Source organism: Toxotes jaculatrix, chromosome 10 (assembly GCF_017976425.1).
Source record: "Toxotes jaculatrix isolate fToxJac2 chromosome 10, fToxJac2.pri, whole genome shotgun sequence".
Classification (NCBI taxonomy): Eukaryota; Metazoa; Chordata; class Actinopteri; family Toxotidae; genus Toxotes; species Toxotes jaculatrix.
In genome coordinates, this window is record NC_054403.1 from 2,208,316 (window position 1) to 2,269,935 (window position 61,620).

General features: G+C 41.9%; 2 protein-coding genes and 1 long non-coding RNA gene across 6 annotated transcripts; 1 reads left to right on the top strand and 2 right to left on the bottom strand.

Annotated features, from left to right (window-relative positions):
- Positions 1-5,792: 5,792 nt before the first annotated feature.
- Positions 5,793-8,463, bottom strand: LOC121188470 (trypsin inhibitor ClTI-1-like). The gene is made up of 4 exons (XM_041048254.1): positions 8,306-8,463; positions 7,017-7,111; positions 6,203-6,312; positions 5,793-6,075 (listed from the first exon to the last, which is right to left on the bottom strand). Exons 1-4 carry the CDS (start codon positions 8,352-8,354, stop codon positions 6,024-6,026), a joined length of 306 nt encoding a protein of 101 aa, XP_040904188.1. The 5' UTR covers positions 8,355-8,463; the 3' UTR covers positions 5,793-6,023.
- Positions 8,464-12,858: 4,395 nt separating this feature from the next.
- Positions 12,859-39,626, top strand: csnk1a1 (casein kinase 1, alpha 1). Of its 4 annotated transcripts, none has more exons than XM_041047484.1 (11): positions 12,859-13,592; positions 13,884-13,990; positions 20,703-20,829; positions 21,405-21,503; positions 28,247-28,330; positions 31,713-31,852; positions 31,966-32,044; positions 32,279-32,353; positions 32,441-32,547; positions 33,047-33,195; positions 38,830-39,626. In XM_041047484.1, exons 1-11 carry the CDS (start codon positions 13,470-13,472, stop codon positions 38,835-38,837), a joined length of 1,098 nt encoding a protein of 365 aa, XP_040903418.1. In that variant the 5' UTR covers positions 12,859-13,469; the 3' UTR covers positions 38,838-39,626. The 4 variants fall into 4 exon arrangements, with proteins under 4 accessions (XP_040903418.1, XP_040903420.1, XP_040903421.1 ...); XM_041047486.1 differs by having other exon boundaries at positions 33,047-33,159; XM_041047487.1 differs by lacking the exon at positions 28,247-28,330.
- Positions 39,627-46,606: 6,980 nt separating this feature from the next.
- Positions 46,607-55,518, bottom strand: LOC121188851. The gene is made up of 4 exons (XR_005894753.1): positions 55,282-55,518; positions 54,220-54,288; positions 51,445-51,568; positions 46,607-49,164 (listed from the first exon to the last, which is right to left on the bottom strand). It is a non-coding gene; the product is annotated as an uncharacterized LOC121188851 (long non-coding RNA).
- Between the last annotated feature and the right edge of the window lie 6,102 nt (positions 55,519-61,620).

A 61,620-nucleotide genomic window follows, 5' to 3' on the forward strand; every position in this document is an offset into this window, starting at 1 on the left:
CTACATACTCTGCTCCCCCCTGTGCAACACAGAACAACAGAACTACAATTCACCTTTTGTGTAGTCATTACATTACTTGATCAGAAATGCTAATACAAAACAAAAGCCATGCACAGAGGAGGGACAAACAGCCTCAAAAGCAGATGTGCAGCTGAGAGTAAAATACTGTTTGCATTTTAGTTTGACAGTGTGGCTCATGTAATGCTGTGAAACAAATGTGAGTTTGGCACAAACTATGTGTTGGACTAAGTCGTGGACATATGTGATATGGGATGGATGGGGTATGGAACATGTGACTATAACATGACCTCCACACCTGCCTGAACCACTACAAGGTTCCATATTATCCTAGTCAGAATATCATAGTCACAGTTAGCCACTGTTTCAACAGAAAGGGGGAGTACTGCAGTACATCAGTATGCAAATATATACACATTCAATTCAATTCACCTTTATTTATATAGCTCGTTCCACAATCAAAATGGTCTCAAAGTGCTTTACAGAGACCCAGAGTCTGACCCCAGAGCAAGCACTTAAGGCGACAGTGGCAAGAAAAAACTCCCTTTTAACAGGAAGAAACCTTGAGCAGAACCTGGCTCAGGTGGTGGACCCTCCTGCTGAGGGCCGGGCTGGGTGAAAGGAGGAAAAGGAGGAAGATAGGATAGCTAGGAATGGAGGAGAGAAGGAGAAGGACATGCAGCATAATACAAACAGGGTTGGCAATGGACAATGTTAGAGGGGCCAGCGTTTAGATTACAGAACAGTTAGTGGATACTGTGTGCTCAGCAGATTACAGTTATGATAGGAAACAAAGCACAGATGCAAAAAAAAATGTCATGATTGGTAATTATTTACATTACAGTCTGCATAGAATATTAATACAAAACGTATCTTAAGCAGTAGTAGACAGTAAACAGCTCAAAGAGAGGACACAGAGTTAATGACATCTAGGCTAATAAATATGAGTGGAGTGACCCATCAGCTACCAAAGACTGTGGAGATGCAAAACTGATCTAGAGAGCCATAATGGTGAGCAAACAGACTTTATTGAGGGGCATGGAAAGAGACAGACGCTGCATGTTATCGGGTGTGGTTCATAGAAGTTGCAAAGGTGGCCTCGTGTGAACAATTGTTCTATAGAAAGACTGAAGGAAGAAGATCATACCTTGAAAAAAACAAGACTAGATCTCTGTAAGGATGAACAACGCTACATTCAATATCTACACTGAATTTCTATATGTTTACTTATATTATCCTATCTCTAAGTAGCTTTGGAGTGTATTTTCATTTATAATGTTAGTTTCACTAGGATTTCTCTTTTTTCTTATCTTTTTCTCATATCTACTAATATTATAATTATTTATTTCCATTATATTAGCCATTGCTTTTCAGAACTTCACAATGCTAAGTGTTATGCATGTTAAAAACTGAAAAATGGCAATGAACTTTAACCCATACGAAGACATTCAGCAGTATTGGTAGTATTTATACTTTTGATCTACCCACCCTAATCACAACAAGTACTGGCAATTAACAACTGAAACAAGATATCAGCAGAGCATTAACACACTTCATTCATTCATTCATTCATTCTTTGCCTGCCATTTCAGCATAACTGTCATTTCAGACCCTTCCCCAGCCTCTTGCCCTGCACTAACCGTGTCTTTCCCACCTCTCAGCAACCTTACTCTTCCTGCCTACTCACCTGTTCCCTATTCCCTAATCTCAGTATTTATGGCCCATTACCACTCTGCCAGACTGTCCATTGTGCTTTCTATGCTGTTTTGCCTGTTTTTCCTGAATTTACCAGACAAATAGTCGCAATAGTTTCACAATATAGTTGCACAATAGGCTCCATGAGGACTGTATAGAAATGTTGGTTAAATTTATGGAATGGTTGATTTGATTTCCCTGCCTACGCTTGGGTCTTCTCTCTGACGTAAAGCTATCTGATTCACATCATGTCTGTAATTCTCCAGAGAATTAGCAACTCTTAAAATTCAAGAAGAATTTCTTCAACATTTAATAAGGACAATACCACTGTGGATTTTGGAGCCCCCACACTGTAGTTGTAGTAGCCTGGTAGTGGGGGCTTTCCAGGGGCTGGAGCTGCATTTTGACTGTGTATCAACCCTGGAGAGGTATGACTGTGGTAAGAAATAGGAAAACTAAGTTTCTACACTTAGTTTCTAAACTAAGAAAACTAAATTTCAGCTTGGTTCATATCCCAAAAATATGGCTATTGTGGCTCAATGGATCACTCTAACTCTGCACTCACTACCTCTGTTGAAGAGATTCAGGGAAACAAGGACTTGCTGAGAACAGCGGGCATCGAGCAGCACCTACATCTCTACAGCTTCCCAAATAAACCTGATTTTTACACAAATCATTCCAAACACTTGTCTCTGAGTCAGACCCGAAGTCAACACAGAAAGCAGTCACCTGGAACAGACATCACACAGGGTTCTACATCCAGGTCCAGGTCCCGCTCTCGTCCTCATTTCCCTGAATCTCTACAAAAGACGAGAGAAGTGCAAAGGTAGCATGAGCCATAGAGCCACAGTGGTATTTATCACTCAATCTTGCTTTAAATAGGCGAGAGGAGGGGGGCAAGCCTGTTGTGAGGTGTGACAGGCAGAAACATAATGTGACCCCACTCACTTCGAATTTGCATATGCTTCCTGTGGCTGTCTAATAAAGAAACAGGTAAGGGATTTATTTGGGAACATATATAACATTGTGAGCACAACATAAATCAACAGGGCTCCTAAAAGATTAGGTGGTGATACAGGACCTGGATGGAAGGCCTTGTAATTTCAGGGGAAAGAGAGAGAAACAGCTAACTGCTGAAAACCACTGACCAAAAACATTTAGACCCAAAGAGAGTAACACGTCTTCACTAAAGCTGCTGCAGTGTGAGCAGCAGAAACAACAGACAAGAGGAACAAAAATACTGAGGTTGGTGAATACTGAAGAGAACAGTCAGAGAGTCAGAGAGAGCTGACTTTCATGTGGAGTAGAAGAGAAGGGTCCAGTATCTTGCCCAAGGATACTTCGGCATGCAGACCCGGAGGAGCCAGGGATTGAACCACCAACTTTCTGATTAGCGGACGACTCGTTCTGCCCCCTGAGCCCATATTTAAAATAGAGAAGATGGCAGCTTGCCGGCACCTGTGCATCTGATCCCACTGCTGTGATCAGAGCACAGCACAGACAGACAGACAGACAGACAGAGAGAGGGAGAGGGGGCAGAAGCAGAGGACGTGACATGAATTTGGTAGAGTAGACTCTGGCAGGGGAACTGTGAACTGCAGAATATCCAGTGCCCCAAACTGGTGATCTCACTGAGCGTGTAGGGAACAGTCCTGGGCGTTGTTTTAGTGGCACCTGGGAGGAGCATGTGGAACACCTGAGGGAAGTCCTGGACTGCTTACATTCTGCAGGGATCACCATCAGTTCAGCAGTGTGTCCTGGCCAGAACTGAGACTCAATACCTTGGTTTCACCATTGGAGGTAGGATGATAAAAAAGTAGTATACAAGTACACAAGTTCAAGTGCAAGTTTTTTATTTTTTGGGGGTAATAGATTTTGGATTTCAACATTCTCCTGTGACTCCACATGCGTTCCAGCTTTGTCCCTCACCCTGCTATTAGCTGGAGAGTTTTACCAGGAAGTATTCTGCTGTAGTTTGATTCATTTAGTTTGGTTTTTCTGTGGGCTGGTTCCTCTTCAGGGATACGTTTCCATGGTAACTTAAGTCAAACTTACTTGAACCTGCCCCTTAAAAACACTGAAATTCCCGAAAATGTCCCCAAAAATATGAACAGGGGGTGAGTTATATCTCTACAACACTGCAGTGGGTGCTTTTGTTCCTGCAAAAGGAGCCTACAGCATCCAGGGGAGGACACTACAGTGTGAGTGTAGGGGACTGTTTTTTTTTTTTTTTATATGTGCTTCATAAAACTGTCCTGATGTGATATTTTGGACTTAAGCGTAAGTTCGAAGTAAAAAAAATCCTTCACTTTTGCTCATACTCACAAACACAGGATCTTACTTTATTTCAGCAGGATAATCCACAGTGAATGAATGCTGGGGGAGCACACTCTGCTCAGTCGGTTGGTGGGGGGAAGTTATGTAACAGCCACTTTGATTCTGAATACAGAAAAAATGTAAAGATTGAATGCCCACAAATTTCAGCCTCTCTCTCCACTTTAAAGCCCCGTGGCTCTGTGTATCACAGTGCACTGCATTTTATCACAGAGGATAAATTCCTCACCACCTGCTGTGTCTTATGTGACAAGGTGGGACACTGCTTACCTGACACTGTATAAAACTGCCTAATTCCCATGGCAGGTCCCGGGAAGAGGAAGGAGCAGAACTGATTTGTGTAATTTTTATGTTATTGAATTAGTTTATAGGAACCTGTGTTGATACCAGTATTTATTCTTTGAATTATATTAATGGTTACATGTTAATACTTATTGCTTTGTGTGGTCTTGGTTCCTCCTGCAGCAGGGATGGCAGAAAAGGCAGCCAGTTGCTTTCAGTGTGCTCTTTGGGAGGCGCAGGAGACAGAAGTGACAAAGTCAGGTTCAGACAACAGCGTGGTTTGTTAACATATGGTTACAGCGTTGCAACAAAACCATCAGCGAGATCCAACACATGATCCTGAGAGAATGTCTCACTAGTTATTTGGAGGGTGAAATAAGAAATGTGTGGACTATTTGTGGATTAGACTAGATCAGGAGCTTTCCCAATGAACAGCACACCTGTGTTATCGCTTCATCATTGCTGACCTTCTACAGAATGTGTTGACAAACTAACTACAGAAAAGGGTTGGGTCACAACAATCCATCGAGACTCTCCCACCATACAGTGGGGATATGAGGTTTGGGAAAGGAGGGCATTTAATGGAAGACAGCATCAAGTTGCATTATGGGAAATGTTGGATCTAGTATTTTTAGAGCTTGAACCTTACTGCAGAATAAAAGCTGGGAGATCTCAGGCACTGTCTCCCATAAGGGATAGCTGAGGTTACAGTGGTGGAGCAGGTCGTCCACTAATCACAAGGTCAGTTTTTCATTCCTCTATTGCCAAAGTGTCCTTGAGCAAGATACTGAACCTCAAATTGTCCCTGATGTATCATTGGTGTGTGTGCAGCTGTATTACCATTTACCTGTTAGGAGAAAAACAATCTCCCCCTCCTTCTCTGTGTTTCTAGTGCTCTCCCCTCCTTCCTGTTTCTTGTTTGTCCCCTGTTTTTCTGTTTTATTGTGTGTTTGTGTCTAATCCTGGGAGTGGCTGACCTACTTCCCGTTTCCAGATGCCAGATCTCCTCCTCACCTGTCCGCAATCATCTCATCAGACACACCCGCAGCCTGCAGCTTGTAAACACCGGTTCTCCTCTCCACTCTTTACCAGATTATCCTAACTACTGCGGTAACACGCAGTCAGTCTCAGATGAGCTCCGGTGCTAGTTTCCCCTCATGCTCAGACTTGTCACCTCTACATCCCAGGTTCACCAGCACCTCTGCCTCTGCCTGCTCGCCACACTCAGTACTGTTCCTGTTCTCTTGGCTCATTAGTTCCAGCCCCTCCATCTTACCTGGACGCATACTTCTGGTCTGAGCCAGTCTGCAGTCTCATCCTGCCTGCCCTGCTCCATCTCAAAGAACAACAGAACCATTCCCCTAACTTTACAAATGAAACTCAATGATTTTTTTTTTATCATACTGTACATAGCCTCAAACATAATGTCTGAGTACTGAAGAATAACACAGACAGAGGACATGTTGCAGTATGTATCTTTATTGAGAAGGCAAGATACAGTACAGGGATGACCTGCCTATTACACAGCCAGAAGTGAGAGAGAGACAGTCAGTCTCTCTCTCTCTCTCTCTCTCTCTCTCTCTCTCTCTCTCTCTCTCTCTCTCTCTCTCTCTCTGTGTGTGTGTGTGTGTGTGTGTGTGTGTGTGTGTGTGTGTGTGTGTGTGTGTGTCAGTCACTGTCTGGCACACTGAGAGTTAAGAGGGGCATGGTCCTTTGAATGCCAGTTTCACATTCTTCTTCTCTTCGCTATAGAAAAAAAAAACAGTACATAGCATTAGAGCATTATGGTTTGACTTAAATGTATGTATAAGCATTGGTGTGTGTGTGTGTGTGTGTGTGTTTGTGTGTGTAATTGTAGGTACGTGTTACATGCCTGTTCTGCTGGCAGAGAACACACTCTGTGCTGTAGGTCTTTCCATCACTACCACATACTGGATCATACTGCTTGGTGCAGATTCCTCCTTCATACTTCTCACAGGCAGGCTGGACACAAACAGACGGTCACATGGTCATTCAACACTCATTCTGTCCACCCTGAGTGGACCCTGAGTGAGGGTAAGCTAAGTAACAGAAAAAAAAAAACACAGCACAGCAGCACAAACTCAGTGTGGTGCTGTTGCTTAAGCACTTGAACTGAAAATTAGAACCTTCACAAAGGAGGATTTATTTAAAAAAAAAAAAAAACTGCTGGATTAGACTAACTCAGATTTGGGTCATTCCAATTCTATGAACTGGTTGTTGCAGCACAGTCTCAGGTTTTTTTCAAACCTTGTTAGTATCATGAATGGGTCCCAAAGCCAAGGCCTGTAAAAATATTTTCTGCTCAAAACCTATGTTTCCTATGTACATTTCCTTAGCCTCTGATATTATTTCATTTTGATAGCCAGGAAACACCTTGTCTGGGAAGCACATTAATATCCTGACAGTTGTTCCTAACCTCATGGAGATAGACCCTGAAATGGGCGTTTTCAAATTCTGAGAACATTCACAATCATTTTGGGATGTGAAGACATCAGAGTAGGCTGTAAGACAAGAAGATGAGTTTTCACATAAAGCTGTTCTGGTTTGGTCATGACTTTAATAAATACCCTGTTCGGCTGAAGACACTGAACAGTGCAGACTCTGTTTCAACCTGTAAAACAACAGATGAAATGCAACTAGAGAATCATCAGCCGCAGCAGTCTCACCGCTCTGGGCTCAGCCTCTTGTTCTGGGTCTCCAGACATCATCGTCTCATCGCTGTCTGGAAACTGAGCTGCAGTCTCATCCTCCAGGGACAGGACTAGACACACACACACACACACACACACACACACACACACACTGGTGTTACTATAGTTGTGAGCACATCACGGTCATACTACATTGCCTTGCCCCTAACCCTAACCCTAAACTAAACCTAAACATTAAGTCTGAACTCTGAAACAGTTCCTAGAAGACTTCAGGCCTGGAAAAAAAAACTGGCCTCTGAACAGTCATTCACACAATCTCTCCTGACACACCCCAAGCCCAGAGGACAAGCCCATTATGTGAGAATGTAACTAGCTTTTGTCCAGAATGTGGTTCAGCCATGTCTCACTTTCCTCTCCACTTCCTCATATTTACCTGCTCTTTGTGTTCTGCTTTTGTTGTGTGGGAAGAACAATGCAGAGACTGGGCATTTCAGACTGAAGGTTAACTTTATTCCTAGTAAACCATGGTCTGGTATTGATAGGACTGACTTCTGCCAGTCATTAAAACACCGGGGAACAAACCATAGTGGCCAGACCCTGACATTACTGTCTATCAGTAGCTATGACTTAACTGAGTTTCCATGTTAATGTGAGGTAACAGTGATATCGGCTGTTTGATTGGTAAACAAGCTGCCGTGAGAAGACCACATCTGAACCACAGCTGGGAATCATCCACCACAGTTAAGGTGTTATGTCCTGCCACAGTCTGATTTCTTTTAAATCCAAACAAACAAACAAACAACAACAAAAAAAAATCAACCCTTTTTCTCTCTTAAATGACATCAGTTTGATTTGACAGACCGGTTTTAGAACAGGAATTTGCACTTTGACATTATTGTCAGGTATTGTTAAGCAGAGCAACCCTTTGTCACGCTGTGATTACAGATTGTCATCAGTCTTTCACATTACAGTATGTGGACAATACACTGACAAAAAAAACACCTTCTCAAACAACCATTTCGTACTTGAATGGCTCCTAAAATCTCTTTTTTTTTCTCATTACGTTTCATTTTGTCATCATTCTAGACACGAGCATGTGTTCTGCTTTTATCTGTCCTGTATTGATGTGCTGTCTCTTTTCTAGAAAATCTTGTTTTACAAGAAAATTTCACCCCCCGGAACCAATGGAAACTTCCTACACTTTCAGCTGACTGTTAGTGGTTTAAAGGGAAAAAAAAAAAAGTCCTTAAAGCAGAAACCGATGATTTGTTAAGACTGTTACTTTAACGTGTAAATGAACTCACCGGTTACAGAGAGCAGCAGGACAGAACACAGCAGCACAGCCGGCTTCATGACTTCATGCAGAGTGTGGACGTGCGTCTATGAGCAACAGGTGTGTGTTTCACACATTGTTTTCCTCTCATACACCACCTGTCAAGCTCGCTGAACCTCTGCTCTGACTGGCTGCTTTCTAAAGATCAGGTGACACTCAACAGATCATCTGGGCTACAGGATTACATCAGGGGATGAAACTCATAACAGGCTGGAAAAAAACGAATGTCCAGCGGTAGGAGCAGACAGTGAGCAGGCGGGGGGAGAACTAGATTCACAGGTTTAGTGTCAGCACTGTTTTACATGCACTTACATTTTCTACAGAAATGTATTACAGTCTATGTACGGAGACCGATGTGTCGGAAACAATACTATATATCACACTGAACCATATGACTTCAGAGCCAGAATCCCTTTGTGTATTCTTTGGATATTGGATACTGTGGGAAATATCTATCAACTCATTGTTACCAATTCCACAAATACTTTTTGAAGCTGTTATTATTATTTCTTGCTTTGTCTTTATGTTTTCTTTGTGTGTGTGTGTGTGTGTGTTTTTCTTCTCTCATTTATTGTGTGGTGCAGTGGTTAGCACTGTCGCCTCACAGGAAGAGGATTCCAGGTTAGAACCTGGGCCCTGTGATTGGCTGGTGACCAGTCCAGGGTGTACCCCTCCTCTCGTGTGTACCCCCCCCCCCCCCCCCCCCCCCCCCCACGACCCTGACGGATTAAGCGGTAGAAAATGGATGGATTTATTGTGTGTATTTGTTGACCTGAACTTCAAGCTGCTGCTTAAAATTACCTGGGCAGGGTTATATAAAATTGTTTTGTATTATTGAACTGGATTGAACTACACCGTTACCGAATCCCTGTAGCTTGTTTTTCCTTCTTGTTAAATTTTGTATGTCTTGTGAAAAGTGATTCAGCAGTAGGTGGTGTCAGTGGACTGGCTAATAGCCTCCTGCTAAACAGCTGAAGGAAGCAGCAGAGACTTTGTGCACCACAGTAGATAGTGCACATACAAACTCTAAAGTCTATCAGGAAAAGCATCATATGACTGATATATACACTCAGCAAGTTTCCCTGAGTGTCTGTCTCAGTCTCAACTGAGTCTTTATTGTCATTATGCGAGCATAACGAAATTTTGCAGAGAATCCCAGCTTAAAGGCTTAAAGTGAGCAGTTTATTAGGAACACCTCACTAACACTGGGTGGTTCCTCCTTTTGCTCTTGCTCTCCCTTTGGATTAACCAGCTATCGGAAACCTTCCTTTGATCAGATCATTTCTGTAGATTTGTCCGCTGCACATTCATGCTGACATGCAATGCGGCTGATGCCAAATTCTGACCCTACCATCTGCAGCCTCAGCAGAAATCCAGATTCATCAGACCATGCTCTGTTTTGTCAGTCATCAACTGTCCAGTTTTGAGGAGCTTGTGTCCAGCCTCAGATCTCTGTTCTTGGCTGACAGGACTGGAACCTGACATAGTCTGTGGTGTTGAGGTCCATCTTCCTCAAGGTTGGATGTGTTGCTCATTCTGAGTTAGAGTAGTCTTTCTGTCAGCTCCAACCAGTCTGACCATTCTCCTCTGACCTTTCTCATCAACAAGGTGCTTCTGTCCTCGCTTACTAGATGGTTTTTGTTTCTGGCTCCATTCTGAGTTAAACTCTACACTCTTTTGTGTGTGAAAATCTCAGGAGATCAGCAGTTTCATAAATAGTCAAACACTCGACAATCACTCTACAGTCAAAGTCACTGAGATCACATTTTTCATTCTGATGTTTGATGTGAACATTAACTAAAGCTCCTTATCTGTATCTGCAGGATTTTATATGTTGAACTGCTGCCACATGATTGGCTGATAACTGCATGAATAAGCAGGTGTACAGTTGTTCCTAATAAAGTGCTTGGTGAATGTCTATTGTTGGCTGTAAGTGCACCTCTAAGGTCAACATTCAGTCACCCTGCACTGCACTTCAGGGAGAATCAGAGTAGTGCCATTTTTAAAGGTGGAGAAAAAAAAAATCTATGTTGTGAAGGCCAGTGACTTCTTCTTCTTCTTCTTTCTGGCACATACACAGGTCTCATGTAGCAAAATGCAGCTAATTTACCTGTCTTTACCATATTTGGTCAAATATATGTGATATAAAAAATACAATAAAGAAAAGCAACATAAAACAAGAACACAACCTGTGCACTGTTGCAGTGCTTTGTGTGTGTGGGTTAGATTTTATTGAAACAATTTAATTTCTAATATTTCTGTCATGGTTATTACCTCATAATCATCATAATAATATAATAATATTTATTTATTTATTTATATTTTATTTTTTACAGCAGCTATTTTCTATTTTCTTAGTTTAGTCTCTTAGCTATTCTACTGTTGGAATAGTGCTTATTTAATCTTGTTCTGGCCATATTGGTCTCTACTTATATTTTACTTTCACTTACTGTACTCTACCAATGCTGTTGCTAAATGCAATTTCCCCACTGAGTGACTAATAAAGGATTCTCTTATCTTATCAGTAATAAAACAAAGTTTCTTTTACACACACACACACACACACACACATTCATATATGTCATTTACATTTTATCCTGACACTACTTCACAAAATGTTACATGTTCTAGCTGTGTGTTTTTGTGAAAAATATAAAAAAATACTATTTCAGATGTTTTCGGGGATGTGAAGTTTTCAACATAAAAAACTGGAGAGTTTGCATTTGACTTAGAGTCAGCATTGGTATACGCCAGTAAGAATAACCACTGTGCTGTTATAAATGGTATACTGCACATACCAGAAGAACAGCTGTGGCATACCAGTAGGCAACAGTAGCAAAGATGAATCAGCATATGCCACTACCCATGATATAGCACTGCAGACACTGTCCTCCCTCAAAACGTGTCCTTAGATCATTTGTTCCAGCAGCTTATTATGACCCAGAGTTACATTTTGATTTCTGAGCAGGCAACATCATGGCCCAAAATGATACGATTATGTTGAAGTGACAGTGCCCTCGATGTGTTTATCATTTTAGCTTATTTTAACCCAAACCATGATCTTTCACTAAATCTAACCGAAGCTTCACCAGCATTGCTGCATTCATTCATTATTTTTTAACAGTAATTTTTAATGGTTTATCTGTGCCTACTGCAGCCACAGGGAACTAATTCAAGAAATGCTCCTATGGGTCGTATCAGAGTGAAGGGACAGATGTCCTGTGTGGTTCTTTAGGGTGGACGACTTGTTGCACTGCAGGGGGACATGCTTCTCTAGCTGCTATGCATGTTTTTGACTAACACAAATCTATTGCTGAATAATCTGACATATTTTAAGCTCATCATTCTTTTCTTTTTTTTTTTTTTTTTTGTTTGTTTGCATGATCATTTTAAGCACTGCTGTATTGTCAGTCTAGCTTTAGGCCTTGTTGATATCCATAAAGACTGCATCAACAAAACACTGCATTCTCATTCATTCATAAACCACTATGCGGTACTCTAGCTAACATGGAGCACACTTGACCTCCTCTCAATATTTTCTGTGAATTTGGGGGGTTTTGGTGTTGTCAAACGTATGACCTAAGTCTTACTAAAACTCTGGCCTTTGTCCTGTCCCTGCTTTCACGCTGCCTCATGGCATCACAAACTGTTGTACTGTGATCTAGCGTCTGTTAAACCGCCACACGTATGGATCTCTTTAAAACTGGACTTTCTGGTTTATATTTGATTTTCTCACCTGTGCCTGGAGCAACATGCCCTCACCTATAGGTATAGTCCCCACCCTCGTGTTGCATTCACGTAACATCGGCAGAATAAGAAGAGAGGGGGAAACCTCCTGTAACTTCTACTTGGAAATGTTCACATGGTACCCCAAGATAGTTACCACCACAAGTCTTAACCACACTGTGCCTAAATAAGCTAATACTGTTACATATTTATTAGCAGTGAAGCCAGATAGTGTTTGCCGGGTGTCTTTCAGGGGGGAAATTATCATGCAAGAAAAACAAAGAGAGAGAGAGGGGGAGAGGGAGAGAGAGAGACCAAAAAAGATGAAGAAAAACGAAGAAAAACTAAACGGCACACCAGCTGAAAAACGAGTCTACCTCTGAAACGCTGTTGTGTAACCTGGTCAAACGCCAATCGTAAATGCCACCTGTGGTTGCACTCAAGTGGTCAGACGTCGAACATGACAAAAATACAAACAATTGCAGGGTATTCGGCAGCTTTGATGGTTGTTTCCTTTTTATGTAACATATGTAGCACTGGAGGGGAGGCGTACAAAACAATATACACACAATGGGTGCTGAAAAGCTTACTTACATCCTAGTAATGAACAATAGCTGCATGGTGAATCACTTTTTAACTTTGTAGGTGTTGACTGGGTACACTGTGGAAATAACAGTCACAATATGGCAACGTATGACATGGCGTTCAAGAGTCTTGATTGTATTATCTCCCACAACACGTGAAGAGGTCTTGGGACATCTAACCTTAGCTAATCGCCTCCAACGGAAACCAGCTGAGAGAAAGGGTAGAGAAGACAAGATGGCGGAGTGAGTGGGTAGTGCTTTGTACAGTCGGTGGCGACCCTCGAAGTTTGTCGAAAACGAGTCAAAAAGGACTGAAAAGATTGAAAAAGCAACAATACCGCCGGAAGTGAAATTGAAAAGGCAGCGTTTGCCCCTCAGCACCGAGGAGGTCCGGAGATTTTTTCCGCGGCGGTCCTTGCGACAGCGTTAGCTTGATGCTAACGTTAGCGAACGTTCGATTCCACTAGCTGCTGCTTCGAGGTAGCTGGGTGGTTGTTGAAGGCCGTAAGCTTGTTCGGATTTAGTTTTGGATGTATATACTTAGATATCGATACATTTCGTGTGTTTCAGAGGTTTTATTTTAACGCAGATCATTTCTAGTCAGCCTATGAATAAAAGGAATAACGCCAGGAGAAATCTATTTTCCAACTTGCCTCTTCCGTTCGTTGTAAGTAATAGTATTTGGAGTAACAGCTAGTTCATAATTACTTTCATCAACACTAAGTGGACATCCAAGACCCTGTATGTTCTGCTGACAATCGGGCCAGACTGCCGCACAGAATTTCCTAAAGTGAATCGGGTGGATATTGTCATTTGGTGGATATTATGGCGAGCAGCAGTGGCTCCAAAGCCGAATTCATAGTCGGTGGAAAATACAAGCTTGTCAGAAAAATTGGATCGGGATCTTTCGGCGACATATATCTGGCCATCAACATCACAAATGGAGAGGTAATTAACTTAACATCAACATCTACATTTGTCTATGTTCCTTTAGGGAAGTTGGTAGACAGTAATCCTTAAAGAACACAGCGGTGACTGAATCCAAAGTGTCCGAATAAAATTGCATCATAGCTTTGTTGATTAGCAAGCCTGTAGCTGTCAAGCTGTTAAATTGATGTGGCTAAAGCAGCTACACGATTACAGTGTGTATCATATTTGTCTTTACTGTAACTGACGCAGTGACCAAAGGGCTGTAAACCACAAAATATAAACGTTATCTTTTGTGTGTGCCATTTTCAGGAGGTAGCCGTAAAACTGGAGTCACAGAAAGCCAGACATCCACAGTTGTTATACGAAAGCAAGCTGTACAAAATCCTACAAGGTGGTGTCGGAATCCCACACATCAGGTAAGGGACAACCATATCACGTCGTGCTGTCCTTATCGACAATTAAGTCAGACAGATTTTTATTAAGTCATTCTTCATTTATATTGGTTTGGAAAGGTTTGCTTTGATGCAAATACACTAATGTTGAAGTGGCAGCAACGTTGTTGGCATTAGGCCTGCTAATCGGCCTAACGTTACAGTCCATTCTAGTAACGACATATTTTCCACGAACGCTTGAAACTGTCGTGTTTTCACTTTTCATCTCAAGTTGCTTTGTGCCATCCCTGTTTATACCCCCGTAGTGAACTTTTATCGCGACTACCAGCTTGTAAGGGTGAGGAGAAGGGACTATGTGGTTGGAAATGGCCGCTCCTCTTTTGTTGTGTTAGCTCCCAACATGTCTTCCTCTACCCTGTTAGAAAATGGCGGCGGTGCACAGAAGCGAAAACAACAATCCAAGCCCCACGGTACTAGAGTGTGTTCACCGCGTGATTTCAACCCTTATGTGGCCCTGCCTTACCATGAAACGGGTCACACAATATGTTTGTTGTGTTGAAGGATGTGTTGAAAGTGGGGTGTAGCCCAACAGGACATGTGGTAATTTTGGAGATATCCAATGTATACCACAACTACAGAATATACACCGTGAGCAAGCAGTCACAGCATGTTGTTTTATCTATATGTGGTTAATATTGGGAATATAAGATTGACATGTCATGGCAGAGCAATTAAAGCCTGTGGCGTTAATTGGTCTGTTAATTTATTGAATAATCTGAGGAGGTTATATCTGTGCCTTCATTGAGGAAGACAGCAATACTGGCCACTAGCTGTAGAAAAGAGGAAGTACTGTAAACATATTGATATGGTTCTGTGTGCACTGTATCAGGGAAATATTACACAAGCGTACCAGCAGTGATGAGTCATTTTAGTTAGTGCAAGTTTGTTAGCACAAGAAAGAAGAAACTGTTAATAACTGTGAATAAACTGTGTGCTCTCCTCTTACTATTTTTGACACTCACAGAACAGAGGTATAGAAAAGTATTGTACTCTTCCTGTGTCTGTGCCCCCCACTTACTGATACACCAATCCCTCAAAAAATCACTATATTTTTCATCTATTTTTTTTTTTTTTTAAGTTTTTCATTCTCTCGATGGCCACATAGAGACAAAACCTGTGAAATTCATTAGTTTTTAATATTTTGAGTTAAGATGAGAGGATATTCATTGTAATAATTTCGACAGTAGAGAAGGTCTTACTCAGCATTAGTGATCATTACCATGGTTCATTTTGTTGATTTACATTTCTTGTTTAGAGTCTTTGTACCTTTTATATCTTTATCATATTAGGGGGGCCCTGACAAACAATTAAATATTGATATCAATTTTTACACTGTTCTCTAGTTGCTGGGAAGATTAACCATCATCCATATAGCTACTGTGCTCGTAAGACTAGGTATCCTCCTGTGTACCTGATAAAATGGCTGACAGAGAAACAGGCAGAAAATACCAGCATTTAGCTGGTGTTGGTTTTCCTTCCCTGTTCTATATCTGGCTAACAGCACTAACATACACAGCCATATACAGTATACAGTACAGCTGGCACATGGCAGAATAGAGACAATGACTGTGGAGCTGCTGAAACATGGTGACTTGGTTGAAACCTGAACTCTGAATATTCAATTCAGTTTTATTTATATAGCGCCAAATCATAACAGAAGTTATCTCAAGGCACTTTACATATAAAGCAGGTCTAGACCGTACTCTCTATAATATTATCTACAGAGACCCAACATTTCCCCCAAGAGCAGCACTTGGTAACAGTGGCCGTCTGCCTCGATCGGTTGGGTTGAGAGAGACTGAAAGAGGGGACAAGTGTCATGAAGACAGCAGGATTAAAAGTAATTCGAGGACAATAGCTTGATTAGTAATAGGACTAATAGCAATACAAACAACAACAATGAAAGAACTAACGATGGCAAGACTTAATAGTAGGATTAATAATTACTGGGACTAGTAATGGGGGCAATAGATGGCCCACAGCAGCAGATCCAGACTCTACTGCTTTGAGGGCAGATGAACTTGCAGAGAGCCACAGTGGAAGAGAAGAGCGGAGAGAAAGCACAAAAACTATGGGAAAAGGAATACATGCCTTCTTTACAAATTAGACCAGCTTTGTAAAGTGGCCTCCATCATCAGCAGAAGCATGCATTGCTTGAATGCCAGTTGTGCATTTTTGTGTGCACCTCTTGGTCATTGGCCTAGTGCTGACTTTAACTTAAAAGACTTGATGTAGGCACCAGGAAATGAGTGGTAATAATGGGCTGTAAAGCTAGGGTCACTATAGCTGCGTTCACACATGCACTACAGCCCTTAACTTTTCTAGACATGGAGGAGCTGTATGAAATGTCTGATTCCTGTTGAACAGGACATTAAACAGACTTTATCCTGCCACCTCCTTAAAGAAAGAGGCTCTAGTGGCTGAATAGAAGAAAGAGGCTGTAGTGGCTGAATAGAACAGGTAAGTGTCCGGCGAACTCACAGCAAGTGAGTGCGCGTGATGATGATGTTTCTTTTCTGCCTCCTGCACACTACGCAGGTACCACACACCAAAGTGTGATCTCGTCTCACACGGACAATAGCCGGTTGTGTGCTCCATGTGTGAAAGGGCAACTCTGGACAAGGTCTGGAGTTTCTGTGTGAAAACGATATATGACTAATAGGAGGTAGTGTTAATAGCAATAACTTGTGTTCAGGGGAATTCAGGAACTCCAAGAACAATATCAGAGAAGTTTTGTAGGGTCTGCTTGAAGTTTGGTGAGCACGTTTTGGGTCTGACTTGTATTCAAACACATGTGTACTGCTGCTGTTAGCATTCTGGATAGGGAATGGCAACCTTTTATTCCTCACCATAAACCAAAATTCCTCTTATACAACAATGAATGTCAGCTAAGACTGAGAAAGCCGGTCGTGTTTCTGGTTATTTTCGTCCACTTTTTTCTCTGCAAGTTTTGAAGCAAAGCTTTTTCAGCTTTACTGTTATACAAGCACGGTCTGTTTATTCAATCTTTTTACTGGTGGTGCTGGCTTGATATTGCAGCAGAGTCTTGTTAGAGCCTGTCCAACCTGCTGGTCCTGCTGCCCCTCCTCCACTCTTACTTCAACCTGACTTATTTTTTTTGTACAGTCACCACCTATCATGTTTTCAGCTTTTTCCTCACTCTCTCTGTTTTTCCACATAGACTCAACCATTTTGGTGTAATCTTATTAAGTTGAAAGAACCTTGGTTGTTTAAATGGTGTAACACACCTTTTTGGGGGGGTGTTAGTCAAGTGAGAGTATGGCTGAGCTTCCCATTCCCCACACATGAGCAGACTTGGATATTTTAGGTTCAAGATATTTGCCATGTTTGAGTAGGTCTCTCTCGCTCTCTCTCTCTGATGTGTGTCACAGTGTCTCAGTGAATTGGTTGTAATATTTCTCAGGCTTGGTAGAGTTGAATACTCGTGGTAACACAGGAACTAATAGTTGCTAGATCATAGGTAACAGGTAGTCTCACCCTGACTTTAGAAACACGCCTTGTTTTCATGATGCATTCAACAAATTCCATTGTGTGCTAATGGCCAACTTGCACTACAGTTGTAAAAAGAGAAGGTACAGGTTTGTGTTTTTATTTTACTGTTTATAACTATGAAATAACACAGCCGTTAGAGTCAACAGAATATTGTAATTGTTAAATAACTCAGTATTTTTAAGTGTTTTCACACACAGCTGCGTCACAACACTGTTCACACTCACAGAGACACGGGTAGTAGTCAGTCTCTGGCCTCTCGAGGAGCTGTAGCTCTGTGGGTGTGTTGTGTAGCTCACACATTTTACACACACTGTGCTAAATAGACAGTTGCTCTGAGCTACAGCAGCTGAACTACAGACAAGGCAGTGTTTCCTACAAGTTGAGAATTTACTTGTGGTGGGTGACCCATGTGCATGCACAGACTCAGATGTTGACAGCAATACAGACAGATATTGTTCACAGAGGAAGAGTGTTACAGGTTATTTTCTGTAGTTACAGTATACTAATGTTCCCTAAATGATTCACATATAGGCTATCCGTAAGTGCTAGCTTAGTGGCTGCACACAGAGAAGCTTCGAGTCTCCACTCAGTTACTGTAGGGCACGCAACTCAGACAGGTTTGCAGCCAAAAATTACTTAGTTTGAAAAGAGTGAAATAAGGCGTTCTTATGGAAGATTTACTGAGGCTCAAACTGAGTGGCTTTATCTACCTGGGCGGGCCACCCCACCCATGTAGAGAATAGGTGTGGGAAACACTTCAAGGAAGTAGTTCATTTCTTGTTGCACAGTTTGTTTCAGGAGTATAGAATAGTTTCTTGTGGTACACCTTGCTGAAACTTTTAATTCAGCAGTGGTACCTAAGCTAACAAGACTAATCAGCCCTGCCATCCTGTATCAGTGTTGGTTGTGATCCTCACTCCTTTGTGAGTGAAGAGTAGTAGTCGAAAGTTCTGTGCTCCCGTTTCTGCTGTGTTACTGTGTGCTTGATCACAACCTACTCTCACCATGCCTGTGAGGAAAAAAATTAGAGCTGTACCGATATGGAATTTTAGGACCAATAACAATGGCAAATATTTTTTTTGTTGTGGCCAATATGAAAACGAATAGTATTGGTCTTACAACTGGAAATATGTGAAGAGTAAAACAAATACACTGTATACAGTGTTCAGAGAGACAGCAAGCATTTTACAGTAAACTGGCTAACCGATTTGAGGCATCCTCTGTCCTCCTCCCTCTGCTGCTGATGGGAACAGACTGCTGGACAGATGTGGCAGGGAGATATGGGAAGGGCTGGTTGGTCTCAACCTCAAAGCCTACAAGAATACCCAGTTACTGCCACAAAATGGCATTTCCAATTGACTTTCAAACATTGACAGGGCTACAGGTGAGCTGGACTGCTTCCAGATCATGCGGACATAATAGTTAAGGTTTTCTGTAACAGCGTGAAGCTCATCATTGGTTGCAGGAGAACCGGGATGGGACCTTTTAAGGGCCAGTCTACTTCTGGTGAGCCTAACAAGTTTTGCACCAGATGTGGAGAGTGTGACTTTTTCCACTGAGTGTGCTCAGTTTCTCTGGTCTGTGTCACAGAGGAACCCCAACAACCCTCGTCCTCCATTACTATCACTGTTGAAAAGTTGGCCTTCAACAAAGGCAACTTAAAACAAATAAGCTAGCTGGTTCCGATGGCACCCATCCTCACACGTTGGAAACATGCTGATCAGCTCATTTTCACTCACTGCTTATTATGTCTGGGGGATCAACTATAAATACCAGTGATGTGAAAAGCATCATGTATTGTGCTAGCCAAGAAAAAAACCCATCTGGGAGCTTAATGACTTAAGACCCATTAGCCTGATCTAATATGTAATGAAAAGTTTTGAGAGGTTTATATTAGAGCCCCATGTGCATGTCTACCCATTTCAAGATCCATTGCAGTTTTTGTATAGAACAAGACGAGGTCAAAATCTCCTAAGTGGCTGGCCCACTCTGTTAGCTTTTCTTCTCCTCTCTATGCTCACATATACAGTCACCACAGTGACAAAATCACCACACATCAGTTAACGACAATGGCTGTGCTGTGGTTTCAGACATATTAAAAAAAAAAAGGTCAGTCATAGAGAAAGCTAGAGGTTCATTCACATCTATGTCAGCAGTCACACATTTAATTGAATAAGACCAGAGAGAAGTGTGCCTGAAGAGGGTAAGCCCAACCCTATTGACTCTCTCTCTACTACGTTAACATGACGGAGCTAAGGTTTGTCAAAAAAGACGCTAGATTTGTTGCTTGTTGCTAGGTACTTTATTGGGGGAAAAAAAAACACTGAAGGGTCTGCAAAGTTGGTAAATCTGGCAACAAAGGTGCTGAGTTGGCAACACTGCCTGCAAACACCCCCAATGATGTATTAGAAACTTGTTTGTGGCAGTTAATTTTGAAAGAGTAGCAGCCTGTTGGGCAACTCCAAACACTCAGCCCGCTGACCAATGGTGTCAGCATTCAGCCAGTCATATTTGCGTTTATAGGGCCCCACTTTGCAGTCCAGCCAAAAACAGAGTTGGTGTTGTAGTACTGTACATGTTGCAGCTACATTGTCTATGTTGTCACTTTATGTCAATTTTAACCTATACCTGTACCTGCACAGTAGTGTGGTTTTTATATGGTCTTGTGTCAAGACCTCAGACTGAATAATAGTCTATCATTTTTACAGGAGCTTCTCAGGGATAGTGACATGGTACTTGGGCATCTCATATATGTATTTCCTATATGTCTCCTATTCTGTTTGACTTTTTGAGTTTGAAAGGTGTTATTTTATGTGTTGTCTGTATTTTTTATTCAGGAATTCTGGTTGGAATTTGTTACTGTGTTAGTGTCATTATTATGGCGACAGTATATCTTTAGTATGTCTGCTGTGAGCTATTTGTCGAGTGGATCTTTTGTCATTATGCATGGGCAACCAAACTAGTTTCCCCTCTGGCGATCAATAGAGTTACCTATCTATCCATGTACTGATAAAACAATGCCTTTGTCAACACATATTTCCTTATTAATGCATGTGAACCCTTTCATAAGGAAGCTGAAGAGTGTGAGCCTGTGTCTTCAATCTGTGAAGCTAGTTCAGACAACAACAAATTCACCCTCATAATATGACCATTGTGTCACCAGGTGGTATGGCCAAGAGAAGGACTACAATGTCCTAGTCATGGACCTGCTTGGACCCAGTCTGGAGGATCTGTTCAACTTCTGCTCTCGTCGCTTCACCATGAAAACGGTCCTCATGCTGGCAGACCAGGTAACTAACACATACACATATCTACCTCTTTGCAGTCCTTTAAAGCAATGAACATGCCCGAGAAACATTGTTAAATACACGTCATAGGGTGGTGCTTCCCCGGAGCAAGAAGGTCCTGATTCTAACCTGCTAGCTTTTCTCGGCATGTGTGGAGCAAGTGTGAAAAGCTTGGGTGTTTCAGTGGGTGCTCCAATTCACTACCACAGTCCAAAGACACTTTCTCTACAGCATGTCACATTAGGAAAGCATTACCATGATGCTGTTTTGACCATGATGTTGTGAAAGCTGCTTTGTTGGCTTAGCTAAAGGCAATACTTAGCATAATACCAGCATCATTAGTTAAAAATGTGTTTAACCTGCTTTAATGCATCAAAGTGTCCTCTGTCTGTTGGTGCCTCTAGATTGCCCATATTTGTAAATGGCAGTGCAAAAGCAGTCTGTATGTCCCTCCTTCGTCCCCGGACAGGATAAGCTGTTTGTTTGCTACTGGAATTGAGGGAATGCTTTTCATTGCTTAAATTGAGAAGATGATAATGTTGTGAGAAATGTAACCATAACCTTGTTTTCATCTTCAGATGATCAGCAGAATTGAGTATGTACACACAAAGAACTTCATCCACAGAGACATCAAACCAGACAACTTTCTCATGGGCATCGGCCGTCATTGTAATAAGGTAAGACCTGTCTGGATTCTATACATACTGTAAGTATGGATTTTTGAAGATCTGTATAGAGCTGGTGGCAGACAGCTGCATGTCACGGCTAATCCCAAGTTGAAATCTAATTTTTAGTTTCAGTAACAGTAATGTCCCCTTTGTGATATCATATTTATACTACTGCCTCTAAAAGATTTTTTTCATGTCTGTGACGTGACCCACCATCAGTGTTGTTTCACAAAAACCTTGTAATTAGCACGGCATATTTTAGAAGCCAGCAAACAGAACCAAATTCCATACATTGCTCACTTCTTTGACTGAAAGCAACATTGCCTGGTCTTAACACAATGCAGGGCTCCAGACTAATGTTTTTCCACCATCATCCCGGAACCACCCCAGAAAAACAATTTTAACTCTCCCAAAGAGAATGTGACCCAACATCAAAATGTTATTGTTATGTTATCATCAATAGTTTTTAATCTTAGTGACATTTAAAAAATACACACAATTCAAATGTTGCGGAAATAAGTAATCAGATTTGTTTGAACTCTTTCTGCCTCAGCTGGACAGCTCCTACATGTTTTGCAGTTTCATCATATTCAGTGAATGAACAGTACTTTTTCCCCTTCAGGAAGGAATTTTCTTTTACGTTTCCCTTGTTTCTGTAGGGAAGTTGAAATTAAATCGACCCGTTGATGTCTGGGTGTTTTCTTTAACAATGTACAAAGATTAGAGATGCTGCTTTCAGTAATTATAAATGTTTTTATGGTGAACTGTGCCTCTGCAATACAGCTTCATATTTATTTACTTTTCAGAGCACGCCATGTGAAATGACTTTTCTCTGACAGCTGTGCAGCTCTGATCCTGATCCTAGTTGTTCTCACGACTTAGTCCAGACATAGTCCAGAGCCTTGAAGCCTCGCCCTAACAGATTGAGCAGATTGCTTGTCTATTCAGTTTATTAATAGTAAACTTGTAGTTTGTCCAAATTGCACCTAATTATGAACCAACTGCATTTCCTTTGGATCCTCAGGAATACACCTGCCAAGTGTGAAGTCAACAGGATTATCATTCCTTGGGATAGGGAAGAACAGACTGACAGAGACACAAACTTAGCTAGATTAGATGAGGTAGTTAAATGTATGCTGCCTGATGTAGTTTGTTTGTTTTTTTTAAACCATCACACTAACATCTGTTGTAATGGCACGAGAAGCTCTGGTGTAGTCCCGTCGGTGCTTGGTTCAGTTTGTCGTTTTCTATGCTAGTCTAAAATAAATAAATGAAAAATTATATACTAAATCCCTTTCATCCCGAGGAAGCTTTCTATCCATTCTGAACATGTATTCTATTGTCCCCTATGTGATGGGAGGAGATATGATTAGTCTGGAGCCCTGACAATGACAAACAATAATGGTTATAACCCTATGTGAAAAATAGCCTAAAAAGGAGAGAGGCCATAACTAGCATAATTATTATACATTAAAATGCTCTTCGTGTCCTGAAAGATGTGACATCTGTGGAGTTGTTCTGAAAAACTAAAGTGCATTTTAAGGGAGTAGAGTTAAATACGAGGACAAAGTAATACCTATTGATCTTTTAACTTGTGTAGGTTTTATTTAAAACTAAAATCTGCATTATCACTTTCTGTGTCATTAGTTAGTAAAAGTAAGCATACCTTAGATTTTCCCTCAAGTTTCATTACCCTATCAGCTTTATAATCTCTAAAATTGATAACACCAAGTGTTAATTCATGGCTGGTAAATCTTTAAGAAAAAGATGTGCAAGACAATTGGGTAATAAGCCAGTTATAGGTAGAAATTAGGAATGCAACCCAAAAAACTTTAGTGACCTAGGAATCGTAAGGTTGCATTCGAAGTGGCTTGGAGATACTGACCTTGAAAGTTTTCACTTCAAAACTTACATGCAGCAAAGTTCTCTTATTTGTCAAAATAGCAGGCACCCTAGTATGGGGTCAGAATTAAATAATTGGGAGGGATCAACAGCGATGAATAGCTGCTCTTTCACAACTGCAGACAGAGCTTTCAGGTTCCCCTGATAGACGATAGATACAGTTAAAGTGTTGTTAAAGTTCTCATGCACTGGCTTTTTCTCATCAGCCACAAAATCAGTTGAAAATGGAAGAAACAAGACCTAGTGGTAACTCCCCCTGAAATATTTCAGGCTAGCCACAACAAGCATTGTGATGCTAACCAATAACACCATAATATCTGTCCACAAACATATACAGTACATTGTACAGCATTTATGTGACATAAATTAATTGAAAATAACTGTTAGCTTGGCTTATTCACCTAGCTTATCTTTTGACTGGAGTTCATATCCAAAGTTGGCTCAGACTAATCATTTAGAAGGCGAACATCAGTTCCCTAGTGCCAGTTATTGTTCATTTTACACTTTTTAGACATGAAAAGAGCAAGTATTGGAGTGATGCTGCTTTGAGTCAACTGAGGAAATATTTTTGTGTAATTTGGGTGAGCTGACCTTTAAGCCTGTCCACAAGAATATATTATGTAAATGTAAGCACTTGTTTTCAAACAGGCATCTACAGAATATCTAATCTAATTCCCTTGTCACTTTTTTTTTAATCCTGTGTTTGATATTCATTATAGTGGGTCACAGAGTACAGCTATCGTCACGGAGATCCCTAGTTACGCAAACAAATGTTTCTTAAGTTCTATAATTCCTCCTTCATTGTAAAGGCAATAGTTTGAATGTAACCTAAAGGTTGCAGGAGGAGTGTAGTCCAGTTTCGTCATGCTGGATTCTTGCTGAAGAACTGATGCTGCATGATGGTCAATGGTTTCCCCTGCTACCCACACAACAAAAATACGTACGCGATTTTATTCCCATGTGATGACATTTGTTTGCATCTGGTCAGAGGTGTATATGATCAAGTTGCCTGACATCAAAATTGAATATTTTGTGCCCATTATTTTGAGCCCTTGCAGACAGGCAACGTTTGGTTAAGTTAAAGCACGGGGTGTATATTTTACCAACCTCCAAAATAATGTGTGCTCTGCTGCGTGGTGTGCTACCACAGCCCAATCTCCATTGATGTATCCTGCTTATTGATTTTAAATGTGACAGCCTTGCTGTACCAGCTTTCCATCCCTGACACTGCAGTCTTGCTCTGTTTGTTGCAGATAAACACCCATTAATTAACACTAAACTGAATTGTTTTTAAGAGGATTATTTGATTCCAAAATCTAAGAGGAAGTGTTGTATATGACAGACAGGTCAGGTCACTTTTATGCAGCAGAATAGATCAAATTACGTTTTATTAAATGTTTTTTTTTTAGTACTTGTTTTCAAACCTGTTGAGTCACTGTGTACTCTAACACAGAATCTATGTCTTAAAGCAGATCAGAGATTATGGTGTGAATTTGGAAATTTAAACACAAGCCATAATTCTTGCTCTTAGAATACTGAGCAATCAGACACAGAGTGTACAGGCTGGTTGGCCATCAGCTCACCTTCAGCTGGGGTCTTTTCAAGTGATGCTGTGAACAGAAGAGCTGAGGCAATTGAAAGCATTTGATTTATCAGGTATTGTTGATGGTACTTTTTAACTTTTATGTCACAGAAGTCTGACATACCCTAAGGTTGTATTAAATCTCAACTGGAATAGGCCATCGTTGGATGAGGACCGGTTGTAGCTTGAGTCTGTGCATTCTCAAAAAATAACATTTCTGCCATATTTATTAACTATGCAGATGACAGAATTTGTGCATAGTTAGCATTAGACATTGCAGTTTTTTCAAACAAGAAATAAACATATTGAAACCCCATTCACTGCAGCCAGGAGGAGACAATGTGTGTCCAGCAATAACCTGACAGTTTCAAAAGTTGCAGGCCCTGGTGTCTTCAATGGCATTAGTTCTGTTTATGCGTACAGTAGGAATTGAAGTCAAATGTGGTGTCTGTTGTTTCAAAAATATTTTTGTCTGTGCAAACATGCAAATGAAGAGGGAGCTGAGTGTTAAGTATGGTGTGGCTGTGTATGAAGCAAATGTAAGTGAATGTTCTTGGTTGAAGAAAGCTGAATATGACCATGTGACTCTGCTGAAGCATATTGTTCAGTGTGATGAAATATTTTGCCGAGCAGGGATAAACACAGAGAACTGGTGCTTCACTGGCACGGAGGATGAAACGGTGCAGTCAGCTCAAGGTTTAGTTTGATTAACAGGGCTCACAGAGTGATGGACACTGTAATTTTAGACTACAGTAGAAAACTATGGACTGCAGTAGAACTTGTCTTTATTTTTCCTTATTCACATAAAGGGTTCTAAAAAGTTTTTTCACTCACCAGCATTTTCCCATACGCTCTACACGGTTCACAGGCTACACATCATAGGTTGACAGAAGAGGTGAGTCCATGAGCAAGCTGAGGGGTCACGATTAGCTCAGACATGTTTGTACGAACAGTGGGACAGTCCAAGCGCCTGTGGGTAGTTTGTATGTCTGTATTAACAGCGAGACAAAGAGGACTGAACAGTGTAGAAGTTTGCAGACAACAGATTACAGCAAGTTGAAAAAAATTACTTTGGAAAGAGAACATTCGTAACCTTTATCGATAGGGACAATTCTTTTCTTTTTTTTTTTAGACAAAAAAAGCAAACAAGCAAATTTTAGCTCTACTGGGCTCTATTGTGGCCCAGTTAGATAACTCTATGAAAACCTAACGCTTTGTTTCTCTCTTTTCAGACTAATTTTTGTGGCCACACTTGTGTGTGTTGTGTGCACTGCTGTAACTGCGTGGAGACTAAAGGCTTCTCTGTGTGCAGCCGCCTAGTTAGTGTCTACCTATAACCGGCAAGTGAGGCATTCAGGGAATATCGGTAAATTATAGCATCAACTGGTAGTCTGCATGTGAGGCATTTTGGGAATATCCATAAATTGTAGCTCTGGAAAATAACCTTTGTTACTCTCCCTCTCTAAACTGCGTGAGTCTCTGGATTTACCACAAGTAAATTCCTTACTTGTGGGAAACATTGAAGACCTGGTTTGTAAAATGGAAGAACAATGGTTCAGTTATTTGGAGATGATTCAGCTTTAAAAGATCAGATGAGCAGTTCTGTTTACGTTTTTATTGTTTTTTGCACAGCTGTGTGTTTTCAGCAGGAGAGGAAAACCTGTTATTGGGCTCTATTGTAATCATTTTGCTGTTGCTGAAAACAATTGAAGCAGTATTCTCAGAGATAGGCCTATTTTAATTGAATATCTATTTTGCAGCTGTATAATTGAAAACAGCCAAGGAAACCCTGTCTTTGCATTTTATTCTGATCAGTCTGTTTTATTAATAAAATTACTGGTGACATGTCACATGTGGCTTTGACTTAGTAACAGAAGAGTGAAAAACAGATTATTTTTGGTCCATATCACCCAGCCCTAGTCTCAGTCTATCAGTTCATGTTTCAAGTTTGTGAGGGCCATCTTTTACACAGCACATTTAACAACAAAACTTTGTAAACGTTGTGGGATCGGTGCTAGGACCTACAGTTTTTAGTTTGGCTATAAAAAGTCAATTCCAGAGTACTAGCTTGTCTTTGTCTTTGTAAAAGTTCTTTGTCCTGAAGCTGGGACTGCTGTTGTGTGTAACTGGACAAGTACAGGATCCAAACGTCAGACTTTTTTTTTTTTTTAATTTGTTCTTTACACTTGACTATTAATTGTGAGTGTGTGTGTGTTACAATGTGTTTGGATGAAAAGATTTATACAGATACATTATACAGAAGTCTGATTGATTGAATTTGTCCCCCACTGTATGTGTAGTGACAATTTACGTGAGCATGTGTGTACATTTTTAATTTGTTGATTTCTGAAATACTAATGAACTCTGCAAAAAAAAAATCCCAATATTTCACAGCTTAACGTATGTATGGAGCTGTTGTTCATCAGTGACAGAAACGAGAGAAGAGCTAGTTAAACTTTGATAAGCAACAATCAGAGGACATTTTAATGTTATACAGGTGGTTGCTAGTGTAAGACCAGCAATTATACTGTTTACAGCTGGCCTATCAGCAACTTTTCTCCAATACTAACCCAGCTCTATAGATTTAATCCATTATTTGCGTTTGTTTAGTTGCATACGATTTTAAGTTTTTCATGTCAGCAAGAGACAGGAACTCTCCCAATTAGTGCCCCGGGAACTCATTGAGTAGAACATCAACTTAAAGAATTCACACTTCAGAGACCTCTTACTGTCTTAGTTGGCAGATATTTTATATGCATTCTTTATTTTGCTGGTGGAGAATGGACAACCATGGGCTCCTTACCTTCTGCTGCCCCTGTCCACCCTATCCCCCCCACGTCCTTTCTGAGCCATGGTGTTGCCTGTCTGCACTGGCCTTTATTGTCTCAGGTCAGAGATGATATTTAAGTTTCAAACATCTCCACATTTCCAGAGACACTTTTGGCTTCTTGTTGTACACGATTGATCTTTCCATGGTTGTCCTGACAGAAGAAAATCACAGTCCCGTGGTTTCTTCTTGACTGATGGCCAGAATGATCATATCGGTACCACAAAGATTTAAAGTGGATTTCTTTGTCTGTGTAGGTCCAGTCTTGGATGTACAGGAGGAGGTGTCTTATCCTAGCAGTACAGGACACTGTTAGTTGTATCAAAGGGAGCAAACCCTGTGGGTGCAACCAGAAGTGCCTGTTGTACTCATGCTAACTGTGACTGAAGGTGGATAGAGGCTGTGTGATTTTGACCCCTGCCCCTCTACTGTCTGCCCTAGTGTTTAGACTCGTCAGTGGGGAAGAGGAAAAGAAGCTTGGCTGTTAGCTCTTCTCAGGACCCATCTTTCTCAGGATTAAACCAGGTGTGACCTTTACCACAACACCAGCTGCCTCACAACAGCAGTTGTCGCTTTGCAATCATACCTAACTACACTGGTTTAAAGTCAATCAGACCACCAGCACCCATCTTGCACTCATAATACCCAAAGTATGTTCTCCTCCACCCAATGTGCACTTCATTATAGTGGTAGATTGCCAAGGGAGCAGCTGTTGTCCCTTTTTGTTGTAAAAAGGGGTCCTAGTCCCCCCTAATCAAACCGCTTCTTTTCCTGATTTAAAAGCCAGTTCCTGTCTCTTTAATGTTAATGATTGGCCTGAGAGCAGTGAAAGCATCTATCCAAGTACAATGCAATGATTCATTCTATAGTAATTCATACTGAACCAAAATCAAATGATCTGATCTCAGTGCTAAGGCAATATTGAACTTAATGTAGCCTCGTCCTTGTATTGTTAGATAGCTGTCTAACTAAGACTTCTAATGTGGCTCCCAGAAATCATGTTGTAATTAGAAATCATGCTCAGTCAGTACATCATCATTTCATGAAATATGGAAATTTTTAAATATGTTTCTGAGCTGAAAGCTGCATAGTAGATCAGAAGTAGTACAGACTGTACAGAGCCCTAAAGGGGTAACTCTGAAACGCTTCATTAAAAAAAAAAAAAAAAAGGCCAAGCAAGCCTGTCATGGGTTGCTTAAAGGCAGATGGCTTGCATTCCAATAACCAGTGGTATTTCACACTTTAGAGGTATAAATCAGAAAGCCTCACCTGTATGGGAACGCCTTAAAACAACAAAACAGTGGCTAGGTTATTTAAACTATACAATATTATTAGTATTATGAATATTGCTCTTCAAATTTAGATTATCTTTAAATAGGTGAATCACAGCCAAGCTATGCGTAGAATGGCCTAGATTTATGTGAGTGGTTACTGATTACTGCCAGAATTTTAAGGATCATATTCTTTTTTCCAAAATGAAATGTCTTTGGCCAACTTTGCTTAATTTGATGTGCAGTCATGTGCAGGCATGTAACTCAACTTTGCATTAGCCCCCACAGGGCTTTCATCAGGCAGCTGGTGAGCAGTAAGCGCCGCAACCCCCTCGCCCTATGCTTTTTAAAAGTTTGGTGATACTTGCACGATAAACTTAGCCACAATGTTCTCGTCATGAAGGCTCCTAAGACTAAGGCCAAATGCAAATGTCACACGCTTTACCAGGAATTAGCCTCTCACACTGGCTCGCTCTGCTTCTGCTTCTAATGTCCAATCATGATTTCATTAGGTTCTCTTTTTTTAATTAAATTCTATTTGTTTCAATCTGTTAATGAAGTGGCTTTTCAGTTTTTTAATTTGTTTTGGTGTGGTGCATGATGAATTGGTGAAATTGTGCAAGTGAATGTACTGATGGACAGCAGTGTAAATCCATCTTAGCAAACCTCATTTAAACAGACTAGAAAGCTTAACTCCATTCAGGGCTTGAAACTAACAGAACTAACTAACTAAATGTATTTTTTAAAAGGAGTATAAGTAAACATATCCCTGAAGTAGCCTGCATAGTAAATATTGAGTTATTAGACAAGTGTACACGATAATGGATTGGTCAGTATGGCAATGTATTTCAGGTGTACTGGGGAGGAGGTGCACCTAAAATCTAAGAAATTCAACATATCCATCCCTGTAGTTTGCCTGAATTTACTAGAAAATCAAGACACAATACGTGTAAGCTGCTATTCCAGACTGTCTGGTATGGTCACATTTGGTCATAACATGTTATAGTGTGTATGGACGTGGAATGTGGCAGTATAATGTGTGCCTCAGTGTGTGAAAACCCTTGTTCAGTAATAGTGCATTGAGTTTGGGTAGAGGGGAGTCGAAGTTCTTTTTCACTTCTGGTTGTTTTCCCTTTGACGCTGCCTGCTAAAGCTGTAAATTGGTTGTTGTCTGGAAGTTGAATTTCACACCTTTCTGCTTCAGTGTAGAGTGTCGCATCAGTATTTATTCTGTCGTTCTTTAACTTAATGACAATAGGTGCTCTGGTGTCATGGTTTGTATGAAGACCTTTAATGTGGACACGTATTGCAAACAAAACAGCACAGACTTTTACAAGTATTTAGGACATTAGTATGACATTAATAAAATAACACACTTCTGTGAGATTCTACCTTCATATTCATTGAATTCAGGTTAAAGATATTAAATACTATCACTATATGTACCGGTTTTAGAGCTCCTGTAGACCTTACATTGACCAAGAAGTGCTGTTTTTTTTTTTTTTACAGTAGCAGCCTGAACAAACATTGAAACCTGGAAGGTGGTATGTGACATTAATCTTAAGATGAGCTTGAACCAGCTGAACAGACTCTCATTGCAGAGGTGCGTTCTATGGACTTGATTTACATGGCTTTTTACACTGGCTACTTTGGCAAACATTGACTGGGTATGGGCCATGGGCCAGTAGGGCTTGTCTTGTATACAGATGGATAAGCTGATGCTGGACAACATGAGGGCAGAGCCCTTAGCCTGTCATTTTGTACCCTGTTGAACTCATGCTGAAACCGATATTCCTGCTATCATTATCACTGAGAGTACCTTGGATGGTTTACTGTGCTCAAAAAAAAAAAAGAGATGGGGGGAGAAAAAAAAATCAGACTCTGCAACACAGTCATCCACATAACACAGCCCGTCAAATTAGAGGGTAGCTAAGTGGCATAATTGTCAGAGGGTCCAACAAAAGGGCTGACTGATGAACAGCTTTAGGAAAGCAGCTGTCTAACTAGACAAGTAAGCCACCCAGTGCGTTATAGGGGATTGAAACTGGGCAGAAACTTTGCCCATCTCATGGTTAGTCGTACAATGGATCAACACAGTGCTAACTTTATTCCACTGCTGAATCTCTTTCATGCTGAAATCATGTATTAATAACCATCCTTTGTAGCCCCATGTACTAGACAGTGTATTTTCAGCCATTTAAGAAGGGCAATTGAGTCAGTGCTCTCACAGCCCAGTGACAAAGTGTTGTAATAAAATGATGATGATAACTTGAGTTTGTATTCCTCTGTGTTTACAACATCTTTAAAATTCCACAATCATATTGTACATTAATAAAGTTAAGTTTAAAAACCTGTCTGATGCAGCTTTCACAGTCACATCTGGAAGTGGGTTAGTTTTACCATGGTGTAAGAGTACTGTTCTCCTGTACATGTTAATGTCGTCAGAAGGACCTTTTTTGACACACGTTTTACAGCAGGATTCTGCTAATTTTCTGCTTCAAATGAAAAAAAAAAATATGTGTTGAAGTACTTTTATATGCTTTATCTTCTTTACTGATGAACTTTTGGGTTGTTATCCCTGTTTTTTGGGGTGTTGCTGATAGATAACCACTATGTTTTCTCTCCCTCTCTGTCAGTTGTTCCTTATTGACTTTGGTTTGGCGAAGAAGTACCGAGACAACCGAACACGACAGCACATCCCCTACAGAGAAGACAAGAACCTGACTGGCACAGCACGCTATGCCTCCATCAATGCACACCTGGGCATTGAACAGAGGTTTGTGCACACCTTTAGTATTTGGTTCTCAAAGGCAATTTCCATAGAAAATACTAGAAGTCATGTCTGGTTGCCCAGTTCCTGTACTCAAATGACTTCATTGTTGTCTGCAGTCGCCGTGATGACATGGAGTCACTAGGCTATGTGCTGATGTACTTCAACAGAACTAGTCTGCCTTGGCAGGGATTAAAGGTATGAAAATCGAAGTGACTGAGCCAACGTATGGCCTTTATCCATCTCAATTCTCAAGCTGCTTTTTGTCGTCTTTTCGCATGTTACATTTTGTTAGTTTGTTAGTAACTGTTTCAGTCCCCTTAGCATTTATAAGCAAGATATAAATATTTAATGGGTTATAACTGGTGTTAATGTAAGTGTTCCGCTTATGGGTGTTGGTGGTAATTGTTCAGTAAATTGTGTGTTTGTAAGGCTGCCACAAAGAAGCAGAAGTATGAGAAGATCTCAGAGAAGAAGATGTCCACCCCTGTTGAGGTCCTCTGTAAGGTAAGGACACGGTAAAAACAGGACCAGTGTTGCTGCTTATCTCACTCCACTTCCACTCAGCTCACTTGTACGAATGCGTGTTTCCAGGGTTTCCCAGCAGAATTTGCCATGTATCTGAACTACTGCCGTGGCTTGCGCTTTGAGGAGGCTCCAGACTACATGTACCTGCGCCAACTGTTCCGCATCCTCTTCAGGTAAACACACATACACATAAGGACAAAGGCCATAGATGCAGTGTTGATTCAGGTCTTTTTTTTTTTCCTCTGTACTTGTTATGACAAAATGAACCTGAGGACAAATTTGCAAAGTGGAACAGTCATCACTTGTACTGGCTAAAATGATGACTTTCATTATCAGTTTTTATATCATAACTACCAAGTTAATTTACATCCTCCCTGATCCTCTTTAAATCACCTCCAGGGACAACAGGAGGTCCTTAAGCCAGAGCCCAGCCATATAGAAATATCTTCTTCTCTTCCTACCTTTATTTATTTCTCCCCCCCCCCCCCCTTCCTTCGAGCTGACTTTGCCCTCCCTCCATATCTTGCTGCTCTGTTGTTGTTTTCATTGCTTCATTTTTTTCTATCTTTTCTGTGCCGCTGGTGTTGTCCTGACCTTCCATGACCTTGTTTCAAACAGCTGATTGTTGGGAATATGCTGATAAACATGTTTGTGTGTGTGTGTGTGTTTTAGGACTCTGAACCACCAGTATGACTACACATTTGACTGGACCATGCTGAAACAGAAAGCAGCCCAGCAGGGGGCCTCCTCCGGGGGCCAGGGCCAGCAGGCACAAACCCCCACAGGCAAGCAAACTGACAAACCCAAGCCTAACATGAAAGGTTAGTAGCAAACAGCCAAGCGACGTTTTTTACAGACACCAATTGCTCTTATATTCATTCAGTATTGTATTTAGGACTATTAGATATTGTTTTATTCCCTATCCCACACCTCATTGCTCCTTTTTTTAAAAAAAAAAAAGAATAAAAACACCAAATTGGAAAAAAAAAAAAAAACATATTATTCCTTGTTGGAATGATGAAGCCAAACAGCATTATAAGTTTGAGGAGGTACCCTAAAAGAACAGAAAATCCAAAACCAAAAGTATTTGATACAATTGGTCTGTCTTGCAGAAGCAAAGACGTCCTTGGGGAATTTGACTACTAACTTTGCTGCCATACTTTTCTGTTCCTCTGTTGGGGCTGGACAACGGGCTCTCTCCGCTGTGACACTGTTCTAATGCCGATTAACTCGCTCTCATCACACACACACACAACCCTCTGGTTCTTCTGCAGTCTGTCTTTATTAACATTCCCTCTCCAAACTGGATAATGTTTGTTTTTTCCCCTCCTTACGTAACACTTGTTTTTTTCGTGCTGTTTGACTGTGACATTAATGATCCGCACCTGGTGTCAAAGCTGATTGAGACCAGGTGTGGATCGTGAGGAATCCTCAGGGGCTCCCTCAGGTGTGGAATTAAGGCATGTGATGTTACTTTATGCTCTCTCGAGTGAAGTTGTTCTACATGGAAAATGCTGCTAAAATGGTAAAGAGCTATTATATAAGTAAGAAAGAATTCACGCACACATTCTGACAGCGAAACTCAAGAGAGGCAACTTGAAGTGAAGCTTGAAGTTTTCAAGAGGCCATGTAACATGAGCTAACCAGGCAGGAGTTTTCCTGAATGACAGATGAACGGCAATATATATCCTTTGAGGTCAGTGTGGTTTTGATTTGGAAATGCTGAAAATGCAACCAGGTATCTTCATTTCGTCAGCGTTTAGCATAACTTTCACTGCCTCATTGTTGAGGATTCTCAGTTTCTACCCACATATCACAGTCTACAAGCCACTGACTTACGATTGATTTGATTGGATCATTGCCCATTCTAACAGAAACCTGAGCATTTCTAACTGACATCAGATCTTGTTAAAAAAAAAAAAAAAAAAAAAAAAAATGCAGTTGCTCACAGTTTCTGAAGCTTTGAAATTTGAAAAAGGGGAATAGAAAATAGAGAAACTAATCCGATGTCTAATTTTGTGACTAATTATGTTACTAGGTCACGTAACAGTGTGTGAGAAACTGTGTTTAGCACAGGTTTGTCACTTCTGGATGACATCAGTTTTTGACAGTAAAAAGAGAAATGTAAATTGAGGGCCAGCACTTTCAAGATGCACTTTATAGGCTTGAAAATAACGCTGGTGTTTAATTTTGAAAGAACGCATGAGTGTAAGTACTGAAATCCTTTTGCTGATCTAAGGTGACCACTGAAGACATTATTGAAATTGATTTCCATGGTAAGGATATTAATAGGGATATTTTCAGATATTGATAAATGTCATGCTAGGGCAAAACCATAAAGTGAAAAGCAATGAACTGCATTCCGTACACAAAACCAGACTCGTAATGAGTAAACCAAGATTCGAAGACGTCTTTAGTTTGTAATTACTGTTTGACCTCACAGTTTGACTCTGCCAAGGCCAGGTCGCATAGCAAAGTCTACCAAATATCATTTCAGTTAATATGTCTTACTTGGAGCCTTATACATGTGCAACAAGCACCCAACTGACTGAATGTCAGAGTTTCTGAAGCTCAGATGTTTCTCAGATATCCTCCCTGTTCCGTTCTTCAAAGCTCACAAACACAAAAGCATAAGAATTTCACTGGGAATTGGTTAAATATTATAGACACGGAGTACTTGTGTTTGCTTTGCTTTGCTTTGCCTTTTGTATGGTGGCCCAGAGGTGCAAGATACAGCGACATTGCACAAAACAAAAAATAAAATATTGTGCAAAACACAACTAATACGAAACCAAAACAGCATTTTAAATAAGATGGCCAAAACCAAAACCGCATATTTGAAAATACATTAAAGGTGCTCTGTAGCGTTTCCTTGTAAACAAAAGTTATGTTTACATGTATTGTGGCTGCTGCTCTCTTCAACACGAACACTTTTGCAGATGAGGAAACGATGGAGGAGCCAATTACACTTTTGTCCAACTATCCTGAATTATGACATCTCCCCAGTGTACGAGGATATCAGTAAGAAAAATTGGGCTTGGAGCAAACTCACTTTCAAACTGGGATTATGTGGTAGGTGATGGGCCATTTGAATATATTCATTTACATAACTGTTCTGGTTAACCTCGTTAAACTTTTGTGTAGTGTCGCAGTAAAAACAGGAGATGGTCCCGTTAAGTTTTCATTTTCTGATAATTGTTGGCAACAATGGTCAAATAAAGTTTACTTAATATTTGTACATGTATATTTATATATCTACAGTGTGCAATTGTAGATTGCTGGCACGGACATAACCGAAATAAATACAAATAATAACTATCCTTGTATTCTTCTATAACTTGTATCTAACTTCGAATCTATATTAAATGAAATACACATTAAAAGTAAAACTAAATGGTGAGAAAACACAAATTAAATAAATCTATATTTTAGTAGTAAAAACCAAAATAAAAACCGAAATGTAAATGTTGGAAAATGTGACAGCTAACCACCAGTGTTAGTGATGCTCAGGCTGTACTCGTCAAAAGTGCACCACTGGGATGCTAAAATGCAAAATGTCTTTTCCTCTATACATTGTGCATGAGATAGGTTGTAGTTAAATATCTGCTTCTCCTCAGAAAGGTTTCATCCAGAGTAAAAGTTTTCCCTTTTTGCCATGCCTTTCCAAAAGCAGAAAGTGTAATTGTGTCATCATCTCTTAACACCCTTAACACCCTTAGGCATGTTACAGCATCTACCACTGCCAGGAACACAACAGGAAAAAGTAGCTACATCATTTTAAGACTGGGATCAGCTGAAGCTGGTGCCTGAATTATGGCATTTTCCATCTTATTGTGCCAGAGCAGGGAGGCAAATCACATTTTCCTTCTGCACATCTTCAGCCAGTCTTCAACTGGAGTTCTTCAACTACACTTGATACCACCGGAGGTGGTAGAACTGTTGAAACGTGTTTAAACACAATGACCTTCCTACTCCCCTACATACAAGACAGATCAACTTCAAGCAACGGCAGCTATTCGTGTTGAATTACCAGTCCATAAAATTAACAATTGCTCTTTGGTCCAAGATACACCATGGGTACAGAAAAGAACTGTGCACTCAACGGCATGCAGGAGCTGGACCAGGAGCTTAGTGCTTGGATTTTATTGCCATAAATAAAAAAATAAAAAAAATCTAGCTGTGAGCACTAATATTGTCTTTGTGGAAAATGCATAAGCCCATCAGCATCCCACAGTACATCCATACTTCTAGTTCTGTCCAGCCACAAACAAGAATGCTTTTTCCTGCCTTTTTCTGTATTGTGAAACGTTGAAGTGCTTTTTTTGGGGGGTTAAATTTTGCTGTGTTTTGTGCCTCAGGGCCACCATAATTATGTCTGTCTGTTTAATAACTGATATGGGATTGAGCTTTGGAGGTTGGTCAAGTCAGGAGTTTGAGCTTCACTTCCCTGTACTAGTTTGACAAGTGCTGTCCGGTTTAGGCTTCAACAGGTCCGGTGTGGACAGTCACACAGTCGGCGTGTGTTCTCCTGGTCATAGGCACTTTGATCCACCAGCTACTTTTCTGGGAACACACTATGTGCAGGCTCTCCAAGCGCTGCTTATAACTGCAGCAAATGCTGCAACTCTTCACCAACATAGTTTAATAAAAACAAAGATGTTAAAATGAGGACCCACTTATAATGTCTGATGAAACCAAGTGTAACTACTCTGAATCAGCCTTAATGAATTTGATCTAAAGACACCTCCCCTGACGAGGAATCTCATTTCTCCCTCGCCTAACACACCCAGAAACATTTCGCTCAATCAGACTTTATTTGTATTTGCCTATTTACTAGGGAAAAAAACGAATTTGAAACGAAACGTTCAGCTTAATTTAATCTTGACCATACAGAATTGATGTGTTCAGTTCTCCTGTGTTTAAGCTGAAAGACAAGCTAAAAGGACATGTATCTCAGCATGGACAAAGTGTTGCAGAGAACTCTTCAACCTTCATTTAGACGCTTTCCATTAGCTGATTTTCCCTGCCATACTCTGCCAGTAGACGATTCCCACGTTCAGGAACAAAGCTCACGTGGATTGTATTGCTAATTACATTTTATCTAATTTCATTTCATTTCCAAATCAAAATAAAGACCTTTATATTAGACAAAATTAAATATTTCAAATGCAAGCTTTTAAATTTTTTTTCCCCCCCAACATTGTGGCAGAATATTTCGTTTCTAACTGGTCAACATCTGATCGATAGTTGTACATACATGCCACGTGTGAGCTTAATGAAATGTTAACATACCCCCACACACCTCTCCTTACTGTAAGAGTGTCATGGTGCAGGAGTGGAGAAGCTGTTGTTTGACGGTCTTTAATTCCGTCTCTTTAGTGTGGTTCAGTCATCAAGTTGTAGCTACATTAGGCCCTGTTCCTGCTCCACCCAGACTCCTGATTTTAAAACCTTCACTTTTTGATTGTGAACTGACCTGTAGCTCCTGCTCTGAAAGCCTGACCGTATCATCCATAATGCCTGCCCGTCTCAGTCAGACCTCACTCAGACTTTCCTGGTTACTTCAAAGTTAAACAGTATTGATACCCAAAGCTGATGTATAAGGGTATTAATTATAGTCTTAATGTGCACATGGTCAGACCACACTGTGGCATGGAAGTGACTCACATCTGTACATCCCACCTCTCCTGCCAGCTAGGGTTGAATGTGGGCTGATCATCACCCATTCTTATCTGAATACACCTTCACCACCCCACATCCACCGCAGTGTGTGTGTGTGTGTGTTGTGGTGTTTATTTTCAACCACACTTGCTTTCATAGCAGTGTGACTGTGTGCTACCATCACACCTGGTGTTTAGCTGATATTGTAAGCAGCAGCTTTTTCTGACCTCAGCCCTAAGCTGAAATACGGTTTCCTCTCACTGTCAAACAGCACTTGTTGCTATGGTAATACCATTCCTGCTTAGTTGTCAGTCTGAATCGATCCTGTTGTATGTGAAAATTTTCCTGAAGTGGAAAAATGTAGTTACTGAAAAACGGTTTTCCTCTCATCGTGTTGGCCGTTTGCATTGCATAACAGTTCTTGAATCATTTCAGTAATATCGTCCATGCTATATTTCCCGGTGACTCATGAATGCAAACGCTGTATATCGGTTGGTGCTTTGTCACGAGAGCAGTGACAGGAGCAGCGTCTGCTAACATTAGCATTAATAATAGTGTTCTACACAGATTAACAAAATGTTGTTGTAACAGTGTAAAATGTTCACCACGTCCAGAACTGATATACCATTCTTCCCTCTCTGCTTGCTAATCTTCACTCCTGACTTCCTGCTTTCAGACACTGCTTCTGTTGCGGTGTGGCCAGCATCTCTGTCGCTCTCCTGGGTATATATATATATATATATGCGTGAACCTCGTGCTAATGATGCTGCCTCTGTTTTTCTGTGTGTCTGTAGGTTTCTGAGTGCTCTCTGCCCAGAGCAGAGCTGCAGGAGCGTTGGTGACCAGGACCAACACGTCTCTCTCTTCCTGGACAAGCGACAAACAGAAAGTCTGTGTCTGTCCTTCCATAATAACTATCTATGTAATGGAAATGTATAGATTTACACATGCGTTTGTCAGCTGTGTTATCTATATATTCATATGTATATATAATAAAACTCTCCACTCCAAAAAGAAAAAGCAGGTTTTTTTGGATGTGGAGGCTGTAGCCCCCTGCCCCATCCTAGACACCACTCACCCCCCCTCCCCCACCCATCCATCCATCCCTCCGTCTGTCCTCCTTTCAGTGTTGACTTTTTGTAAGGTTTCTTTGGAAACTGAAGTTAAGAAGATAGTCAGCTGACCCTCTTTTTTTTTTTTTTTTCCTCCTCTCCCAGTGGAAACATCTCAGCATCTCTTCCCCTCTTCACTCCTTAATTATTTCACTCCCTCCTTTTACCAAGCAAATGTTTAAACATGTAAACCTGAGAACTGTTCTCCCTTTTTCTTTCTGAAATAATTGAATGATGCAACCCTGGATGTTATTTACTAAAAAAAAAAAAAATCAAAAATGTTTTTTTTTTTCTTGTTTTCTTTTTGTTTTCCTATGGTGATTAGGAGTTTGCCTGTTGACAATATAAGCAGCTGATGGCAACAGTCAATGGTAGAATGATACTCTGGCTCTCTCCCTCTTTCTTTAGAGCTCTGAATTATTATTAAATCTGTTGTAAAACCTATGGTCTTCTCCAATAAAAACATTACATTACTCAGACTTTCATGCACAAGTCATTATCAGCTACCTGCATGAGAACTGGGAGGAAAATGTGAAGGAACGGTTGTCTGATTTCTGTCTCAACAGGCCTAGGTGATTGATCTGTACCAATCACACGAACTGTTACACAAGCAGCGCTGAACTTTACACAGAGTAAATAAACACCCAAGCCAATCTTCTTAATTCAAGTTTAACAATAACCGAAACAGTTGTACCCAAGGTGGGTCGGTTGTTCTGTCTGAATGACAATAAAGAGAAAACAGTGGCTCGTCTACAGAATGAATTCACACAGCCCTGTGCTCTTCCTGCCTTCTTTATGCTGCTGCTATTATTAAGGCCCTGTCAACATGAAGTGAGATGAGCATAAACTACAAAAAAGCTAATACATACACTGATATCAGCTTTCCCTATTTCTTTTTAAGAAGTGGCTTTTAACAAATTCCATTTCCCATGAACCCTACTGTCCATGGCAAGCCCATGAACAAGCTGTGGTTTAACAGCATAGAAGTTTGTACACAACAGATTACAACTGGAAAGCCGTACAAATGATGATAGAAGAGAGCGGTGGTGGTTTTATGGATGTGACACCACGTGATGATGTTAAATACCCACAATGCCATGCTTGTAGTTCCTTCATGGGAGCTGCGTTTTTTTTTTTCTGTGCTAACAAATTAATTGTTCTTTAACTTTGTTAAAATGATGAGGGTCTTGGTTTGTTCTAACAGCTGCTGTAGTGGAGCTGATTTGCCCCAGAGTCTGGTTAAAGGAACTGAGGCTAGCCCAGACTTTGATGTCTTTGTTGCTCCTCCTGGAGGCTCCTCCCCCTATGCCTTGACGACTAACCCCAGGAACTTGAAACTCTTGCAGAGGCTCTCACCATGCTCTCCGTGTGGCTCCCCAGATGTGCACATTGTCCATTTGACACAGAACACCTTGCAGAACAGACGGTTATAATAATACCACCCAAATAGCAGGGATACAGCCCCTTGCTGCTACAGGGGCCTGTGTGGCCTTGGTCAGACCTGGCATTAACCAGCGTCTCAGGTGATCCGATCACAAGTGGTATAAAGATGCGTCTTCACGTGTGTCTCCAGTGGAACTTGTGGTCGGATCACACTTCCTTGCTCTATATGCAAATTAATTAAAACATCAATTCTGTTTGCAAAAGACAGAATGCTTTGTTGTTTTTAACCAGTTGGAGGCAGCGATCCTCGGATCGGATCAACTGAGGCATGTTAATGCCAGATGTGAACAGGACTGTGATTTCAACCACTACCCTCTGGGGTTATTAGCAGTCAGTTGTTAGCAGAAATATTAAATAACCTGGAGATGTTAAAAGTATTATAAGCAAAATGCAAAGCAGTTATTAACATTACCAGACAATAAAAGCTCTGTAACCAAAGTGCTGCAGAGAGTCTCCAGCAGGTTACAGGAAATTAGGATAATACCCACAGGCCTACAAGCACTGAGTCTACTGTCAACTCTTGTACATAAACCAGATCAGATGAGCCCTGAAGTGGCCTGTTCTGCACTTTTATGTGGGCTGCAGTTCAGTATGTACAGTAAGCCTCAAGGGCAAAACACACATCAGTTAGTTAGTTTCCCAGAGTTTACACACTGCTTAAAACTTTGTCACAGTACTCCAGTGTGTTTGTAAACTGTTTAAGGTTGTAATGCTTCCATTTTTGTGGCTGGCAGTTAGTTTGGTAATATAAAAGTTGAGTAGGCAGGAGAAGGTGCAAGCTTTTCTCAGTATTGGACTTAGCATGCAAGGATATGGCTATTTCTTGGAGGCATTTATGTACCAGCATAAATATCTTTTCATATGAAACCTATCAAAAAATATCAGAAGAAAGTGTTTTTTTTTTTAAATTATTTTGGGCCAAGGTGATTTGCATAGTATTAAGTCAATAAATGAATCTGAATCATGAAGTTAAAAAAAAATCTTTTCCTGCTCTGTTTTCTGGAGAGCAGAGAGTAGCTAGATAAGATTAAACACGCAGGGCATGTAGTTGATGTCTTTTTTAAGGACATGAAAAGGTCCATGTGGTCACTGCTGAGTCGTCAAAATATGGGAGGTGTAGTGCAAGTGGAAGCAGCCACAATGAAGTGGTTAGAAGAAGTGCAACAGGTGTTTATTGCCTTTCTGGGAAACTGAAACACCAACAGCACACAGTTACGTTGCTGTCAAAAGTGATTAACGGGTCAGTGAATCATTAACAAACTGATCAAGAGCCTGGTCATCCAGTAAGCATAACACATTCTACACCTTTTTGTTCAAGTTACACGCAAACTTGCTGTTTCTAATATCAGGTCTTTGAGCATTAAAATCAGAAATCAGAGGAATTTCTGTTCTTCTTCTTCTTTCCAAATTCTTCTTGTTAATTCCATGTTCAGAATCAAACCAGTTGGTTCCACAGGTGTCCAACAAGAGGAGGCACAGAGCTCCATTGTTTCCTAAAAACTCTTAAAAACACCTCGGTGATCTATTGTTACACATTCATCTTCATCACCATTAACTCACACACACACTGTCCTGCTGCCGCAAAAACACTCACTATAGCTCTAAGTGTGGATTAATAGAGTAGCTGTTTGAGGAAAATGACTGAGCCTTTTTTAATGTAACTGCATATTTATGAGGTTTTTCTGTCTCTTGGTCTCTGGGCTGTTTGCACTGAGAGACAGACTAACACCTTGTTTTTAGTCCTTATCGTGGACTTGTTGGATTTCTTTTACGTGACCCGAGGGCACTTTCTGTCATTCCTCTACGACTGCGGCTCCACGACGGCAGCATTATCTTGCTGAATGTACAAGATGTCTGGTCTACTTTAACTGGTTTTTATCCTGGTATCAACTATATTGAGATGGAGTGAAGATATATATATATTGGACTGCAGTCCACACTTAGCCCTTCCATGGCTTTAACAATACTTATTGACTGTCTCTCTGTGAAATGATGTGTGCACAACACGCCAAAGGTTTGCAGGCATTTTCAAACCTGTTGGGTGACTCACATATTTGCTGCTGGGCAAACACATTCCACTACCTTCACTATGCACTGGATGGATTCAGCCAGTCACAGCACAACAGTGTTCAACAAGTCCCCAAACACAACCATAAAGTATAGAGGGACATGTCTGGTTAAAGTTTGGTTCGTCCTCGTTTGGTTAGGGGGGGCCTTCATCATCATGGTTCTGGGAATAAACACTTCCATAAGGTTTGTTTGATCATGGTCGTTGTTAAAAGAAACCAGTATTGACCAGTGTTTTCATTGTCCCTCCTCCTTCTGCGGACTCTGTGTCTGTAATGCCACACGAGGTCCGCTCATGATAGGGCAGAGACTGAAGCATTTTTTCGGGAACGGAGGGTGAAGTACATGCTGATTGGTCCTTTTGAGGCCATCAGCGGGAATGGTGGGATGGACGAGCTGCTGGAGCAGATGCATCTGGGTCTGACTCATCTGGAGGGCACCCACATGCGGAGCTACATGAGTGCTCCTGCACCGACTGCCTGAGGACGTGGATTTGGTCTCCAGTAGAGCATCACTGCTGGGGTTAGAATCCTCCGGGAGAGGATCATGATCAGAATCAGACATCATCTCGGCTACCAACAACTGTGTGGTTTTAATTATTTTTAAGGAATTGTCTTGCAATTATGTTTTTTTTTTTTAACCAGAGCCACCAAGGCCAAAACAAGAAGAATATTTTGGCCAGTCTACCACCGCCTTCCTCGGTTGTGCTTGCTTATGTTTCCTGTCTCCATCTTTGTTTGCAGTTTCTGGAGGTCTCACCGTGGGCTCCTATGGCCACACCCTCGTGTCTGGTTGGTTAAAATCATCCAAAAATGTCTGAAAGTGCAGATATTTAGTGGCCGAATGGTCACATGCACAGTGGCAGGAAGTTAACGTGCATCTAAACGGTAATGAACAAATACATTTTAAACTAAAAACATGAAAATAAAAACCACCTAAGTGTAACACAAAGTCAGACAACATGAAATAGAGTAAAACATACAAAAATACGAAGATCAAGGATCTGTGATCAGCTTTGTGGTCATATCATTGTATTGGACACTGAGTGATGATAACCACCTGGTGCAGAGTTGGATCAGATAGCAAGGGAGACTCCTGGACTGCTGGTAGACTCAAATGTGTAAGGTTGAACTGGGAACACCTGGGTGAGACACCTGTCCACAAGGTTTAACTGCAAAATTCTATGGGGGTTTCTCATGCATCCTAGGGTAGCCTGAGGGACATGGAAGCCTGATGAACTGAACTGCATTCAAAGCTTCCCGTGTGGAGGCGGTTGCACCGAGTTGTGGTCAGAGGGTGGTAGGTGCTGTTGTGTTGGCAACCTGTAAATCCAGCACTGGACACCAGCAGTGCAGGAAGTCGTCAAGCTGAAGAAGGAGACCTTTTGTTCAAGGCTGGTCCTGGGGTCACCCCAAGCAGCAGAAGAGGAAGGGTTGTGGGTGAGGGAGGAGCTTGTATCAGTTATTCTCTGTAGGAAGTCTCATTTCCAGTTGGTGTTGGCCTCCATCAGGGTTGTCCAGACAGAACCTCAAGAACACAGCTGAGGGAGGAGAGTGTCCGGGTTTGGGACCTCAGAATCCATCTGCCGGTTGGCTGGACTAAGCCCTTATAGACAGGTTAAGGAGCTCAGACATCTGGAGGGGAGCTCAGAGTACAGGCAGTACTCCTCTGTGTTTAAAGGAGCAGGCTGAGCTGGTTTGAGGCATCTGATCAGTTTCCCTTTGGACGCCTTCCTCTGGAGGTTTTCCGAGCACAACATGGATGAATGGGTATTGGTGTGTTATCTGTCCTATACATGTGTGTAAAGGCAGTATGTATAGGTTACTTCTGTTTCAGAAACTCAGGCCTACTGAAGCATGTCGCAGCATTTCTGATTCATTTCTTCATACTTGTAATGCATCATAAAGTGTGCACTGAAAGTTGTGTCATGTTTAATCCAAAAATAACTCCAATATCCTGAATATGTTAAGTAACAGATGCTAGTGTGCATGCAAAGCAAGAACCATGACACAGGCCAGATAATAATTCATGAATCTGAATATAGATTTTAAATAATGTAATGAATAATGTTATGGTTTTAAAATATTATAATGGAAAGAGGAGCCAGCACACGTCTCACAGAGGGCACCAGAATATTCAGAAGTATGACTGAGCCGTCATACTGCTCGTTATGTTGCATTACAGTGTTCAAAGGATCTGTGTGTGTGTGTGTGTGTGTGTGTGTGTGTCCATGGTAGTGTTGTGACTCATTGAAAGCTCAGGACAGCCACACCCAGCAAGGTGCGTTTCTGTTGGTTTAAGTACGCACATCTGGGGAAGAATAGATGTTTGGTCAGTAAGTATGTGCGTGTGTGTGGGTGTTTGTATGTTGATGTACATGTTTTTCTGTGGTTGCGTGGACAAACCATTTTTGTGAGAACATGTCGTCTGGTCCTCACAACTTCAAAGAGCTGTTTGACAGTTCAGACTTGGTTTTAGGGTCCAGGTTAAAATCAGGTTTAGGTTAAGGTTAGGGTAAGGGTTGGGGTGAGGCATTTAGTTGTGATGGAGAAGGCTAGAGTAAGCGACTAAAGTGCATTATGTCAATGAGTGTCCTCACAACTAATGTAAGACAACAGCGAGAGTGTGTTTTCCTGGCTCCTCCACGCCTTTCTGACAAATCTTTACTCAGAGTTTCAACAGACTTTTCTCCTCAGGTGTGTGACGCGTGTGTGTGTGTGCTGCAGTAACATGCTTTTACCTGTAGACACCTCCTCCAGTGACACACACACACACTTTGACACGCTTCTACGTGTGAAGCTGCGTAACCTGCTTTGTGTAGCTGCATCAGTAAAATATGTGTTTGGTGGAAAACTACTGCTGAAACCAATGATTCACGGAACATGAATCATGATCGTCTTCATCTTCATCATCATCATCATCAGAGACCCAGACCGGATTTTACAGTTTGATATCATCTAACATTAAAGTCAGTGTGGTCACCAGCTTTCTGGCACCATTTAAACAAGCTACTTGTTGGTAACAGTAATACAGTCAGCCTTAGTGTAAGAGGGCGAGGAACACGTGACCAGTGCAAAACCCAACCAGCTGGCGAACCAGTTCCTCCATTTACTCTGAGCTGAGTCAGAGCAGTTGATCAAATTGTCAGATAAGAGTTTTAATGTTGTAGCAGGTCAAAGTGCAGGTTAATTCAAGCAGTGGGATGTGCTGAGTGTGAGTTTTCAAAATCTTGAGAGGACATGGGAGTGGTTGGTTCATATGTCCACGGACCATGGACAGGTTGTTTGCTTTAAACAGGAGTGTGATTTAAAAAAAAAAAAACAAGTGTTTCCAACCAAATTTCCTGTTTCTTAGTGTTTATAGATAAAAACGCATTCAGACACTTTGAGTTTGTTATGCACAAGAGGAATCAGCTGATATGAGGGTGTGAATTGCATAAAGCTAGAAGGTGCATCTCAAAGAGTCTACGTCCACAGGCAAACGGTCTATAAATGGAGACAATTCAGTTCTGTGGCAACTGCTCAAGGGCCACGGTTTCTATTCACAATATTGAGCCTATGTGTGTGTGTGTAGCCTGTGTGCAGCTACATGCTACCACTGCGCCACCTTGTGGCCTCATGCCATGATTCTGTGATTTCATGCTGGACAGGATGAGCCCATCCAATCCAAAACTTATACAGAGCCTGGTCGCTCAGAATTTCATGGCTTTTCACGACACAATACAAGATCAGTGTTTAATACTGATTCAGACAAAACTCTGTCTCAGCTTCAGAAAGGTCTCTACACTGTCACAGGCTGTGTCACAAAGTCATTAGAGCTCACGCTTCACACAGGTCAGTGATCCCAGTCTGGATATGTCTGCTCGCAGAAATTGACCGATCATTTTTTTCATTATTATCAGTAACTACAGTAAATAAAAAATTAAAAAAAAAAAAGACCGTGTAGTGAGTAGTGTACAGTATGTGGTGGAAGACGGTGTTTCTGCTGACTCACACTGTCTCCATCTTTCTGTGCATGACCTGCAGTCTGAGGATGTTGCTTACAGCTGTCGTTGCTCAGATATGTGAGGCTCAGAGCAGAGAGAGGAGTGTGAGAGAAAGAACTGAGCCACTTCGTGATCGTGGCTTTGACACATGAAGCTTCTCACATCTTAGACATCAAAATATATACACCGACAACGATCTTTTTGTTGTTGTTGTTGTTGTTGTTGAAAGAACAGGCACCTTAAAATCACTCTAAATATGTAAAAATCACCTTTTTTATTTTAGCTGACCTTAGGCCAAAAACAAAGAATTTTTTTTCTCTTTTTTTCTGTACTTGTATTTCCATTTTATGTTGTTTTATACTCCTACTGCACTTCATGTCAGAGAGAAATATTCTATGGTTTAATGCACTAGATTCCTCTAACAGCTGCTACAGTTACTAGTTACTCTTCAGAATAAGATTTTACATTAAAAACATACTATAAGATTATAAAATACAAAATATTGTAAAATGTTAAATCAGCCGTTCCGCACAATTTTGACTTGTGAGCTGCTGGCTAAAGTCAGAATGTAGTTGTATCTCCTCGTCATGTTTCTGTCTGTGAGTTATCAGTTCCACCAGAGATATTTACCCTCTAAACCTCTCATGTGGTTTCATTGCAGTAACTGTTTCAGACCCAAAGAAGTAAAGTGTTTTCCAATATTGCACAATAAACAAAGATATCTTTACCTTCACTTTAGCTACAGGAAGTTCTTTTTACTGTAATAATTTTACTATATGATGCTATATAAGACTTTGGTTCTTACAGATTTTTTTTTTTTTTTTTGGTGACTCAAATTTCTGTCCTGAGTTCCCCTTTTAAAACTCTTCACACACGTCTCTTTACCAACATGCAGCTCAGCACCACAGTTCATCTCACACCCAAAATGCACCAATGCAACAACAGACTGGATCCACATCTGAGTCCCAGAGAAACACACTGATCTAAAACACACAAACCACAGGCAGCGTTACAATACGGATCACTACTGTCTTTGAAGCAGCTTTGAGTTTCACTGTGTCCCAGAGGGACACCTGATCATAAACTCTCCACCTCCATGAAGAGAAGAATTCCTCTGTGGGGCTGAGGACACTCTATGAAGTCTCTCTTTGTCTGTGTCTGGGTCCATGTTATAGAGACAATAGAGCACGTAAATGTGTGAACTGCAGTGTAAATCCACAGAGGTTTGCTGGTGACTGAGTCTGAAAAGAGTTCGGAAAAAGTGAGCTCACCTCTGAGAAGTGGGTCTTGTGAATTTAAAACGATGAATATTTTATTTTAAAAGCAGGACATTTTTTTTCTCCTGCACTCTAATCTCAAACTGCAGCATACCCTTATAGTAAATGACAATAAATTCAAACATGTCTTTGTCTTGAAGGTTTATTAAAGAAGGAGCAGTAATCATGTAGGACATTACATCTTCGCATCGCATCACATAACTGAAACAACAAGTTAGTTGTGTTTCTCTCGAGCTCTCGAACATACTGTACATGGAAGTGGTGATAAGCCCCGCCCCCAAGAACAGTATTTCCAGGAATCCCCCTTTCTGATAGGTCAAGGGATTCCTGGGAAAACTGGACCCCAGGAGAGAGGAGAAGAAAAGCAAGAGGTCAGTGAACTCTTTTTTTTGATGAATGGATGGAGCAGAATTTGTGGAATGGTCCTGTGTCTCCACAGTTTGTGTCCATGCGTCCCTCCTGTCCCCACCCCCCCACCATCACCCACGTCATTCTGCCTGACTGAGGCAAACCGGCTCCTTGGAGATCTGCTGCTGATCTGCAGATTGGTATTTCTGTCCTCCATCCCGAGCTACAGTGCTTCATCTCAGACTACCAACTGACCAGAGATGCAGCACTGCACCGTGGGCCGCAGGGAAGAACAAGACGTCGACGGGAGAAAACATCACATCACAGACGTAGCAGACGGTGCACGGACAGGTCAGGTTAGACGGCGTGTTGATTCCCCATGCTGCTGCCGTCTCTGGGCATGTTAGTTCCCCTAGCTGAGATGTTCCGCTGGTCCGTCTGAGGGGACCCGATCTTTCTTTCAGATCAGTGTTTTATGACAATTATAATAATTTTTACAATACTTTATTATTTCAAATGTAACTTTATTCAACTCCAGTCTTCTGTTCTGGGCAATGTGATCGGCATAATCTGAAACTTTGACTGATGGCTGTGATCTTAGTTATTATATGTCTACTATATTTTCCTTCTTTGTACTATTTACAGTCCGGGGGGAGGGGGGGTGGGGGGCAGCGTGTGGAAGGGGCAGGGTAAACAGGAAATGACTTTAACCCCCAACAGACCTACATAATACCAACTTCCTGTCCTGCTGCTGCTGCTCCATCTCATATTTCACACGCATACACAAATACAGCTCTCTGTGTGTGTGTGTGTGTCTGTGTGTGTGTGTGTGTGTGTGTGTGTGCGTGCGTGTGTGTGTGTGCACTCACCTCTCTTCTACATACTCATCCCTGACATCTGAAACATAACACACACATACTTTGTTAAAAGAGACAAGACAGCAACAGACATCTGACACCCTGCCCACACACACACACACACACGTATCTATACACACACACACACTTTATACACTTTATATAGTTTCTACAGTTCTACTGCTCCTCAGTGAATGATCAGTAGAAGCTTTCTTGTTCCACTATGCTTGTCTGACAGCTGGAGTCACTGGTTACTTTGATTAGATTAGATGACATAACTTTACATTCAAACACAGAAAAGCATTAAAGTGCAGAGGACACAACCTCATGAAGCTGACATCAGGACGCTTGTACCAACAGCTACTGTTGGATCCTTTAACCATGAAGGTTTCCTGAACAGTTAGGAAACTTTTAAAAGAAGACACCCAGATGGGTCAGACATTTGACATGAACATTTTGCTTTTGTTGGTGCAAAGACGGCCACAAACCCGAAACTAAGCTGACTGAGCACAAAACAAAAGTCATGACCAATGTAAAGATCCAGCTGTGTCAGACAAACAGTAGAGAGGACACTGAGTCTGCAGCCATGAGTCTGTCTTCACAGGATGTGGAAGCTGACTAACCAGTGTGTCCCTGCACACAGACACACACTGATCCTGGTTCTGACTGCGTTCTTGTAGCCTGATTGATTTGCACGAGGCAGATCAGAGAAGCACCTGCAAAGGCTACAGCTGCTCACAGGCTCGACAACAGGAGCTACTGATGTGAAGGCTTCAGGCCCAAAGCCCAACTGATAAACACTGAGTCCATGCACTCCACATATTTGGGAGCACACAAAAGTTGGTGTGTTTAGTCCAGCTTTAGTCCATCATCCTCTTGCTGTTGGAGGCCCACGAGGACACACAGCTCTCACCTTTGAGGTTTGAGGGTGGACTGAAATGCATTTGTTGGGAGACATATGGGAGTATTTTGGTGTTGGACAGTGCTGGGTCAAAGTCTCAGGAGTCTGAGGTGGTTGAATGGTTTGTTTTACTGATGCTTTTAAAAAAGTAACTTGACTCCCCAGGAAAGTCTTGCTTTCCGATGACTTGCAGGGGTTTAACTTCTCACCTGGCAAAGCACAGGTGTCGAACCACCAACCTAAGTGAACTGAGCGGAAGCAGTGGTAGAAAAAGCTTCCTGTGAGCTCAGTAGATGAATTGCTGTTCTGGACGATAAGAGGCTTCTGTTTGTTGTCTTCATTTAAAATGTGCACATATTGTTGTTTAACTCCTTATGAGTGTTTCTTTCTCTGAAACCAACTGAAGCTTAAGAGGTAAAACAGACAGCACTCTGTAGAGCCATCTTACCCCTGTAACACGGTATAATTCCTGGAAGGACCGTGGGCCATTAATGTCCTCTGAGCACCAGCACTAACACTCCAACAACAGTTTGCCTTCCATATCACTGAGTTACTGATACATCAGGCAGAGAGAGGAGACAGAGAGAGAGAGAGAGAGAGAGACATATGAAGACAGGGGCAGAGAGAGAGAGAGAGAAGCCGGGTGTTTTCCAGGAATGTTCCAACTCTGCTCGGCTGGAAACACCCAGTCTGCCCATATAAGGAGTGAGCCAGCCTTTAATTTGGGGGGGATCATGGAAAATGGGATCGCGGCTTTGGATAAACATTCCCTCTTCCAGTCTGCGATTGCTCCCACTGATAGTCTGTCACCCCGACCAACCCCCCCCACCCCCACACACCAACACCCCCCCCCCACCCCACCCCACCCCCTCCCTTCCAGCTGGCTACATACATTCCCTTTTCTAGTCACAGTGAGGAGAGACTCTCTTAAAAGGCAGCAGAGGGAGAGGACGCCTTTATCTCACTCAGTCCTTCTCCCTCTGCTCTGGGCTCAACAAGTCCATATTAAGAAGAAAGTCCTACTCTCTGTCTCTCTCTCTCTTTTACACACACACACACACACACACACACACATACACAGAAAGCCACAGTCCCACAGTAAGTCATGTCTCAAAGGATGTGTTGCCCTCATGTAAACCAAACCAACAAACAAATCTGCCCTCTCCCAGCCTGACTCTGTGTGTGTGTGTGTGTGTGTGTGTGTGTGTGTGTGTGTGTGTGTGCTTCCTCTTCCTGAGAGTCACACCACAGGCAGTATCACTCATTTCTTCTTCCTTACAATCATCATTATCATGTTGTGTGCCGGCTGTGTGTTAGATCAAACCTGGCACAGGCAGATCTCTAATGTGCAAAGATTAGTTTCTGAGTGAAGACTGATGTGTGTCTGTGGATACGGGCGGGATTCAAACATGCACCTACCAGCAGGTGTAAAGCTCACTGATCAACACGTTGTGCCCTGGATCTACCGATGACGAGCTTGCTCCTGCAGGTTCTCAGTGCGTCTGTGCAGCGTCTCCGGCTGTTGAGCCTTTTTCATCTCACTCTAGGAAAGAAAGCAAAAAGGTGGAATTCCTGAAATGTCGATGTCTTCGTTTACATCTTTCTTTGAGAAGGGAGTGCTGTGTCTTGGTCCCGTTCACTCATGACATGCTGAATCAATGGTGCAGACTCCAAATGGAAATCTGTCGCTTCTCTGAGGAAATGTTGTGGTGATTTTCACATTAGGGTCCTGCAGACTGACCACAGAAACGCATTATGCAGAGATACAGGGAGGAATCAGTACAATACACTCTATACTTAGCTGTATTAGTTTCTGTTAGTGGCAAATCTCTAATTTTCGTACGTCTAAATGGGGGGAAATTAACTAAATCCCTTTCTGCTGGTAGCTAGAGACAAAAGCCTGAATTGTTCAGGGGCTCCTGAGCAAGAGACTGGTCCTTGAACAAACAATGGATTTATCATGTCAGAGAGCAGCTGGTGAGCTACTGTAGGGGCCCAAAATATCTGACAGCTGCTGGTAAAATGTAGCTTTCTTTTCTATTACTACTCCAAAGACAGTAGTGATCCGCTGCCTTTGGTTTTTTTGTGTTTTAGATCAGCGTGTTTCTGCTCTGGGACACTCTGGTCCCCAGTTAATCCCGAGATGTGGATCAAGAGTTAGCGAATTGCGCCGGTGTGTTTTAAAAAAAAAAAAAAAAAAAACCTTCAAGACAGAAATGTGGGTCACCAATCTGCAAAGCCCCCACCCCTGTGTGTTACAGACTTCAGTAACTCCAAGTGGTAGAATCAGAAACAGACAGCGGTGTTCAGCGACGCTGTGATCTGTACACAGACAGAATCTACAGCACAGGAGGGAAAGAATGCAGCATGATGGGAGTCGGAACAGCTGCTGTATACACGCTACCTGATTGACTCAACACACTCCGCGATAATTCCCTTTTTTTAAAAAATGAATTACGGAAATTAAAAGCACAGACGTCTCAGCATTTTAGTGAGTAAGTAAAGTTAAGTAATCTGAACGTGAACTCTCAGTGATGGAGGGATGTGTCACAGTGCAGACCAACTTCACAGTCACAGTCTATCTACAGACTGTGTGTGTGTGTGTGTGTGTGTGTTTAGACAGGCTGTGATAACAGTCAGAGCCATCTCTCCTGTTGAGCCAAACATTGCCTAATATGGTCTTCTTTCTCTTTCCCCTCGGCTCTGTAAATCACACACAGGAAGCCCTCTCTCCATTTTACCCCATCTGTCTGTCACACTAAATGTCTCTCTACTATTCTCACTCTCTCTCTCTCTCACACACACACACACACACACACACACTCACACCCAAATAAGTGACACGTGTGTAATGTCAAATCTATTGTTTTGTTTTTTGTTTCTTTTAAAAAAAAAAGCTCCAGGATGTACAAATCCCAGAAAAGTGAAATCCAGTCTGATTTACTGGTGCGGTGAGTTAAGAGCTGGTGGTGTCGTGGGTACAGTCCACATGAGAGACGTCTGAACTGAAACAGACCAAGTACAACACATAAAAGTCAAACTGTAAAACTGGGTCCTAGCATCAGTTACCAAACATGGCAACGCTGAACCGAGCACAGTGAGTCAAACACTGCTGGAGCCCGGGTCAGAGCAGCTACGGCAGGAGCCTGTTTGGTTGTTGAAAAGAATTTTAGGGGTTAGGGGAGGCTTCCTGCTGGGAACCCAGGAGTTTGGGGATGATGGGAACCTACGAGTGCTGTGATTGGCAAGGGGCGATGGCTCCCAACCTGGAGGTCAGGGTCTTACATTAAGAAAAATCCAAGGAGTCACAACATGATGAAGAAAATGATAAAATAAAAATTCTAAGATTCTGAGAAAGGGAAGATATCACTTCACTTTTACACACAACCCAAAAAGGCTGAACCACTAGCTGGGAGCTCAGGGGTGCTGAAAGAGGCCTACTGGGTGTTAGAGCTGCTGTCACCAACACAGCTATTTCTACACAAATATAATCCAGAGGAAATGAAACACAAGGGCAGGTCGCTCCACATCATCAGTGTCAGAGGTGTTGTCATGAGGTCTCTCTCCCCCCCGCGCTTTCTCCCTCCCCCTCCTTCTCCCATGTGAAATTGACCCTGGGAATCATGGTCTCCTGGTCCCAGAGGGGGACTGGTGTGAGTGTGTGTGTGTGTGTGTGTGTGCGTGTAGGGGGGTTATGTGAAAGTCCTCCTAACCCAGTGCCCTTAAGACTTCTGACTGCTCAGTAAATAAATACAGCATTTCCTCCCTCTCCTCCCTCTGTCCCCTTTCTCATGTCCATCAGCAGGACTTTCAGCTCATGACAACACCCATTTTATTGGCTGGACTCTGTGAGCAGGGACCTCAAGTCTGACACTTTGATAGGTTGAACCATTAACTCACTGGGGACAAGCAGCCAAGAACTAACGAGGGAGGAAATTAAGATCCAAAAGCACAACATGGCACCGTCAGCTATGAACAGAAACCAGGCTCCTATGGATGAAAGGTCTCGTTAGAGGAAAGTGGTGCTGTTCAAAGAAACACTTGTTGACCATCATGGTGAGGACACTGTCCGCGTGGTTGGAATCAGGCTGTAAGTGTCAGGAGCTAGGGAAAGCACTGTGCCAGCTAAGGTCCTCTCAAGCGTTAAAAAAGATGAACACGAGGCGCTTATATATATGTGTGTGTTGCTCTTACCCTTTCTGTTGCTTCCACTGGTTCTCCTTGCGTCTGTCCACCGGAGCATGAAAACACACAGGCAAAGCTCTGAGGGAACAGACGTGGGTTAATGTGTATGTTTCAGAGTTGCAGTATTTCCCTCCACCTGCTGCGTATAGTACATGTTATACATGGTGCAGATTTAATCCCAGTCACTGACGCTGGACTACTGTGTTGAGACATTCTAGAGGAGGCTTCATGTCATATTGTCGCTCTTGTTTTTGCCATTTAAGGACAGCGCCACACCCCACCTCTGCCCCACCCGCCCCTCCCCCCCTCCAGGATGCAAGTACTGATGAGATTTACTTTGAAAGCTCTAAATCAACAGCCAATCTTTTTGCACCACGGCGTCCACCATGGACTGCAAAAAACATCCACTTCAAGGTGTCCTACACACTATGTGATAACGGCATGTCATGCTGAGAGAGATGGGTTTGAAACTTTGTTGTAGTCTGTGTCAGACTGATAGATATCAGTTTCAGTCAGTTCAATGTCAGTTGAATTGTGGCACTACCAAAAAAAAAAAAAAAGAAATAAAACAGCCAAGCTGAGACAGGGCATGGAGTCGCCATCATCCATCCGAATATGCAGCAAGTCGGAAACTGATGTGTAGCGGAGACGTCTAACCATCAGCGAGGTGCTCACACGTACGTGTCTGTGGGTTCTTATAATGTCAGCACGGACCAGTACATCTCTGCATTGTTTCGTGCTGTATTTGCAGTTGGTTGGTTTATACCGCTGGGGCTGTAGCACAGGTCACATTGCGAGAGTCTTCTTCAGCCGTGTCATTGGACATGTCTCACAAAGTGCTCTGGGGACCATTCGTTTGGACTAAATGGCTCAGTGTAGAGAGCTTTCAGTGGACATCGAGTCTGCCGTCACATGTTGTCAAACATCACCACTTGTTATTTTTTTCTGATTCGAATGAATATGAAAAAAAAAAACTTTGTGACAACATGAAAACTCATTTAAAATGGAAGAAACCACCGAAAGGGTCAAAACAGTGGTACATTCCTTTAAGAGTAATCTCTGTGATCATACCTTACTGAGTCGTCTGCTGCTGAGTCCTCTGCTGAAGTGGTCACCTCCACTGGCTTCCTTTCCTGGGTGAAAGCTCTTTGACTTGTCTGACTTGTCTGTCAGTGATGAGAGGGGGAGCAGGTGTGGTTCACGGGCATCCTAAAGTTCTCTAAAACTGTCTTTGGCAGCTTTCAAAACCATTTTCACAGTCAGCTGAGGTTCAAATCAGTATGGGACACCCTCTGCTCTCTCCGTGCGTCTCTCTTATGAAGCAGATGGACTGCCAAGCCATGCATTCCACTGTTACCTTGTATGGTCACTGAGGGGAGGGCCTTACACCAGGGAATGCTCCCTCCAGACATGACTGATTGGCTGATGTCAGAGAAACCAAGAAGCCTTAACCAGTGACCTGTGTGAGTGTGTCTGGGAAAGATGGAGGGACAGGAGAGACAGAGGGATAAACAGAGAAGAGGAGGGTATGAGAAACCAGAGTGAGAGAAAAAGGGGGAAGAAGGGGCAAGAGTTAGGAGTGGAAGAGGAGAAGAAAAGGGAGGGGGGGTGCATAGAGAAAGGGAAAAAAGGAGGAGTGTGTGTGTGTGTCTGTGTGTGTGTCGGGTGGTATATTTTCCTCATTGGATCAAAAAAAAAAAGCTTTCGACAATTTTCATATTTCTTCTAAATTTGGGCTTTTTCTTCATCGGGCAGCTGACTGGACGGCAAACTGAAATACCATGTGGAAGCTATTACTCTGCTGAGGAGGGGTGGGGAAGAGAAGGGGAGAGAGGGAGAGAGAGAAAGAGAGAGAGGTGAGTGAGAGAGAGAGATGGAGAGAGAGAGGAAGTGAAAGAGGGGGTAGAAAGAGAGAGAGGGAGAGAGGAAGAGGGTAATTATTTGGAGTAAGATTGTTTGAGTGTTTTCTCTCTCTCTCTCTCTCTCTCTCTCACACACACACACACACACACACACACACAAACATTCTTGTCTTACACTCTTTATGGGGACCTGTCACTGATATAATGCATTCCCTAGCCCCTTACCCTAACCTTAACCATCACAACTTAAGGCCTTAACCCCAACACGTACCCTAACTCGAACCTAAACCCGATTCTAACCTGAACCCTAAAATCAGATCTGAACCCTCAATCAGCTGTTTTAAGTTTAAGGGTCTTGCAGTTTGGTCCCCACAAAGCTGTCGGACCCCACAAGTACACTGAGCTTCCAGTTTTTGGGCCCCACGACTTTAGTACACACACACACACACACACACAGAGCCTGGGAATCACATTGACATAGAAGAAAATTTTACCGATGAGAGTAACACTGTAGCTTTGGGTCTGTGTGTGGACATGTCAGTGTCATTTTAATAAACTACAGTGATATTCCAAAAAGGAATTTTTCAGCACCACATTATATATTATTATTATATTTTGGGCATTTTGCCTGTAATTTAGATCATAGATAAACAGCAGAATACTGGGTTATAACCAGGTACAGTGGACGTGGTGTGTCATGTCACTGCTCGTCTTCCATCTGAGGCTGCAGATTCATCAACACTGTGTCCCCGCTGCCTTCAGATGCTGCAGAGATTTCATGAACTGAAGGAGAAACTTTGATTCATGATGCTGATTTCACCTCATCTACTGTTTAAAATAGTTTCTTTTCTTTTTATTGCCAAAGTATTGAGTTTGGCTCAAAGTGAAAACTGCTGCAGAAACATGTCACCGTCGTTGTGAGATGTCTGTTCTCAGAGCAAAGTCATGGTGCAGTCAGATCTAAATTCACTCTTATTCGTGTCATGCGTGGAACGGGATGAGACAAAGTCGCTTCTGCGTAAAAGTTGGCCCGCCTTTTTGGCTTCACGCAGAGTTCAGTCAGATTGAACTGGACACACAATGTTCGGTCGATCAGAGAGAGAGGGGCTGACCTTTCTTTAAGGAAATATTGCTTGTTTCCACAACGGTGGATGGACTGCTGCTGTTAACAGTGGCTAACTGCTTGCTAGGCAAACCTCCAAGGTTTACAACCTTTCCCACACTATTTCCTGTCCCATCCTGCTTTTTTTCCACACCACGCAAATAAATTCAACCAGGCAGATTTTGGTGTTTGGTGTATTATCGCTCGCATTCAAAGGGAAATTGCAACATGCTTGTTGCTGCTCGTACATTAGGCACATTCAGTTAAGAATATTTCCTCCGAATCAGCATCCTGCTACATTTTTTGGGAGGACAGACAGGACGTAGTGTCACCTGCCTCTTGGATGAGAAGGTGCTTTTCTAGTATTCAAGGGAAAATGGAAGATGCTTGTCCCTGCTGGTGCTTATTAAGCAGTGAGCAATCATTTTTGCTTTGGGGGGATTAGCTCTCCTAGCAGAATCCACATTGCTGCTTGGATAAATGGGGAACAGCGGAACCTTTTCCACCCAGTCTAACTGTAGAAGGATGTGCTATAAACGGAGAGTCTCTTGAGCTGAGTATATCTGGCTGACTTTTGTTTGCTCTTGTTGATAAAATGATCGAAGAGGCAGCGCAAAGTCTAATACACATTTTCAGCTAACATACCACCAACTTTCTTTGAGCTGATTCATCTGAATGAACATCCCTCTTCTTTATCCCCTCTCCTCCACCTGTTTGTTCCTCCCCTCCCTCCTCTTTGTTCCTCTCTCTCCACCTCTGAACTTTTGTCAGCTAAATGAAATTAAATTGAAATTAGAAACCTAGATACCTAGAAGAAGAAAACCTAGAAACCTAAAATACCAGAGCTTCTGGAGAGCTGTCTGCAGTCACTTGGGGCTAATGCTAAGCTAACTGCAGTGTCTGCTTTTCTGTTTCTGTTTAGAGTAGTTTAAAAGCTCTTGTGTAATGAAATCGGCGATCAGCTGAGTGATAAAATCAATCAATCAGACTTTATTAGTGTAGCACTTTTCATACAACTACATTGTACATAACACCCCCAGTAATTCCCCCCACCCACATGCACACACACGCAATAAATAAACAAGACAAATAAATAAAGAAATAAACAGTTCATCAAAGGACAGACTAAACAGGTAGGTCTTCAGTTTGCCCTCAGGTCTTCGGGGAGGCTGTTCCAGAAATGTGGACCATAGTACAGTGCCTAGCGAAAGTATTTACCCCCCCCCCCCCCCCCCCACCCCCCCCCTTGGTGTTTGTCCTGTTTTGCTGCATTACAAAGTGGAATTAAATTTTTTATTTTTTATTTTTTTTGGGTCGTATCATTTGATTTACACAACAGGCGAACAACTTTGAAGGTTACAAGTTACAGGAAGGTTTTTGTTCTGACTTTAGGTTTCATTAAAAGGCCACTACCAGAAGACCAGAGGGTTCTAGAGGGTTCAGAGGTTCAAAGCAAATCTGATAAATAGGTATGACCAAGGCCATTAAGAGCTTTGTAAACCAATAAAAGGATCTTAAAATCAGTTAGCCGTGCAGAGACTTTAAAATCGGTGTAATGTGTGCTCTCTGTCTGGTCTCCGTCATTACATGTGCAGCTCAGTTTTGAAGCAGGTGATCAAACGTGATAACGTGTCAAAGGTGATAAGTAATTTAACGTATAAATGCTACTGCTGACAAATTAGTGAAGTAATCAAATTACTTTTACAGTGAGTAATGCATAACGAGTGATTACTGATGAACCAGTCCAGAATTTGGAAAACAGATCTAAAGGACCATCATGGACCTGATAACTGCAGACTGGGACTGAAAGCTTCATCAGCAGCACGTGAAGCAGCGTCTCAGAGGTTCGGTCTGAGCACAGGGACCTGGGGTTCTGGAAAACTGTACTGTCAAAGTCTGGGTCTGCTCTGAAACATTCTCAATCCTAGAACTGATCCTTCCTGACTGACGTGAGCTGAAGTTGATCTGAGAGGCCACAACAGAACAGATTGTGGGACAGTGTCTGAGTTAAGTTAGCCACACAAGACCTGCAGTGAAAACTGGATTTGAGTTTTCCCCGAGCAGTATATTCATGGCTTTCATTAGAGCCCAAACACGAGCAGTCTGATAAATAAAAGTGGAGCTTGAGCTCGTCAAAGCTTTTCCTCCAGTTCCCTCTGAAGTGTAATCTGTGACCAGACCCGATGTCTGTTCTGTCTCTTGTGTCTTAATAAGGTAATGTTTGGAGATGGTTCACTGTTTACAGCAGCTGACAAGACTGGGTTATTAGTGATGGCAACCAAGCATGGACAGACACACACACACACACACACTCACTCACTTACATTACCCTTTACCAAATGTACAATGAGTCCACATGAGGAGTAAATCGTGTATAAATCTCCCAGAGTGTGTTTTTGCAGTCTGTTCCCTCATATGGAGAAAAGACCTACGAGTGCACATCGTCTCATCTTACATAGTGAAAGACTAAAACTCTTTTGAAGGATTTCTACAGTGTGAGCGATGGGGGAAAGCAGATATCACCATCTGAGATATTATATTTAATGTTATTTTTTTTTAATACAGTCAGACATTGTTAAAGGGCGCACTGGGCTGAGGTTTCCAGGGAGACTGTCCTCTCTGGCTCCTCTCTGTGCAGTCCCCTAAGTCTGTTACTTCAATAAGAAAATATGTAGACATCCACATCTGGAACCACACCTGCATCAACCCCTCCAAACCGTCCAGGATATTCTGGTCAATCTTGGGTCGTTTAAATATGCCATGTGACATCACAGTCGACAGGTGGACACGTCACCTCCGTCAAAAGAGGCCCGAGGTTCTACCTTTTTAGTATCTGCCACACAAAAGAGCTCAGAGAACAAAGCTCAGACTGTATCTGTCATCATTTATTGCACATTTAAAACCTTCAGAGCAAAACGAAGGACACTGCGTCACCCCTCCTCGTCTCATCAACATAACTCCTTCGAAGAATGACACAGAGAAGAAGAGAAATGTTCTGAAATGAAAACTTTTGCAACAAAAAGTGACCCACGTGACGGCAGGTGAGTGAAGTGCAGTGATGTTCCCTCTTTGTGCAGAAAAAACTTTGGGAGAAGGTGCTTGATAAACAGAGACTGTGTATCAGAGACGTACTGAAACGTCTGTCCTTGCACTTGATAAAATAGAGAGTGAGGACCTAACAGAAGCTGTTCAGTGTCACAGGAAGTCCAGAGGAGCAGCAGGAGGCTGCTGTTTCCACTCACCGACAGAGCAGCCACATTCACTGGAACAATGTGCGCGACACACAGACGGAGAGTGCGACTCCATCTCGCTGTACTCCAACTTGTCAAAGCAGGAAGAAGCAAAGATTAGTGGAGCCCGATTTAGAACAGGGTGTCCAGGTAGAGCTGCTCTGTCTCTCTGCAGCTGCTTTTTATCTGCTTTCTGTCCGCCGCGTGAACTTCATCACGAGCAGCACGCTCCACAGGTTAAAACCGTCCGTCATCCAAACACACTCCACAATAACACTTCAGTCAGGAAAGACATCACAAGAGAACAAGCATGCAGGTGCTTCGTTTGAAAAGAGCCAGCGAGATTGGATTTATAGGGAAAGAATCCCAGAAGCCTGTGCTTCGGTTTCATTTCACTTCCTGAATCAAGGAGCAATAAAATCCCTCGGTGTAGGTTCAGTGGAAGAAAGCGAGACGACGGGGAACAGGAGAGGAACAACTGGGAGAAGTGAATGATAGTCAGAGTATTTTTGGTAAAGGCTGGGTCCCTACAGGTACAGGACTCAGAACCAAAACTCAAATCTGTGTTAAAAACCTTTTTCTTAGTTCTTTATTCAGAACCACAAAGATGAAGTGGTGTCACAGATGACGATGAAGGCCTGCCGTGTGGTTGTACCCAGTATTTATGGATTTATAAATACATATAATATAAATGACTCCCATTTGAACAGAGCACCAACCCAGGTGATGATGCTCTTCAGTGTCAGGCCATGTGTTTACTGGAAAAGGGAAAATCTTTGGAATGAGTTCGTCTCCATAACATGGACCCAGACAGACACAGAGAGACTTCGTAGAGCGTCCTCAGCCCCACAGAGGAATTCGTCTCTTCATGTACGTTATGATCAGTTGTCCCTCTGGGACACAGTGAATGTGGACCGATCTGCTGAACATTATCTAGATGAGACCAGGCAGCAAAAAAGCTTCTTTCCCAGGTGGGCTGAAGAGAGGACAGAGGACAGAAGGTGTGGTGATGATGAGAACTTGTGGCCAAATGTTGTATTTCTGTATCTGTCCTGTACATGTATGTGAAGGCAGTATCTTCTTCTTCTTCTTCTAATGGAATCTTGGTTTAATTCCAACATTAGAATCTAATAATAATAAATTCAGACTCAGAGCCGAGGGTGTTATTTTTCTGTTATTTTATTTTTCAGTATGTGAAATAGTCTCTTTCTTTCTT

Bases quoted from the DNA above. Each gene is read 5' to 3' on its own strand.
- LOC121188470 (XM_041048254.1), bottom strand. From the start codon at position 8,354: ATGAAGCCGGCTGTGCTGCTGTGTTCTGTCCTGCTGCTCTCTGTAACC. The intron at 7,112-8,305 runs GTGAGTTCATTT...GTGTGTGTCTAG, and splicing joins CCTGCTGCTCTCTGTAACCG to TCCTGTCCCTGGAGGATGAG. The intron at 6,076-6,202 runs GCATGTAACACG...TTTTTTCTATAG, and splicing joins GTTCTCTGCCAGCAGAACAG to CGAAGAGAAGAAGAATGTGA.
- csnk1a1 (XM_041047484.1), top strand. From the start codon at position 13,470: ATGGCGAGCAGCAGTGGCTCCAAAGCCGAATTCATAGTCGGTGGAAAA. The intron at 21,504-28,246 runs GTAAGACCTGTC...TGTCTGCCCTAG, and splicing joins TCGGCCGTCATTGTAATAAG to TGTTTAGACTCGTCAGTGGG. The intron at 28,331-31,712 runs GTGTGACCTTTA...CCTCTCTGTCAG, and splicing joins CTTTCTCAGGATTAAACCAG to TTGTTCCTTATTGACTTTGG.